Source organism: Zingiber officinale, chromosome 1A, assembly GCF_018446385.1.
Source record: "Zingiber officinale cultivar Zhangliang chromosome 1A, Zo_v1.1, whole genome shotgun sequence".
Classification (NCBI taxonomy): domain Eukaryota; kingdom Viridiplantae; phylum Streptophyta; class Magnoliopsida; order Zingiberales; family Zingiberaceae; genus Zingiber; species Zingiber officinale.
In genome coordinates, this window is record NC_055987.1 from 155,268,277 (window position 1) to 155,340,076 (window position 71,800).

A 71,800-nucleotide genomic window follows, 5' to 3' on the forward strand; every position below is an offset into this window, starting at 1 on the left:
AATACTATATTATGCGGCACACAAAATACCGTCTGAGCAACTGCTATGTCCCCCCTTAACTTCCACGGGGCGTAGAGACATCGCAATCCCACTTTTTTTTTTTTTTTTGCATTTTTATATTTAAATTAAATTTTTATTTTAAAAAATATTTTTAAATTTTTATAGTTAAAAAATATGTATGATGCAGAATCGGTATCATCCACCACATAAACTGAAACTCCATAGGTATTGAAATTTTAAATCACATGCATGCTCAAATTAAGGAAAATGAAGCTCCTACGACTGACGATTCCATTGCATAGTCAACCTCATAATCTCCTTCCGCTTCCATCCTCCTGCTGATTACTCATCTTCTACTCTGTTACCATTTCAGGTAGTTGTATTCTTTCAGTTGCACAGCAACCACCTCTCTTTCCACAGGTCTTTCTGTACCTCTTGCAGCATCCACCAATCTCTCTTCTTCCTATTACTATCCCCTTTGAAGGTGAACAACCTTCTCCCTGGCGACGCTTATCTGCATTGCTGACACATCACCCAACATTCTTTTGATTGGTTTGCTTTTCCTGGTTCTGTGAGCCGACATTGGCTTGCCATAAATCTATTGATACAAAGTGTTCTTGTGTTGAAGTACTGTTTGCCTTTATACCCATTGCCTGGCCACAAGGAGAATGGCAATGTGATTCTGCCACCTGATGATCTCTGTCCATGCAATGGTTGTGCACACTTTCCTCGTCAACACCTTGTGCATGGTCACAGTGGGAATGGGATGGTGATTCTGCACGGTGATGGTGGTCCACTACTATTTCATCCTTTCCCATGATCATGGCAACCAGATTGGCCACAGACGCTTGATGATCCACATGCATTTTTTGGCTTGCCGGAGCATGTTTTATGGGACGAGGCACAACACTTTTTGCTCGAAGAATTTTTTGTTTTCAATAGCATCATGCTGTTCGAGATCACCAGCAGGCAAGTACCAACATCGGCAAGGACAGCAACCCAGAGCAGCGGGTGTCCGGCAAATGCAAGTGCCAGAATAGCAATCTTAGTGACCAGGGAGAAGGTTATGTTTGTGATGATTTTGCAACGCATCTTCCTTGCCAATCTGATGGCCTTGACAATCTTGCCAATGTCGTTAGACATGAGGGTGATGTGGCTGGTCTCCATGGCAACTGCTGAACCTGATATTCCCATCGAGATCCCTATGTTTGCCAGGGCTAAAGCTGGTGCATCATTCATCCCATCGCCGACCATGGCCGTGTACCCTTCCCTCGACTTCAGGTCACCTACCAGTTTGACTTTGTCTTCAGGTAGAAGCTCCGCATGAACTTCTTCCATGCCATGTTTTAGCTATTGAACAATCAACGTGTCTGAAAATTAAGAAATGTCATTTGTATTTGTCAAGAACATAATAAGAAACAATCTGAAGAACCTGGCTTTTTGCGTGTATTGCTGCTTCTTCACTATCTCCTGTAAGCATTACTGTTTTTATGCCTAATGATTTCAACTCTTTGATAGCTTCAGCAGCGCCTGTTCTGCATGTATCAGAGAGGGCATATCTTCCGATTTGAACCGTGTCCGAGAACACATATCCAAAGGTAACTCCACATCTCTCCAAGCTTGAAACTGAGGTTTATAAAACAAGACGCAAATGCAAGATGACCAGATTTGGCACTGAACAATCACACGATTGATAACAACATGAATGTACCCGTTTCAGATGAAGCCCTGGCTGCTATTCTTTTGTTACCTATATAAATGCTTCTTCCATCTATTTCCCCATAAATTCCCTCTCCAGGGTAGACGATGAACTCTTTTACAGAATCTGGTTTAGGTTCGATGGAGCATGACCTAGCATGTTCAACAAATGCAGCAGCCATTGGATGGCTTGATTTACTCTCAATACTTCAAACCCTGAAACAGAGTAAACTTCGACTCATTTTTCCAAATTTTCTGCAAACTGAGAGTCACAACCTACTTACCAGTAAATCAGTGTATTGCGGGCGACCTCGCTGCTTGTAGATTGGAACTCAACAATGGTGAATTCTCCTCTTGTTATGGTTCCTATCTTGTCAAATGCCACGGTTTTTATCTTGGCCAGGGATTCAAGAACATCTCCACCTTTTATGAGAAGCCCTAGTCTTGCTGCTTTCAGAAGTGCACAGAAAGTTGCCATAGGCGTGGACTGCACTAGTGCACATGGGCACGCACTCACGAGAAGGACTAGCGCCAATTGAAACCAGCTTCTGGGATGTTTAACCTCTGTTATCAAAGGAATGGATGAGATCACTGCAGCTACGATTACCACGGCTGCAAAAAGATGGGTTAAGATGAGTTAGAAGTCCTCGATGTTTCACAACACTCAAAACTGAAAAGTAAGTTCTTATGTATGTTGAATTGTAATCCAAAGCCTACTGACCCGGTGTGTAATACTTCGTGCAAGAATCTATCAACCTCTGCGTGCTCGATCTGTTATTCTGTGCTTCTTCGACCAATCTTGTCATTTTAGCAACTGCGGAATTCTTCGCGAGAGCGGTTGTCTGAACACTGATATAACCTGCAATGTCAGTTAGAGATCAGATCATTAAAGAATTATGATACCGCTCAGTTTAGAACTTGTGGAAGCATGTTACCATCCATATTGAGCGTTCCGACAAAGACCGGTGAGTCCGCATGCTTGGCTACCGGAAAGAACTCTCTGGTGAGACTCCTCTCATCAACTTCAGAGTGTCCGTCAACTACAATCCCATCTATTGGGATTACTTCTCCAGCTTTGACAGTAATGACAGTATCGATCTTGACATCGTCGACATCGACAACTTGACCCGTTTCAGATAGGACAGCTTTCTGAGGAGTCAAGCTCATCAGTGATGACATCCCAGCAGTAGCTTGCAGGTTAGAGCATCTAGCTCAGTTCAGGTACAAGCTCGCACACTTAGCAAACTCAGGAAATGGAACTGTCAGCCTGTTAAATATTCTCACCTTGTGACTGGCCCTTGTTTCCAGCCATTCTGCAACTGTGAAGAGGAACACGATGAAGGCTGCTTCTGAGTAGTCCTTGAGCGCAATTGCGCCGGCAACTGGCCAAAGGCATCGAAGATCAGACGCTTGGTCTAAGTGCGACTATCAAAATTATTTCTTTGTATTTGGGAGGTCAGTCATACCTACAATTAGCATAAGGATGTTGATGTCCAGAGTAAGCCGTCGAAGAGACGCAATGCCTCTCAAAGCAATCGGCAAAATGTCGATCGAAACAGCTGCTACTGCAAACCATCTCAGAGGGTGGAAAAAGTGGATGAAGAGTGAGAGCAGCAGTAGCAATCCACAAGCTAAAATGTAAGGACTTGGCCATTTCTTGGCAACGTTAATTGCAGATGCATGTGCGTGTAGGGAAGCTTCAAGCCTTGCCTTGTTCAGAGCCGTAACTGATGAAGAAGAGAAAACCAAACACATAAATCACCTCATTTCAAAGCCATCAAATTGAAAATGAAAGAGATGCCCAAATTGTCTCTCTCTCTCTCTGCCCCTAATATGTTCAGATCATAACTCACGTATGTCCTACTGTGAGATGAGGCTGCTGTCATGAACTACTATCACAGTCTTGGTTGGAACAACTACTTGAACCTTATTGACTCTGTTGACGAGTGGCTCATATTTGGATGAAGGATGTCATGGAAGAAAAATCTGTTAAGATTTTTCGTAATAAAATTCTGTTAAGATTTTATATAACAGAATTTTGTTATATTTTTCATAACAAATTCTGTTACGTTTTTACCGGGTCTGGGGGTTTAGCAGTATTTATAGAGATCATTGTAAACCCATTGAAGATCAGACAACACAAGAATCATTAGATGTGATTCTCTTGTGTAGAAGAGAATTCTAATAAAGCTTCGGACGTTTTGTGGAGTAGGCAAGTCGCCGAACCACGGTAACTCTTTTTCTTTCTCTTCTTCTTCTCCTTCCTGGTGTTTGCTCTCTTTTGTGCGTCTTTGTCTTGTTGTTCCGCGCGATCTCTTTTCTCTCTTCCTCTTCTTCCGCGGTTCAGAAAGGTTGAGAGGTATTGCCCTCTCTTTACACAACAATTGGTATCAGAGCTCCAGGTTTTTGACAGATTTCTTCAACATGTCGGGGACGACTTCTGCGAAGTTTGATATGGTGAAGTTTGACGGAACCGGAAACTTTGGATTATGGTAGAGAAGGGTCAAGGACTTGTTGGTGCAACAAGGCATGGTGAAGGCGCTAGGAGAAAGAAAACCGGAAAGCATGGAGAAATCAGATTGGGAAGAACTTCAGGCGAAGGCAGTAGCAACAATCAGACTTTGTCTTACGGATGACGTGATGTACCATGTCATGGACGAGGAGTCACCGGTGACAGTTTGGCAAAAGCTGGAAAGCCGGTACATGTCAAAATCATTGACAAACAAGCTGTATCTCAAGCAGAAATTATTCGGGCTGAAGATGACAGAAGGAACCGATCTGAGCCAGCACATCAACGTATTCAACCAGATTGTAAGTGATCTGAAGCGGATTGATGTGAAGATCGAAGACGAAGACAAGGCGCTGATGTTGTTGAATTCTCTACCTTCATCTCCTACGTACGAGAATTTGGTTACTACTTTGATGTGGGGTAAGGAAACTCTCAAATTGGAGGAGATCACAAGTGCGTTGCTAGGTTTTCACCAAAGAAAGAAAACAAGCGATGAAATTTCTCAAGGAGAAGGACTTGTGGTAAATAGCAACCAAGAGCGTGGTAGGAGCAAATCTCGACATGGATATGACAACAACAACAAGACTCGTTCTAAGTCGAGAAGGAAGAAGGTGATCACGTGCTACAAATGTGGAGGTAAAGGTCATATCAAGAGAAATTGTCTAGAGATAAAGAAATATGTTGCAGAGAACAAAAGTAGTTCGGCAAAGTCTGCAAACATAGTTGAAGAAGAAAATTCAGAAAGCGGTGATAGAGATATGCTATCAGTTATGTCAAGTTCGGAGCAGCTGACGGATGCATGGATTTTAGACTCTGCATGTTCATATCACATGACTCCAAACAAGGATTGGTTTGACACCTATAGGGCAGTGGATTCTGGTTCAGTGTTGATGGGAAACGATGCATCATGCAAGGTTATCGGCATAGGGAATGTCAGAATCAAGATGTTTGATGGTGTGATCAGAACTTTATGTGATGTCAGATATATACCAGAGTTAAGGAAGAACTTGATCTCACTAGGCACACTGGATGGTATTAGTTGTAATTACAAATCAGTGAGCGGGGTGATGAAAGTCAGCAAGGGAGCTCTGACGGTAATGAAAGGACAAAAGGTAGCAGGAAACATCTACAAGTTGATAGGGACTACAGTTGTAGGTGGAGTCGCCTCGGTGGAGTCTGAATCAGATAGTACTGTCTTGTGGCATATGCGGCTAGGGCATATGGGTGAACGTGGGATGCTAGAACTTCACAAGAGAGATTTGTTGAAGGGTGTCAAAACGTGCAAGCTTGAATTCTGCAAATTCTGTGTTCTTGGGAAACAGAGCAAAGTGCAATTTAAGACGACAACAAACAAGACGGAGGGGATTCTGGACTACGTACATACGGATCTCTGGGGACCGGCTAATGTAGCATCACGTGGAGGGCACTTGTATTTTGTGAGTTTTACTGATGATTTCTCACGAAAGGTATGGGTATACTTTATGCGTCACAAGTCAGAAACTTTTGCAAAGTTTAAATTGTGGAAAACTGAAGTAGAGAACCAGACCGGAAGGAAGATCAAATGCCTTAGGTCAGATAATGGGACTGAGTACACAGATTCAAAGTTTCAGGAATTCTGTGAGCAGCATGGGATAATGAGGCACTTCTCGGTTCGCAGGACACCTCAGCAGAATGGGGTAGCGGAAAGGTTGAACAGGACAATCATTGAGAAGGCAAGATGTCTCAGGCTGAATGCAGGGCTTGCAAAGAATTTCTGGGCGGAAGCAGTTAACATGGCATGTTATCTCATTAATAGATCACCAAGGGCAGCACTAGAAGGCAAAGTATCAGAGGAAGTATGGATAGGGAATCAAGTAGAATACTCTCATCTTCGAGTTTTTGAATGTCCAGCCTATATGCACATATCTAGTGAGGAAAGATCAAAGCTGGATGCAAAGTCAAAGCAATGCATTTTTTTGGGCTATCAGAAAGGAGTTAAAGGCTTCAAGTTTTGGGATCCTAAGGCAAACAAGGTGGTGATTAGCAGAGATGTGGTGTTTGACGAGAAATTTATGTTACAACGTACTCAGGAAGAAGGAAAGGAAACACCACAAAGCAACAAAGAGAAAGATATTGTGCAGGTGGAGCTAGAGACTCATGACTTCGATGATTCTAGCTCAGAGCACATGGAGCATCGCACTATAGCTAGTGGTAGAACGAGACGAGTCGTAAAACCACCCACTAGATACGGATTCGAAGACTTGGTATCTTATGCACTTACCACTAGTAGCAGAGACCCTACATCTTTTCAGGAGGCAATACATAGCTCTGAAAAGGACAGGTGGACGGGTGCTATGGCAGAGGAGATGGAGTCGTTGCATAAGAACCAAACGTGGGATCTAGTGGAACTTCCTGAAGGAGAGAAAGCTATAGGGTGCAAGTGGATATTCAAGAAGAAAGAAGCAATGTCAGAGGGAGAAGAAGTGAAGTTTAAGGCTCGGTTGGTAGCAAAGGGGTATTCACAAAGAAAGGGGATTGACTATGAAGAAATTTTCTCTCCAGTGGTAAGACATACGTCAATTAGAGCGGTATTGGCTTTGGTGGCACATCACGATTTGTATTTGGAGCAAATGGATGTGAAGACGACATTTCTTCATGAAAATTTGGAGGAGCAAATTTTTATGTCACAACCTGAGGGATTTAGTCAGTCCGGACAAGAGCAGTTGGTTTGTAAGTTGAAGAAATCGCTCTATGGACTGAAACAATCTCCTAGGCAATGGTACAAACGTTTTGATTCATACATGATTCAAAACGGATATAGAAGATATGACTGCTGCATATATGTGAAGGGCCTTGAAGATGAATCACTGATTTTCTTACTACTATACGTAGATGACATGCTCATTGTTGCGAAGAAGATGAGAGAGGTTGACAAATTGAAGAGGCTACTGAGCAAGGAATTTGACATGAAAGATTTGGGAGAGGCCAAGAAGATTCTTGGGATGGAGATTCACAGGAATAGAGTTGCAGGGAGATTATGGTTGTCTCAACGTAGCTATGTGGAGAAGGTGTTGGATAGGTTCAACATGAAGAATGCAAAGTCGGTGAGCACACCCCTGGCGCATCACTTCAAGTTATCCAGTACACAGTGTCCAAAGACGGATGACGAGATCCAAGAGATGTCAAAGGTTCCTTATGCCAGTGCAGTTGGTTGTCTGATGTATGCCATGGTTTGCACGAGACCAGATTTGGCGCAAGCAGTTAGTATGGTAAGCAAGTTTCTCTCAAATCCTGGTCGACCACATTGGGATGCAGTGAAATGGATTTTCAGATACTTGAGAAATACAACTAATTATGGCATCATGTTCAGTAGACAACCGGAAGATCCTTTAGTTGCTGGGTACGTAGATGCAGACTATGCAGGAGATTTAGATAACAGGAGGTCTACTACAGGATACGTATTCACTGTGGCAGGAGGACCTATTTGTTGGAAATCTATGATACAATCTATTGTTGCATTGTCTACTACGGAATCCGAGTACATGGCAGCAGCTGAAGCAGCGAAGGAAGCTTTATGGCTTACAGGGTTGGTCAGAGAACTGGGTGTTCAGCAAGGTGGAGTCAAGTTGTTATGCGATAGTCAGAGTGCTATCTATTTGGCGAAGAATCAGGTGTATCATGCGAGAACCAAACACATTGATGTGAGGTTTCACAAGATCAGAGAGTTGATTGCTTCCGGGGAAATTCAACTTGAGAAGGTTCACACTGCAGACAATGCTGCAGATATGCTGACAAAGCCAGTGACCACAGAGAAGTTTAAGCATTGCTTGTGTTGGTTGCTACTCGGAAAACCTAGAGGTTCCACTGTACAAAAATTTTGTACAAAGGTCTGAACCTTTTTCCTAGCTACCATGTGTTCTTTTAAATTAAATTTTGGATCGCCTGCGGAACTTAACACGTTTGATCCAAAACTTAATCTATTTGTTCTTTTAGGTTTTAACTTGGATCTCCTGCGGAACTTAACACGTTCGACCCAAATCTCCTTAAGTTATTAATTCCATTAAATACTAATTTCCATAAAAGGTTCACAGTACTGACATGGCGAGGCACATGACCTTCTTGGATATGGGAGCAACCACCACCGACTAGACAAAACCTTTAATAGAAAGCTAATATTTAATTTCCTAAAATAACTTTAGGTTAACCAAAGAGAACAATCAAATCACAAGGAAAAGAAAGAAAACAAAAGAACACAACATCGAAAAACATATTCGAAATACTAGATCATAAGCCTCTTGTATTTGGTATTATTTCCATAAATAACTAGCATGATGCGGAAATAAAAATTACTAATTATACCTTGTAGAAAAACCTCTTGATCTTCTACCGTATTCCTCTTCTAACCTCGGACGTTGTGTGGGCAACGATCTACCAAGATGAGAAACCACCAACCACCTTCTTCTCCTCCAAGCAAGGTTCGGCCACAAAGGAAGAACTTTACCAAAGAAGAAAATCAAAATACTAACCAAGCTCCAAGAGATGCTAACTTTCTCTCCTTCTTCTTCTTCTTCTCCAAGTAGTATCCGGCCACCACAAGAACTCCAAGGAGATGAAGTGTTCGGCCACCACAAGAGGAAGAGAGGGAGAGGGTAATGGCCGGCCACAACACCAAGGAAAAAGGGAGAGAAAACAATAGAGGTTGTCCCTCATGAAGGCACCCCTACCCCTTCTTTTATATTCCTTGGCCTAGGCAAATTAGGAAATTTAATTACAATAAATTTTCCTTAATTTCCTTGACTTGATTTAATTGAGAGAAATAAAATAAAATTTTCCAAATCAATTTCAAGTGGCCGGCCACATCATTGGAAAACAAAAGAGGACAAGTTTTAATCAACAATTAAAACTTCCTAATTTGTTTCCGGAAATTTTAAAAAAATAAAATTTCTCTTTAAAATCTCTTCATGGTTAATAAAAGGAAATATCTATAATTTTAATTTTATTAACATGTGAATAATTTTAAAGAGAAAATAAAACATCTCTCTAATCTACAAATAAGGAAAGAGATCTAATCTCTTTCTTTAATCTTTTGTAAATCTTTTACAAGAGAGATATTTTAATTCTAATTCTCTTTAAATTATATCTTCCACATTATAATAAAAATTAAAATTAAATTTCTCTTTTTTTTTTTAATTTATTTTTGGCCGGCCCTACTAGCTTCAAGCTAGGGCCGGCCACCCAATAATATACCTAGGCCGGCCCTAGCTTGGTTCCCAAGCTAGCTTGGCCGGCCCCTTATTGGTGGGTATAGAAGGTGGATATAGGTGGGTATAGAACTCTATAAATAAGAGGCTACGATAGGGACCGAGAGGAGGAATTGGTTTTGGTCTCCCGATAAAATTAAGCATCCCGTGTTCGCCCCGAACACACAACTTAATTTTATCAATGATAATTCATTCCACTAGAGAACTATCATTGAACTACCGCACCAATCCCAAATTACATTTTTGGGCTCCTTCTTATTATGAGTGTGTTAGTCTCCCTGTGTTTAAGATATCGAATGTCCACTAATTAAGTGAGTTACTGACAACTCATTTAATTAATATCTAAGTCCAAGAGTAGTACCACTCAACCTTATTGTCATGTCGGACTAAGTCCACCTGCAGGGTTTAACATGACAATCTTTATGAGCTCCTCTTGAGGACATTATCAACCTAGTATCTCTAGGACACAGTTTCCTTCTATAATCAACAACACACACTATAAGTGATACCATTTCCCAACTTATCGGGTTTATTGATTCAACGAACTAAATCTCACCCATTGATAAATTAAAGAAATAAATATCAAATATATGTGCTTGTTATTATATTAGGATTAAGAGCACACACTTCCATAATAACTGAGGTCTTTGTTCTTTTATTAAAGTCAGTATAAAAGAAACGACCTCAAATGGTCCTACTCAATACACTCTGAGTGTACTAGTGTAATTATATAGTCAAGATAAACTAATACCTAATTACACTACGACCTTCTAATGGTTTGTTCCTTTTCCATTTTGGTCGTGAGCTACTGTTTATAATTTATAAGGTACTGATGACATCATCTTCTGTATGTGACACCACATACTATGTTATCTACAATATAAATTAAATGAACAACTACAAACAAATGTAGACAATTAGACCAAATGTGATTCTTTATTCATAATAAATGTTTACAAAGTTTAGGCTTTCAGTATACATTCCAACAGCTTGAACTTGATTCATATCTCTAGATGCTAGAGGAAGGAAGCCCAGACCCAGAGATCCAGATGGAGTTTTGTCCAGATATTCGTATTCTTCGAAGGGGTGAATATTCGCCAAGGTGGAGATTGTTGACGAGTGGCTCATATTTGGATGAAGGGATGTCATGGAAGAAAAATCTGTTAAGATTTTTCGTAATAAAATTCTGTTAAGATTTTATATAACAGAATTTTGTTATGTTTTTCATAACAAATTCTGTTACGTTTTTACCGGGTCTGGGGGTTTAGCAGTATTTATAGGGATCATTGTAAACCCATTGAAGATCAAACAACACAAGAATCATTAGATGTGATTCTCTTGTGTAGAAGAGAATTCTAATAAAGCTTCGGCCGTTTTGTGGAGTAGGCAAGTCGCCGAACCACGGTAACTCTTTTTCTTTCTCTTCTTCTTCTCCTTCCTGGTGCTTGCTCTCTTTTGTGCGTCTTTGTCTTGTTGTTCCGCGCGATCTCTTTTCTCTCTTCCTCTTCTTCCGCGGTTCAGAAAGGTTGAGAGGTATTGCCCTCTCTTTACACAACAATTGGTATCAGAGCTCCAGGTTTTTGGCAGATTTCTTCAATATGTCGGGGACGACTTCTGCGAAGTTTGATATGGTGAAGTTTGACGGAACCGGAAACTTTGGATTATGGCAGAGAAGGGTCAAGGACTTGTTGGTGCAACAAGGCATGGTGAAGGCGCTAGGAGAAAGAAAACCGGAAAGCATGGAGAAATCAGATTGGGAAGAACTTCAGGCGAAGACAACAATCGACTTTGTCTTACGGATGACGTGATGTACCATGTCATGGACGAGGAGTCACCGGTGATAGTTTGGCAAAAGCTGGAAAGCCGGTACATGTCAAAATCATTGACAAACAAGCTGTATCTCAAGCAGAAATTATTCGGGCTGAAGATGACAGAAGGAACCGATCTGAGCCAGCACATTAACGTATTCAACCAGATTGTAAGTGATCTGAAGCGGATTGATGTGAAGATCGAAGACGAAGACAAGGCGCTGATGTTGTTGAATTCTCTACCTTCATCTCCTACGTACGAGAATTTGGTTACTACTTTGATGTGGGGTAAGGAAACTCTCAAATTGGAGGAGATCACAAGTGCGTTGCTAGGTTTTCACCAAAGAAAGAAAACAAGCGATGAAATTTCTCAAGGAGAAGGACTTGTGGTAAATAGCAACCAAGAGCGTGGTAGGAGCAAATCTCGACATGGATATGACAACAACAACAAGACTCGTTCTAAGTCGAGAAGGAAGAAGGTGATCACGTGCTACAAATGTGGAGGTAAAGGTCATATCAAGAGAAATTGTCTAGAGATAAAGAAATATGTTGCAGAGAACAAAAGTAGTTCGGCAAAGTCTGCAAACATAGTTGAAGAAGAAAATTCAGAAAGCGGTGATAGAGATATGCTATCAGTTATGTCAAGTTCGGAGCAGCTGACGGATGCATGGATTTTAGACTCTGCATGTTCATATCACATGACTCCAAACAAGGATTGGTTTGACACCTATAGGGCAGTGGATTCTGGTTCAGTGTTGATGGGAAACGATGCATCATGCAAGGTTATCGGCATAGGGAATGTCAGAATCAAGATGTTTGATGGTGTGATCAGAACTTTATGTGATGTCATATATATACCAGAGCTAAGGAAGAACTTGATCTCACTAGGCACACTGGATGGTATTAGTTGTAATTACAAATCAGTGAGCGGGGTGATGAAAGTCAGCAAGGGAGCTCTGACGGTAATGAAAGGACAAAAGGTAGCAAGAAACATCTACAAGTTGATAGGGACTACAGTTGTAGGTGGAGTCACCTCGGTGGAGTCTGAATCAGATAGTACTGTCTTGTGGCATATGCGGCTAGGGCATATGGGTGAACGTGGGATGCTAGAACTTCACAAGAGAGATTTGTTGAAGGGTGTCAAAACGTGCAAGCTTGAATTCTGCAAATTCTGTGTTCTTGGGAAACAGAGCAAAGTGTAATTTAAGACGGCAACAAACAAGACGGAGGGGATTCTGGACTACGTACATACGGATCTCTGGGGACCGGCCAGTGTAGCATCACGTGGAGGGCACTTGTATTTTGTGAGTTTTACTGATGATTTCTCACGAAAGGTATGGGTATACTTTATGCGTCACAAGTCAGAAACTTTTGCAAAGTTTAAATTGTGGAAAACTGAAGTAGAGAACCAGACCGGAAGGAAGATCAAATGCCTTAGGTCAGATAATGGGACTGAGTACACAGATTCAAAGTTTCAGGAATTCTGTGAGCAGCATGGGATAATGAGGCACTTCTCGGTTCGCAGGACACCTCAGCAGAATGGGGTAGTGGAAAGGTTGAACAGGACAATCATTGAGAAGGCAAGATGTCTCAGGCTGAATGCAGGGCTTGCAAAGAATTTCTGGGCGGAAGCAGTTAACATGACATGTTATCTCATTAATAGATCACCAAGGGCAGCACTAGAAGGCAAAGTATCAGAGAAAGTATGGACAGGGAATCAAGTAGAATACTCTCATCTTCGAGTTTTTGGATGTCCAGCCTATATGCACATATCTAGTGAGGAAAGATCAAAGCTGGATGCAAAGTCAAAGCAATAAATTTTTTTGGGTTATCAGAAAGGAGTTAAAGGCTTCAAGCTTTGGGATCCTAAGGCAAACAAGGTGGTGATCAACAGAGATGTGGTGTTTGACGAGAAAGCTATGTTACAACGTACTCAGGAAGAAGGAAAGGAAACACCACAAAGCAACAAAGAGAAAGATATTGTGCAGGTGGAGCTAGAGACTCATGACTTCGATGATTCTAGCTCAGAGCACATGGAGCATCGCACTATAGCTAGTGGTAGAACGAGACGAGTCGTAAAACCACCCACTAGATACGGATTCGAAGACTTGGTATCTTATGCACTTACCACTAGTAGCGGAGACCCTACATCTTTTCAGGAGGCAATACATAGCTCTGAAAAGGACAGGTGGACGGGTGAGGAGATGGAGTCGTTGCATAAGAACCAAACGTGGGATCTAGTGGAACTTCCTCAAGGAGAGAAAGCTATAGGGTGCAAGTGGATATTCAAGAAGAAAGAAGCAATGTCAGAGGGAGAAGAAGTGAAGTTTAAGGCTCGGTTGGTAGCAAAGGGGTATTCACAAAGAAAGGGGATTGACTATGAAGAAATTTTCTCTCCAGTGGTAAGACATACGTCAATTAGAGCGGTATTGGCTTTGGTGGCACATCACGATTTGTATTTGGAGCAAATGGATGTGAAGACGACATTTCTTCATGAAAATTTGGAGGAGCAAATTTTTATGTCACAACCTGAGGGATTTAGTCAGTCCGGACAAGAGCAGTTGGTTTGTAAGTTGAAGAAATCGCTCTATGGACTGAAACAATCTCCTAGGCAATGGTACAAACGTTTTGATTCATACATGATTCAAAACGGATATAGGAGATGCGAGTATGACTGCTGCATATATGTGAAGGGCCTTGAAGATGAATCACTGATTTTCTTACTACTATACGTAGATGACATGCTCATTATTGTGAAGAAGATGAGAGAGGTTGACAAATTGAAGAGGCTACTGAGCAAGGAATTTGACATGAAAGATTTGGGAGAGGCCAAGAAGATTCTTGGGATGGAGATTCACAGGAATAGAGTTGTAGGGAGATTATGGTTGTCTCAACGTAGCTATGTGGAGAAGGTGTTGGATAGGTTCAACATGAAGAATGCAAAGTCGGTGAGCACACCCCTGGCGCATCACTTCAAGTTATCCAGTACACAGTGTCCAAAGACGGATGACGAGATCCAAGAGATGTCAAAGGTTCCTTATGCCAGTGCAGTTGGTTGTCTGATGTATGTCATGGTTTGCACGAGACCAGATTTGGCGCAAGCAGTTAGTATGGTAAGCAAGTTTCTCTCAAATCCTGGTCGACCACATTGGGATGCAGTGAAATGGATTTTCAGATACTTGAGAAATACAACTAATTATGGCATCATGTTCAGTAGACAACCGGAAGATCCTTTAGTTGCTGGGTACGTAGATGCAGACTATGCAGGAGATTTAGATAACAGGAGGTCTACTACAGGATACGTATTCACTGTGGCAGGAGGACCTATTTGTTGGAAATCTATGATACAATCTATTGTTGCATTGTCTACTACGGAATCCGAATACATGGCAGCAGCTGAAGCAGCGAAGGAAGCTTTATGGCTTACAGGGTTGGTCAGAGAACTGGGTGTTCAGCAAGGTGGAGTCAAGTTGTTATGCGATAGTCAGAGTGCTATCTATTTGGCGAAGAATCAGGTGTATCATGCGAGAACCAAACACATTGATGTGAGGTTTCACAAGATCAGAGAGTTGATTGCTTCCGGGGAAATTCAACTTGAGAAGGTTCACACTGCAGACAATGCTGCAGATATGCTGACAAAGCCAGTGACCACAGAGAAGTTTAAGCATTGCTTGAACTTGATCCATATCTCTAGATGCTAGAGGAAGGAAGGCCAGACCCAGAGATCCAGATGGAGTTTTGTCCAGATATTCGTATTCTTCGAAGGGGTGAATATTCATCAAGGTGGAGATTGTTGACGAGTGGCTCATATTTGGATGAAGGGATGTCATGGAAGAAAAATCTGTTAAGATTTTTCGTAATAAAATTCTGTTAAGATTTTATATAACAGAATTTTGTTATGTTTTTCATAACAAATTCTGTTACGTTTTTACCGGGTCTGGGGGTTTAGCAGTATTTATAGAGATCATTGTAAACCCATTGAAGATCAGACAACACAAGAATCATTAGATGTGATTCTCTTGTGTAGAAGAGAATTCTAATAAAGTTTCGGCCGTTTTGTGGAGTAGGCAAGTCGCCGAACCACGGTAACTCTTTTTCTTTCTCTTCTTCTTCTCCTTCCTGGTGCTTGCTCTCTTTTGTGCGTCTTTGTCTTGTTGTTCCGCGCGATCTCTTTTCTCTCTTCCTCTTCTTCCGCGGTTCAGAAAGGTTGAGAGGTATTGCCCTCTCTTTGCACAACAGACTCCATTAAGAGGCTTCAGAATCTTCTCGATCAAAGGGATTTCGGATGTGCAACAGATGCCTAGCACGTCGAAGTAGCTCTTGTGGTACTTCGCTTCATTGATTTTCTTATCTTTGCATTGTTCTTCGCCCATTTTTTTCCCTTCTCTAAGCGCACACCCTGCAAGAAATGAAAAAAAAAAAAAAAGTTGAATAGAAAAGGCAAATGGAAGAGGCGTGTAGATCACCTCACCAAAAACAGGGATAGGGAGGGAAGATGTAATGTAGCGTTGCAGAAGAGCATTATTTGCCTTTTGTTTTGTTTTTGTTAGAAGGAATCATAGGGTTAAAGAAACAGAAAAGTGCCGCGGTTTTGTTTTTTTGCCCCCACGGTTACCACTGTAACGTAAATAAATCAAGTGTCGCGATTGGATCATGTGTGGTGCTAAATTTAATTAATAACAACAATTTAGATCGGATGGACGTGGTCATAAACACTCATGTTAGTTCATGAGTTTATGTCACTGATTTGATGTTGGCCGGTCTTAGTTATTCTATTAAAAAATTTTATTGTAAATTTAGATAGATAATTAAAAAAATTTATATCTTATCTATTTTTTAAATTTTATATTTATGAATAAATTTTCATAAATTTAGAAAATAAATTTTATTCCTGAACGTTATAGAGGAGAGAGAAAAAAAATAAAAAAAACTCATATATGGTATAGTAAAAAATTGATACTTAAATTTAATAAAGTAATTTTTTACTTTAAATTATGTATTTTATATAAAAAAAATCTGTATGAATACTCTTATCTCATCCAAAGATTTTATCGTAGATTTTAGATAGGATAGCTAAAAAAAATTAAAAAATTTTACATCAGCTATCCTATCAATTATCTAAATTTTATATTTATGGATAGTAAATATTTAAATTTAACGAATGAATTTTATTCCCTAAATATTATTAAGGAGAGAGAAAATTAATAAATATATATGATATAATGAAAAATAAATATATAAATTTAATAAAATAAATTTTTTATTTTAAATTATATATTTTGGATAGCAAGACCATATGGATTGATTGTCCATGATTTACTACCATGTTTCCCTGCTTTACATTACATACCGATAAAAAATAATTGGATCTGGCAAATCAGACCCATTCTATTTTTTTTTCCCCACTTTTTTGAACCAATCAATATAAACATTTATTTTACAGGTGGGTTATTAAAAATTAATTTCACAAGAATTAAAAAATAATATTTCAAACTATTTGAAAGATGAAGGAAATCTTGAAGTTTGTTAGTCTGGTGAGGGTTTTATCGAAATTCTCATGAAATTAATAAAAAATACATAAATAATTTTTATAATCTAATTTAATTGAAAAATGGAATTATTAAATTCGAATGGAATTGAAACAGTAGCTTAATTAAAAAAATATAATATTTAACAGAGTAAATAAGTATTATTTTACTGAACCTAAATTGATTCATGAATAAAAAATTCTCAATTATTTTAAATCAAATGGATGTATTTCTAAAAGCCTTTTACCCGTATATTTGAATGTAATAGCAAAAATTAAAAGTGGTCAATTTTTAAAAACTTATTAAATTTATGATAAGTTAATAGAAATACTCAATACTCAATACTCAATATCATTAAAATAACGAATCATTTCAAATTAAAATTAATATATTTTTGAAAACTTTCTTAATTAATGTATTCATATTCTGTAATAATATAAATTATTTTAATTGTGTAAAGGAGGATATAGTGGAAATATATTATTTATTTTTAAAATTATGAAAGCTAAGATGGACCGTAAAGGTATTCCAAGCAAACGACGTACTGCTGACTAGATAATGATCTCAACGTTCGACCAGAAATAGCCAGATGAACAGCTACAATCTAAACGGTCGATGTCGTTTTTATATATCACACATACTTTTTAAACGTCCATTTTTCCTAGCGTTTTAATATACATCAATTTTAAACTTACGAGAAAAATACCTTTTTTTTACTGGCCAATCCATGCAGAACGATTCCTGTTAAGGTACCATTCCTGATTCCTACAAATCATAATTTTTCTCGGAAAATCTGAAAAACAAAAGTGAAAATATTTCAACCTTCGAGATAAAAAAAAATAGCCATTTAAATTTAAAATAAAACTAATTAAACATTAATCAATAAATTTAATATTCGAGTTGATATTTGCATGTAATACGCCTTGAGATCAACTTCCAACCTATGCAAAATATATCACGGGTTATTTGATCGATCTTATGTAAAGAATCACGATTTAAAATATAATTAAAATTTCACATAAAAATCCGGAATTTAAAAGAATAAAAAAATAAAATTATAAGGATTTAGACTCAAAATAAATAATATCATATTATTATAGAGATATATGAATATATTTTTTTTAATATAACTGATCCTGCCCGAGCGCTGAGTCGACGAACACTGGGGACGTGGCACGCTCCGCTGTCTCCGACTGTTGATGTAGATCTCCGGTGAACCTGTAAAGAAGACGAGCCGGGAGGGGTTTCCCGGCGACGATCCTCCGACGCTCAAGTCAGGCAACGAGAAATGAGAGAGGCAGCGTAACTGTGGTTACAGTGAGATCGCGCATACCTTCGTCGACGTCTGGGGGTCCTTATATATGACCCCGGGGGGGGGGGGGGGGGGGGCGGGCACACTTCTTGATGCGTGTCCGCTTCCCCAAACATACCTTAACGAGTCTGTGTCAGAAAAGTACCCCTGACGTCATTCCGCAATCGTCCGAGCATATCCCGGATGTGACGGTGGAAACTTCCGCCGTATGATCCTGTGTACTGCTCGGCCGCCAACTCTGCTGCTTGTCGGCGGCAGACGTCTCGAGGATGATGTTATCCCCTGTCTCCTTTATCCTCTTGCACCTCCTGTCTGTTCCAGGGCCGAGCGATTCGGCCGCTCGGCAGGCATATCCCTTCTGCCCGGTTGTAGGTATCGGTCCGACCGGGAGTCCTCCCGGTCGTATGCTCGAATGAGATTGCTCATGCCTGTCTTTGTTGCCTCGTGCCCGGCCGAACGGACAAACCGCTCGGCCATGAAACCTTTTTATCTTGAGCATCGGAAACCCGACCCCTAGTCGGGTTGTCTTTCATTCGGCGGGGGGATTCACGGTCGGCATGTTCGTCCGGTCGGTCGACCTGCTTCGTCCGGTCGGTCGGGTCTCAGGGTTGAATCTCTTGACCTTTGACCTCCACGTGCCGTTGACCTTCCGCCAACGAGGATCCCCCGTCCTTACCACCGGATCAATAACAAATAGTATAGAGTCATGGTTTAGACTAGATACCATATATGATGACCCTGAATGAAGTTGTGGGAGGTCGGAAGTAGGTCGGGAAGATCGGATGCTAACGGGGAGGTCCGAAGCAGGCTAAGAGTGATCAGATAAGGATGCTCGCAGGGATACCCAAATCATGAGATTAACGACAGTCCTTAATTAGTTTGAGTAAAAGATTATTGGGATATAATGAAAATTTTACATTGGAAAGATATAGAAAAGATCATGAATTTAAAAGGATGTAAGATATATTCATATTGATATGAGGTCTTTTGGATAAAGTTCGGACATAAAATTATAAGAATTTAGACTCAAATTTGTAGAGATATGCGAATATTCTTTTGGATATAATAATCATTGTGTTGTTAATAAATAATATTCACAAATAAAATTTATAAATTATATTCGTCAACAATTTTTTTATCAATATAGTAAATAAATAAATAAATAAAAATTTTAAAATAAATAAATAAATTTATATCATCAAATTTAACAATAAATCAAATAAATTTAAAATTTTAAAATTTTCAAACAAATAAATATTTTTAAACTAAGAGCCTAATAACATCTAAATGATCAAGCAAAGGTTGATACCAATGAAGTCGGGAAAAAAATAATTATATAATGAATTGTTCAATTTTCTAATTTTCTCTCTACAAATGATTATGGGACGAATAGTATAAATACTCAAAATCCACATATAATATTTGTCAAATTAATAATATCTAATTAAATCAAATTCAAATCAAATGTAATAATAATTAAGTTCATTAAAAAAATAACTCTAAATCAAAATTAATCAATCATTTTAAACTCGATTGGATTTGGGGAAAACGTCAAAGAGAATCGAGATATAGATCAAAAGTAAGGTGAACGCAACCGAGAAAAACATTCGTGTTAAGTCCTCCAGTAACTGGCTGATTCATGTGAAATGCATGATGACAGAGGAGTTACGAAGCGTCAATATGACGTAGTTTGTTTTCTTGGAACTCTCACAATAGCCACGTGACAGATCAACCTCACAGTTCTTTTTACACATCAAAAGCAGGCCGTTCTTGTTTTTTTTTTCTTAATTTTCTTTTTCCTTTTTATCTGGTTATATTCTCTATTCTCCGTTTGATGTTAAAAATCATGAAATTGTCTACCAAAAGATCATTCATCTCTCATTACATTTTTCTTACAGACTGTAATGAAGCCACAGCAATATGGGAGCATGCACTTGGTGCCAAGTGAACTTGAAATCCATATTTATCAAGAGTTTACATTAAGGATGTGTTTGGTTAAAAGTTATAATAGCTATAGAGTTTACATTAAGTTAGAGTTTACATTAAGGATACGTTTGGTTCGGAGCTCTCGACGTCGACTATATTTTAAAAGTCAACGTCGACTATATTTTAAAAGTCAAATAGCTATAGAACTAGACTCAATCTTCCTCCTCTTTTAGATTTTCCATCTGGTCTTTAAGGCCGACTTAACTAGAACACTAGCTAGAAAGGATCTAAAATGTCGACTGCTGGATAAGCAGCCGCGTGCTTCCAAATTTACCCGGGGATGAACGAGAGACGGTTACCCGCTTCCAGGATTAATTGAGCCAAGACCCATATACCTAAATTATAAATATATATAAAAAAATCACATAATCTTTTCAAGGGTTTATATTATACCACACTAAAGGAACCTTGGAGGCACATGAAAACCAAATTTCCTAATCTTGCAACATTAAATCGAACGGGTCAAAACTATAATGTACACCTGAGTCACTTCTTGCATAACAAGAAATCAAAGTTAAAAATCTATTTTAATCCATAAAGCATCCTTATATTTACCAAAGTAATATGATAACAAAAATACTTCCTTTATAAAAACACACGTTAGCTTGCTGCTCCAGTCCTCCACAGCTCTTACAAGATGAGTGTTCAGATGCTCCAAGACTTTGCAGGATGACATAGCAAGTTATTTCAAATTACTATGAAAGAAAAAGGTCAACTCTTACCCACTGAAAATGGAACAAGCTTAACAAAAACTTGATGGAAAACAGACCTACAAGGACATTAATGATACAGAACATCACAGGGTAACTCCATAGATCAGATCAGGTCAGCAACGTTGGAAGGCAGCTCCTCAATCACCACGTTGTAGAACTTCTGGATATCAAACAACATCCTCTCATCATCGCGGTTAACAAAGTTTATGGCGACACCCTTTCTTCCAAATCGCCCACTTCGCCCAATCCTGTGGAGATAGTTCTCTGGCTGAGTCGGTAGATCATAGTTTATGACCAGAGAGACTTGCTGGACATCAATACCACGAGCAAGAAGATCGGTTGTGATGAGCACTCTTGATGAGCCGGAACGGAATTCACGCATGATGATGTCCCTGGTGTTTTGGTCCATGTCACCATGTGTGGCCGAGACAGTATGATCTCTGCTTCTCATATTGTCAGTCAGCCAGTCGACCTTGCGTCGGGTATTAACAAAGATGACACTTTGAGTGATGGCCAATGTCTCGTAAAGGTCACAAAGGGTATCAAGTTTCCATTCTTCCTTCTCAACATTCACATAGAACTGCTTAATACCCTCCAGTGTAAGTTCATCTCGCTTCACAAGAATTCTAACAGGTTTGTTCATGAATTTCCTGGTAATCTCCAGGGCCTCAGGTGGCATTGTGGCAGAAAAGACCCCCACTTGGATTTTCGAAGGAAGTAGTTGGAAGATATCATATATCTGATGTAGAAAAAAATGAATACAGTCAATTTTTTTGTTAAAAAAAGGTGATTTTAATGTTTCCACATCTTATAGCAATATAATTGATCCTACTGAAGACAATGAATTCATGGCAGAAAATATACCAAAAGACATTAAGAAAAATGACTAACTTTTTTGCTAGGATTTATTATATATTATCCTAATTTTATACTTATATTTAAAGGCAAAGATGGGACCACTAACATAGGAAAAAAGATATTAGTATTCATACTTCATTCGACTGACAAAAGGGTTAAACCAGTAACCAGATAATCTTAGTAGAAGCTCACCTACCAGTAAAATACTTTAAAACAATCTTAACGTCTGATAAAATATCTATGTTGGCTAATAAACAACAGAGAATTGTCCACTTCGGAAATTATATGGCTGGCTATATGCAAGACACATTAAGGGAAGTAGCAAAATTAACACTTGTGAAATAATGGAAAGCACATTCTACATCATTTCAATCTACAAATTTGCAATATTTAGCAGTAAATGCAAAACACGAACCACAAATCATAAGCATTAAATTCTAGTCCTCACCAGAATCACCAAATGAAACTTTTGAGAACAAAATGATCAGATAAAACATTTAGACAATGTAAAGAATTTTGATCAGATAAAACTAGATACTGTATTCCTTTGACTGCTAAGGTTGCAAGGTAAGTGCGCCATAAAATTCACAGAAACTCAATTGTCAAGTAATCAGAGTGAAGGTGAAATGAATATAGCAAAAAGAAAAAAGGTATTGAGACCTGATCCTTGAATCCACGTGAAAGCATTTCATCAGCTTCATCCAAGACAAACATTTTGATACAATCAGGGCGAAGAGACTGCCGCCTCAACATATCAAAGACACGACCTGGAGTACCAACCACAACATGGACCCCACTTGAAAGAATACGCTGATCCTCACGGACACTTGTTCCACCAACACAAGCATGAACTTTGACACCTAGATAGTCACCAAGTGATCGCATGACCTTTTCAATTTGTTGAGCCAATTCCCTGGTTGGAGCAAGAACCAGGGCTTGGCATTGTATCAAACCATAGTCAAGTTGCTGCAAAATTCCAGAACAAAAAGTTGCAGTTTTCCCAGTCCCTGATTGTGCTTGCTGGATAACATCCAGTCCCTTGCAAAAGGGAACTATTCCTCTTTGCTGAATTGCAGAGGGCTTTTCAAAACCTATAAAATAGAGTAAATAAATGTCCAGCCTAAAGTTATTTGTATCCTTCAGCTTCTGTAAAATAAGTGAATAATTCAAGAGTGCTTTTAGCTTACCATAGGCATAAATGCCTCTAAGAAGATTCTCTTGAAGTCCCATATCATCAAAGCTTTCACAAACCTCATCATATGATGTGAAGAAATCCTGCCCATCAGCATTTAGCCTGAATAAACCACAGGAAAATAAGTGAAATGGAAAAACATGGCTTATGTTAGTATTGCCAAATGAAAAACAAAGGCAAAGGGAGTGTCATTCGTAAAAAGAAAAAATTAAACTCAAAATTTTCTCTTTATAAGTGATAACAGAAGCAAAATGAATATATAAGATGCATTACAGCTCGTTCATTTTTGCATCATATTGACGAGAATCAAACTGTGATCCTTCCGTTGCCAGTCCAGCCATGTCTACAGAGACATTTGATAAAAAAAAAAAATTAGACCAACATAAGCCACTTGTCTTACCAAATTTTGGAAGATAAAAAACAAAACAGATATGCTATATGTCAGAATTTTTGACAAATCGAGCAATAGGTGCCACAAAAGCCTAGGGGCTAATTTTTATATGAGAGAAACGTACATATGAGACATTAATATATTTTTTATATTAACTATAGACATATGTAAATATCATACAAAGACGAAAAGACTGAACCGTGCTGTATCTGTTTCAATCATGATACTATGGGAAATTTCTTATGTCACTAGACACACTTGTCACTGTCAACGGTCATTTGTCTAACTATTGTGTAACTCATTTTATAGGTTGAGATGAGCAAGCCACTATTGACTTGGGCTAAAGTATTTTGGCTTGATGGTTGGGAGAAACAAATTAATAAGTTAGTTTGGTCATTTTGGTTGGCCTACAACATTCTTGATCATGGTGTAACTATAATGTGTTTGGAAAGAATTCCTTATGTGATCATGAAGTTACCATTGAATTGCTGGTGAGTGAATGATTTTGAGTTATAAGTTGGACTGTGAAAATTGAGAAGGACTTCAAGCAGTGTGAAAGATTGTTGACTAATAAAAAGAGTTTATAGGCTTAGATAATTCAACTATAGTTAACTTGGACTAAATGGATTCCAAAAAGTTGGGCGGAATAAAATAATCAGCCAATTTCCTTAATTGTTGGGAAAATAGAAACTCAGACAAAACAAGTCAAGGCAGAGGAGAATAAAATAGCATTTAAGAAATTTGTTTCCTAATGAGTATCAAATATAAATACAATGAAAGACCAAGCAAGGGAAAACTAAAGCTCTTAGAAAAAAACATACATGTTAAATCTATCTAGTGCCATAAACAGCCACAAAGATGACAACGTGAAACTGGAACAAATATCATTTTTTATAAACAAAATGATCGAGGTAACCCCGTGAATTTAGTGCAGAAAGCTAAATAAGCAAGTCACATAAAAGGGTCCAATAAAATCATCAAACTGTACAACTGATATAGCCACGCACAATTGGATATGGCCTATTTACCTATGATATTCACAAATTTGACATCTTTTTCAAAAACAGGCCTAGAAACTATAAAACATAGCTTCAACTCTAAAAATTCAAGCTCAAATCCGAAGAACAACAAGATTCTCATAATATTAACAAAATGTCTATCTCAATAAATTGAGGTCAGCCCATGGCAATTCACCAAAAAACCAATCTTTCACCTGAAAATTGTACGATATCATCCATGACAACCTATCGGTTATCCTACTATAAAAAGGTTAATATTATACACATAGAAAGAGAAGAACTACCGACACAGAGACAAGTCGTACACTTGATACCATACCAACACAAAAACACTCACGCAGCAGTACCAAAACGATCAACTAAAAAGATCAAAAGGGAGCGAAAAAAAAATACATTTAAGAAAACTCCGACCTGTAGGTCTAAAATTTTGAATGAGTTACCAAAATCGAAAGGAAAAGAAAGATCTTCCCAGAGCATAGTTTCATATAGAGGAAGAAAAAACAATAGAAGAAGCAAGCAGAACCTGATCCGGTCTACCTGATTACTAGATGGATGAATACAGGAGAAGAACTCTGGACAAGAGCTAAGTGAGTAAGCTCCGACTAACAGACGAGCACGAGATCGACCTAGGATTTAACGAGGGCTTGGTTGCAAAAAGATGAAACCTCCACCTTAACGGCTCTTGGGTCCGGCCCCACATATCCAAAGAGATAAATCATAATTAAATTGGGCAGGAAAGATGACTGGGGTCGAGTAAAATTTAAAGCATAGTAGATCAAGATTTTATGCTCATGTGCAACTGGCGATCCTCGACCCCTGAACCAGCCCATGGGACGATTTAACGAGGGCTTGGTGAGATCTCGTAGAGGGGAGAGAGAAAGCATACGCAAGAGCAACTCTTAGGATTCTTCTAGATCTTATATAGGGACCGGACCAGACCAGACCAGAACGCGAGTAAACCGAAGAAAATAAATAAATTTGGAATATATTTTGGTGAGAAAAATAAATAAATCTTATAGATATTTTGGTCAGCGTGCATCATATTTAATTTTCTTTTATTATTATTATTATTATTATTATTATCTCGGATCATGAAAACCACAATTAAATTCGAAGAAATAAAATTAAATTCCCCTAATGATATATAAAATATAAAATTAAACTCTTAATTGTAGCAAATTAAGACTGGAATCTTGGATTAGTTCATTTATCACTAGATCAGCTGAGAGTACACAACGCTCCTCTTCTCTTTGTAACGCTGAACCCTGTCACTGCTCTGAAATCGATTTTTTTTTCATTTGTAACAAAATAAATATAAAAATTCTTATTAGTATTTATTTACAATTCTCACGACTGGCACCGGTCGGAGAAAACCGAACCGCGATCGGCCCAATCTCTCACGACTTCTTCATGGTTCAGCCTGAGCCCCAGTGCAGCCTTCAGCCTCCCCTGTTCCGGGTTCACGACCTCGATTTTCTCCGGCGCTGGAGGAGAAGGAGGCTCGTAGTTTGGATTTATGTCTGACATCGGCACTGAGTTTGAACTCCACTGTTTGTCCTCATCCCTCTTTCTCGGTGCCCGCCGCAATCCAAAGCCGAGCTCGAAATTGCTGGAGATTCTGCGCCCAACGAGGCTCCGGAGCAGGGAGTTAATGGGGTAATTCGTGGAGTCGGTGGTTGAAGTATCGACAGTGAGGTTGCCGATGATGCTGTCGATGCCCTGTGCCACCTCTGATTCGAGAATGGATTCTGCGTCGAAGTCGTCCTCGATGGGGCACTCCGGCGAATTCGACTCCCGGGACACGTCGCTTGCTGGACTCACGGCGGAATCTTTCTCGGAAGCGGTTAAGAAAGTCTTTCGCTTGAGGTGGAAGTGGACTGCGGCCGCGGCGGACGGTGGATTGGGGTTTGGGATTAGGAATGCGGCGTCGTTGAGGACCGGCAGAGGGGGGAGGAGATCGGGGGGTTCCGGAAAGGGGTGGAATGGGTTAGTTGTATTGGAAAGGAGAAGCCTTGGACTCTTGACGGCAGAGAAGACGGCGGGGTATGTGGCGGAGAGGAGGGCGGCGGCTTCGTTGTATATCTGGTTGGGCCGCTTCCGGGGAGTTCTCGCCCTCTTGATAGATATTGCTAGCGGCGGCGAGTTGCTCAAATCGGAGAGGGTGGAAGAAGGGTACGAAGAGGCCGAAGATTGCGAGGAACGACACCACGACGAAGACGACGTCTTCACAACGTCGAGATCGAAGACGTAAGTCCCGCCACCGCCGCCGCCGCCGCCTCGGAGGCACGACGTCATGGTATAGTAGATTTAACTCGAGAACAATTCTGCTGCAGCAAAATCCAATCTTTTTGATGCAAGACGAGATGTGCCGGCCAAAATTCCAAACAACGGAGAGAGAGAGAGAGAAATTCAATCCTTCTTTAAAATCAAATCATAGAAACAAAAAATAACAGAGGACAACCATTCCAGCGTCACACAAGATTAGAAAACGGAGGAGATTTGTTCAGAGGAAGTAATTTAATCCAGAAGTATCAAAGGCGAGAAAAAGAGAATCAGAATCATGAAACTTGAAGAAATACACAGGCGGCAGCGGCGGTAGAGAAAAGAGATGGGAAATGGCGGAAGCGGGAGGGACTCTATAATTAGGCCACTACTCCACCTAATATCAATAATTACAATTTATATGTTCCAAACAACTATTAATTATATTCACGATGAAACTGAATCAAACCTACTTTCTCTCGGTTCAATTATTAAAAAAAATGTTTTTTTTTCTGGTCCCACATGTGCCCAATTAATTAGAGAAGGATACCATTTATTATAATGCGATATAAATCAATTCTTGATATATGCATTAGAAAAAAACTTTTCATATTTTATAGTCACTTATGGTCAATTATAAATTGACTCTGTGTTTTATTTTTCTTTACATAATCTGAAGATGTGTTATAATGAGAGATATTTAGAATGAGTGTAATCATCTTTTAAAATAATTATTTATTTGCTCCTTATACTTACTTTCTTGCCTATGATCTATATTTTTATTTTTGCTCTCGGGGAATAACTGAATCGGTCACCACATGGTAGATCTGTGCAAATTGAGCAAGGGGTGATTCTCGATGAAAATATGTAAATACCCTTTCATGTGGCGATTGGTTTTAGTTTTATAATTTATTCCCTCCTAATAGTATATGACAGTAATAAGAGGACGGTCAGGATGACGAATTTCACCTCTACATAATTTGTAAAATTATATTTTTTTTTGCTCCCTTTGCTAACTAAAAAATATTTATATTTTTCATCATATATATATATATATACACACACACGAAATTGATATATTACCCGATACCTCCTGTGCAGTCATGAATGAAATTTGACATGAGTTATCTGACGCGGTGAAAACCTAATTTTTTTCATTCCTCTCTCATCTGTATATAACAATTTTTTTCTTTCCTCTTAAATTAAAATAAACTATTTTTCTCTCTTTGTTCTTAAATTAAAATAAATAATTTCATGTCTCTTTCCTATGATTGCATGCAACAATAACTATGTTACTGATTTTTAAATGTGATGTAGCTATTACAATATTATAACAACTATTATAAATGTTATAACAACTATTACATAATAACTGCTACATGTTGTAGCAGCTACTTGTTACTACAATAATTATTATGTAGCTACTGCATAGTTATAACATCTACTATACAATTTTAATAGTTATTACACTATTGTAGCAGTTACTGCATCGTTGTAATAGTTACTATACCGTTGTAACAGCTACTGCACCGTTGTAATAGCTACTGCACCGCTGTAGCAGCTACTACACCGTTATAATAGCTACTGTATCATTGTAGTAGCTATAGATGCTACAATGTTGTAGCAGTTATAGTTGCTACAATGTTGTAACAGCTATAATTGTTATAATGTTGTAACAGCTACTATATAGTAGCTGCTATACCGCTGTAGCATCAGTACTACAGTGATTGTTGCATGTAATGATAGAAGATAGAATTTTATTTTAATTTAAAAAGAAAGAGAGAAAAGTTGTTGCATGTAAATAAGAGAGGGATTAAAAAATTTGAGTTTTGGTCGTGTCAGATCACCCACATCAGATGTCGCTCACGGTCGTACAAGAAGCATATATACACACACACATACCAATTATGTTTTTTTAAGCCTTGGGATAATGGTGCAGCGACAGAACGTTTCCCCAGTTTCTTAGGTATCTAAGGATTGACTCCTAGCTTCAGTGAATTATCGGATAAATTTTTCTTAGCCAATGATTGATAAAAGAACACTAGACTGATGAGTCGCCTGTTGCGAACACTTTTTAATTTACCCTAGTAGTTGATGGAAAACTTTCGTAGGGTCAGATTAGTCATCTCTAGGATTAGTTGGCATAAGCAAGATACTTGGTGCCAACTAAAAATATAATTTTTTCGCAGGGCAATGGTGCAACGACAGGGGGTCTTCTCAATTTACCAAGCATCTAAGAATCAAATCCTAACTTCAGTGAATTAATGGATAAATTTTTCTTAATGAGTGGTTAACTTAAAAACCTTGGGTTGATGGATTGCTCACTGCAAGCGCTTCCTGATTTATCTTGATGACCGATGAAAAACTTCCATATAGACTAGATCACGATTTGGAACGTTGATATATATCACATATTTAAATAATATGTTATTTAACCATTATATTAACACCTCCATGTTATTAACACACTTATATTGATTTTAATATTAACATTGATTATTTATGATTCCACTATCCATTTATTCATTTTTTTACTTTTTATATCTATTTTTTTTAAAAAAAATAATATAAAATTCACTCATCTTCAAATAATTGAACATTATTATTATTTACTTTATTAAATTTATTTATATAGAAAAAGAAACTAATTAGTTATTAAATAATTAACAAACAATAATAAATTCAATATTTTATAGACCATATGGATATAACATTTATTTCTCACCCAACATATCTTGATTCAAATCTTGATAAGACAAGTCTATTTTCGTTGGACAGAGTCGACCATCTCTAGATTAGTCGACACAAATTAGATATTTGGTACCAATTAAAATATATATATATATATATATATATATATATTATGAGACTATGGTGCAATGGTTAGACTTTAAAGAAAAACTATGCTTTTTTCCCAAGGCTATAGTGTAGTGGTTAGATCTTTTAGTACGGATCTTAGACAAATTGCTGCAAATTTATAAGGGATTTTCTCTCTAATGGATAGTGAATTTGTAACAAGGAGTCATTTGGATAGACCACTATGAACACCTCCCAATTTACCTTGAAGATAAGAAACTTCTATAGAACCAAGCCAATTGTCCCCGGGATTAGTCAATGAACTGGATTTGTGTGTGTGTCTAGATTGACAAGGCCAAAGCGCTTATGTAGTCTTCCATGCATTCACGATTCGATTCTCAATTACAACGCGTTGTAAGACATTTTTCTCTCGTGCGATAAAAAACCTAGGATGTTGTGTTACTAAGCCATCCGCTACTTATATTTTTGAATTTATTTTGGTGCTCAATGGAAAAGTTCTGTGGGGTCGGATCAATCACTTTCAGGATTAGTTGGTTCGAAAAGTTAGATACCTAGATTATCAAAAAAAAAAAAAATTCAGGGTGCCTCCAAAGTTATGGTGCGATAGTAAGAAGTGTGATGAGCTAAACTTATGTGAGATGACTACCACGTGAGTTGTGTTAGGACTACAAGATTTCAGATATCTCCACAATAATATGATATTATCCACTTTGGACTTTAGCTCTCATACCAATAGGGATATCTTCATCTTATAAATGCTTGATCTTTTCCATGTATTTACATTATGGACTTTGATTGTATTTTCAACAATCTTCCCTTCAAACAAAGGACCACCATTATTCCCCTCAAGGATCAAGTTACTCTTGACTTGTTCAGGGCCTCCCTTACTACGTTCAAGGTTCCACCAACATGGATATATCTGAATAATGGATTTGGCTTGTGCTTCTTTCGGCAATTAGTCCGGTGAAGAGCGACTGAGTGACCTTACTCTGATACTAATTGTTAGGATAAAAAAAATTTAAATATCTCCATAATAGTATAATATTGTCCACTTTGAGCTAAACCCTCATGGATTTATTTTTGGGTTCTCCTAAAAGGTCTCATACCAATGAAGATATCTTCATTTTATAAATTCATAATCTTTTCTATATATTTTTAATGTGATACTTTAATTGTATTCCTAATAGGTTGTCCCCTTAGGCACGCACGCGGGGCATGCACTTGGAATGAGCGCCCTACATACACCCGAGTGTCTATATATATAATTTATTTATTTATTCACAATAATATCTCTCTCACATCGTATTTTTTGATTCATTAACTTTACATCTTTGTTTGTTAAGCAAGTTAAAAATGAATTATTGACATCGCCATTATGCCAATAATGCACGCTAATCCAAGTTTATGTGCTAAAATTTAGTTTTGAAGGATTATGGCATCTCAAAAGTCTACAACAGACCGAAGGCTCTTAATTTACTCTCTCGACTCCTTTAATCATATTAATCATTTATAGAGACAGTATTTAGGGTAAGAGAATGGATTGGTTTATGGTCGAGCGATGCAAGTTATAGAATAATAATAAGCTTCGAATTTCAGTTATTAGTTTAAGCGAATGAGCAGAAAGGACAATTAAAAGATAGAGACATCAGTATTGTTGTTTGTTGTATATGTAACTAATCTTTCGAATCAAATGTCATCTTTACCAGCTCTACTTTCTGCTGATACCGGATTCCAGATTAGTTATGGTAGTAAAAAGAACAGGTACAGAGCTTCTTGCAGATCTGCCCCAGTAAAGCTGGGGAAAAGAATGTGAAAGAGTAGCACAGAATACTCAAACCATAAGGGACTATAATATGCCAAGAGTGAGAGATACAAGTTACACCAGCAAGAAAGAAGAAGCACAGACGAGTAGATAACCACCACAAAGGGGCATGTGAATTTATCACTCTTTACATAACAAACCTGATATTATTGTGCACTAAAGAATATGAAACACACTATGAATGAATATCTCTCTATTTTAGGAGAGGTCGAAGATTGGTGACTAATAATTAGCAGTAAGGGAAAAGAATGAGACCCATCTTGACTTCTTCAAAGAAATAAAAGATGTGTAAACATAGGAAGACCTCTAGCTGCAGCGAAGGATAAGGTAACTTCATTCTTCCATAAGGTCTGTTGCAGCTAAAACATAGTCTTCAATTCACATGTGTGATAAGTAAACAAAAAGCTGGAAAAAATTAATCATTTATTGCTTCAATTGTTTCCTGGAATTGAAGCTAGATCCAATAACGATCTCAGCTGTTGCTAAACACAGTAGGTATGGGATTGTATATTGTCCAACTACTGTGTTCCAATGAATGATTGAGCATCCATGTTTAGTGAGATAAGAAAATTGCTGGACTTTGAAATAATAGATAGATCACTATATCAGATTTTGCACTGGTTTGAATACAACCTGTCTGAGGAGATAAGCTCTGTCACCAAACTTCTCAACCGCATCGCTGAGATACTGGGCCTAACAATGTTGACATTGACCTGGCTCAAACAGGGATCACCTTCCAAATTCTTCACTGCTCTATATCCACTTTTTCCAAAGCATCGCTGTCTTGATTTGTACCTTAACATCTTCTTATCCACCTTCTTTAGAACAGGATCTTCTTCCATGAACTTCCTAGCAAACGCTGCTCTGCTCCTCGTCATGTCCTTCAGGTGTGTTTTGTTGAGAAAAAGGGGCTCCAATCCCGGTGGATCATCCCAAACAAAGTACCTCAGATCATTGTTGACTGTTGTGTTTCGGAATTCTGGAGAGTTGCATATCACAGTTTGGAAGTAGGCTTCTGTCGAGTAGGCTACATTGGCAAAGTACATAAGCAATTTTCGAGGAAGGTTGTCTGAGCCATGCACACAGTGCTCCACAAAAGGTCTGCTAAGAATCACCCACGGAGAACCTGTTTACAATATCTAAAGGATAAGTACTAAAACAGCAAAAACAAATTTTTTCTTCCTGATACCATTGTAATATATTGGATAACAATTTGGCTTTTGAAGTTGATGAAAACGCCGCAAAACTATACCAAGAAATTCTAGATTCAATATCAAAGACATCAAACATCATCATCATCATTGACAAACTAAATAAAGAAACAAACACAATATGATTGTTTGCATTAAGCAAATTGGTGCACCTGTGAATAACTTGAAGGAATTTGGTGTCTTGCGATCTCCTGAAGTGATTAAAAGTTGTGTATTGTTTTCCATAAAAAGATTGGGGTCAACAATAATTTTGTCAAACCTCTCATACCTAGCATCAAAAAAGAATAAACACTTGACAATATTCCGACTGAAAAAATATGAATTGTAAGCTGTCGTTGACATAGGCTTACTCTTTCCAACCTAAATCACTTGTGTGATCGATGAAATTCAAATTCCTAGGCAAAGAGGTGAAAACATGAAGAAGATCTGCACAAACATAAAATTTTAAGCATCACAACAGGGAAACAACATATGAAACATCTAGGATCAGAAATCAAAAGACTGATCAAACAAACATCAAAAACATGGACTTCTGCAGCCATGATCAATACTTTATATCCTAGACGATAAAATATTCTGACTCTGAAACCAGTAAAAATTTCAAAGCACAAATATGTAGTTTGTACAAGGGGAAAACCACAAATCATAAAAATAACATCCCATGATTGGGAAAATATCTTGGAGAGCACAATATATAAAATACACATTCATCTCATTTGATTTGGTTCACTTCTACAAAATAGACGACTAAATATGTTCCTACCATAAATAAGCTAGACACAATATAAGAAATATTTTCTGATTAAAAATCAGGTATTTAGTCTATCTGCAAGAGACAGAAAAAGGAGAAAGCAATGAATTCATGAAGATTAATACAAGATAACCCATATAAAAAAGGTTTTGGAAATAAAGACACATGTCACAACATTGGATGCATGTTTCCTGAAAAACTATGCAAGAACACATAAATCTGGGAACATTTAATTCAGTGGATATCCAATATTGGATCAAATGCATCTAATGGGGGAATTACTGCAGGCCATTATAGTTACTCAGATAACCTGATCGTAACTCACTGCAGAAGTCTTCATCATCTTGGTTTTAGGGCTCAATTACAACCAATCATGCAGTACAGATGTTGTCAGCTTCAAATACTTGTAGATCAGCACATCACAGTGCTTACCATTTAAAACAAGAGATGATACTGCATTCATATACTGCCTATCATACACAAAATAAGATGATACTGCATTCATATTCAAAACAATCAAGACAGTTGACCATATATTCAGCACATGAAACCAATTGTTCTTTTCAATGATAGGCAAATAAGAAGCAAGAATCATGTGCAAGAAAGTACCATTTCGAAATTCAAGCAATACCAAGTATTGAGTCTTCAGCAATAAAAGTACAGTAATCAACGTTGCTGAAGACTGTAGTTTTGGCTGTAGCATGATCTCTCTGTAACTATAGTAATTCAATACTTCTTTTTTTGTTGGTTGAATTTCAAAATGGTAGGTTAATGAGATTTTCTTGCACATGATTCCTGCTTCTTATCTGTCTAACATTGAAAAGAACATTTGATTTCCTGTGCTGAATATATGGTCAACTGTCTTGATTGTTTTGAATATGAATGCAGTTTCCACCGTGAGTTTTGTGTGAAGGCACATCCTTAGTAATACCAAGATTTTTTTTTGTCAATATTCCAAATGCAGGAAATACCATGAAATTACACAAAATTCAGTGAACAACAGAAATACAAGGCTAACCATGACTAAGTAAATTAATTAAAAGAGAATCATAGCACTCACCATCCTGAGTCACAAGAGGATAGTCCACAGCACTCAATGTTATGAACCAGTCCCAATCCGCATCAAGCCTGAGCAGAACTGCTGCTCCATGAAGTGTTGCAGCAACTGCTGATGGTCCAGTTCGATCCACTGGATAACTCTTCCCAACAATATCAACATTTCTAAACGCTTCGAATAGCCTCTCGGATTCAATGGAGTGTGCCACGTATTTCCTCTCAAGATCATCACAGCCTGAGTCTAAGTGAAGGAGATAATGGTTCCTCGGATGGTATACTGCCTTCAAAAGCCTCAAAATTTTCTGAGCATCACCACCAGTACCGGATATCCAATATGCAAAAACTGGAGGATCTGAAGGCCCCTTCAACAGAGGCCTAACTGCAACTTCAAGTTTCTGGTTAGCAGCCCATCCTCCTCCTATGAACCAATGAGAAAGAACTACTAGGGTAATTGCAGCGACAACGAGGACTGGGATTCCGATAGACCGAGGAAGCCTAAATCGCCACATTGAACTGCCTGGATCCAACATCTACAACCAACTTTCTCAGATCAGAAACGACGCCGTGAACACAAGCAGGAAACCGACGAACAAATATGAAATAATCACTTTTATGAACCGTAAATAACCGTGCAATTCTCAATTAGCCTTATATCTCGAAATGGCACCTTAATTTGGATCGGCACACTGAGAGCAACAACTAGTGCGGTTGTAAATCAAACTTATTCTTTTCTTAAATAGTAATGAACGGAGCCTAGAAGGAATTCTTCAAGAACCAAAATTTAATTTTGCAAGAAGAGCAGAAATGAATATCTAATAGTGTTAAATACGCAAGCAGGACAACCAAAGGAAAATGATAGTTTACCCAATTCAAAAGGTATAATGTTCCTCGTCCCAAATCTGCAAAAGAAAAAGAGAAGAAAAAACGACCGAAAAGAAATTGCGGGACGCGACCTTCTCGAATAACGGAACACCTAGACGGGAAAAGGGCGAATTTTGCTCAAAGACGGAACTGGCAAAAGAATTGGCAGATCGCAAGAAGAAAAACCGAGTAAGATCAAACATTCACCAAATCAAGAATAGAAACGGCGCATCCCAAATCCGTGAAAATTTTAAGAAGGAAGAAAACACAAACACAAGAGGGAAAGTCGCAAGGCGCCAAGTAATTTTTGTCCGGATCGACGTCAGAACGAAGAAAGCGTAGAACAAGTGACGCAGGACAGGATCCAAGGATCGAACTTTCGAGGCGCTTACCACAGATCCCAAAAGAAAAATGCGAGATCTTTTGCGAGAAGCCCCCTAAACCCTGCAGGAAACGAACCACAGAGCGCCACCTTGGAGAAATCGAGAGAGAGAGCTTGCAAGCGCCAAATGCACGAGCGGTGGTAGGAGTCGTGAGCCGGAACTACTACTCGCAAAACCCTCGAAGGTTGTGAATGAGAGGAACCTAGGGAAAAAAACAGATCACACTTTTGCGATCGGGGCTGAGTGAGAGAGAGAGAGAGGAGAAAGCAAGGCGGTGAACTTAAACGGCCGATAGCATAGCTGTATCTTTCGCCGTCGTGCCTCCCGTACAGTGGGAAAGAACAGTGGAACCCACAAAAACAAAAAAATACATATATATATTTAGAGAAAAATATAGTAAATTATTAATATGGTAGATCAGATTATCAGAATCATTATATATAAGTATACAAGAGAGGCATCATTATTTTTATAAATCAACTAATGTCATTTAAAAGGAAGACATTTTTATAAATAAATTAAAAACTCGCAATTTAACAAAAAAAATTAAAAGAATATCTCACTGTAATTTTTATATTAAAAATATTATTATAACAGTTATATAAATGATATAATATATTAAAATAAATTATTTTTTTATTCAATTTATTTAAAAGGATCATATATAATAAATATTTATATTATTTTTTTTTAACTTAGTTAGCATTATTTAAATCTAATTAAAAATCACTTTAGTTTAGTTAAAATTATTTTAAAACTACTCCAGCAGTTAAATATTTAGGATTTTAAAGTATTTTAGAAATATAGTGGGGGTCTTTTAATTTTTTTTTACTAATAATTAAGGATGTCTTTTTCATTTTTACCCTATAAAATTTTAAGTTTTAATTAATTGAAATTCTCAACATCTATTTTATTTTTCTACTAATTAATTAATCATTAACGGGGATCCGAGGGTGAATATTAAATTTAGATTCTACCAAAACCTTCATAATAAATGGATTTTTTTTAAAAAAATTAATATACCCAATTTACACGGATTAATTCTAAGGTATAATAATATAGTCAGGGTTGGGCTTCACCAGACTCCCACCCAATGCAGCGCAACAGTCTAATAAAAATTTTTTAAGCTTATATATTGAGCTTAAATCTAACAGTCCAGTAATTTTTATATTTTCAATCCAATATAGTTCAACAGGACATTAATTTTTAGATTTATATATTGAGATCAAATATAGCAGTCCAATAATTTTTAGACTTATTTATTGAATTAAAAATTATAGTAGTCCAATGATTTTTAGACTTATAATATGTTCAAATTTAAAAAAGGACTTTTTTTTATTTCATTCAACACCTTGAAAAGCAACGAATCATAGAAAACACAGTCATAGAACAACAACAACTAAGGACAATTGAATATCCTAGCTATGTCATTGCTAGAATGATTGTCCAACCTCCCAAAAATTTCCTACTGACCACTATAGTCCATCAATCCAATATTCTTATATCAAATGTCCCCTGATGCAGTGATAAAGGGAGCTCACTAAGTGCGAGTCAAAGGACAGAGATAGCAGCCAACGTAAAGGTCAAAGTCAAATCCTTTTTTGCAGGAGAAGAAGTGCTAAAAAAGAAGGTCCGAGCGCTCAGACTAGCTTGTCCTGGAGGCTGCTGCGAGCGCTCGGAGTCGGTCCAAGCCCTTGGAGTCGGTCTAGGCGCTCGAACTGTAAAATTCATCCACAAGTTGATGTGGAGTGCGTCGATTGGTCAAGCTACATGATCCAGGCGCTTGGAGGGATTGGTCCTAGTGGACCGGCAAGATGGGGAGAGGTGAATTGTCTGTTAAAAAAAATGAACCTTTCCTGACATTCAACTTAGATGAGTAGCAACAGTATAATTATAACAAGTAAATTAAATAACTACAAAATGAAAAAAGAGATAAAGAAATTTACTTGATTACAACCTACGTGGTTGTTAATCCAAGACAAATGAAAAACACTAAAAGTCTCATTCGATGAAATGGAGAAGCCTCTTACACTCGTTGAATGCTCAGACAATTGCTAGGAAATGAATACAAGAGTTGATGTCTATTTCCTAGCTTCAGGGGTCTTTTTATAACCCCTGAAAAATTCTATCCGGGACTGGAAGACGCCTCCAACAAGCTAGAAGGCGCCTCTAGCGAGGCAGACAAGGACAAGACTTTATCCTCACCTATGACCACTTTTTGCCCAGTCTAAGGCACCTTTAAGTGATTAAAGGCGTCTTCCATGCCAGAAAGGCACGAGGGCCCCTCTAGCAGCATTGGAGGCGTCTCCAGCAACTCCAGTAGCTCCGTTTTTGCTCTTCCGTTATTCCGTTCGTTTGGACGATTTCGGCCAACCGAAATTGGGCTTACCCGAACTCATTTTCCGGCCTTCTCCTCGAGCAGCCTTCCTCCTTGACTTCTCGTCCCTCGGACCACCGCACGCGTCCTTCTCATCAGTTGGTGTACTATTCCGCAATACCTCGTCATCCCTCAGATGCACCGAGCCCGTCGGCTCCCTTCGCGCGCCATTCTTCTCGCTAGTTGTGATCTTCCGCTCAACTTCTTGTGTTCATAAGCTCCTGCACACTTAAACACAAGGATCAAATACACAAGACCTAACTTAACTTAATTGACTACATCAAACTACCACGTGGTACTAACACTAGACGCCCGGAATGGACCTATATAAAGACCTTCGACCAGAAGCTGAAAATCAACTAGTGCTACAACTTTCACTCTTGCTTTGTGCATCGAAAAAACTCCTGCGACGCTGTGACGCTCCTCTGATAACTATCGATCAAGATTTTCTCACTTTCTTTATTATCAGTAATTTTTATATATAGTTCCTGTACTCAATCTATAATCATTCGAACTATTAGTGGATTGTCCAATGAAAGCATTCGTCAAGTGCGAGCCTTATAGTAGGAGTCGTCGAAGGCTCCGAATAAGGTAAAACCAACTTGTGTTAACGCTTGACTTCTCTATTTTCTTTTCTTCTTTTATTCTTTTGTTGCGTACCTGTTTTAATTTGCTATCGATTTTCGACGATTGCTATTCACCCCCTCTAGCGTCTTTCCGATCCTACAAGGGACATTTTCCTGAGAGGTCATTTCATAAGACAAATTGAAGAACTATTAGTGGATTGTCCAATGAAAGCATTCGAACTATTAGTGGATTGTCCAATGAAAGCATTCGTCAGTGCGAACCTTGTAGTAGGAGTCGTCGAAGGCTCCGAATAAGGTAAAACCAACTTGTGTTAACGCTTGACTTCTCTATTTTCTTTTCTTCTTTTATTCTTCTGTTGCGTACCTGTTTTAATTTGCTATCGATTTTCGACGATTGCTATTCACCCCCTCTAGTGTCTTTCCGATCCTACAAGGGACATTTTCCTGAGAGGTCATTTCATAAGACAAATTGAAGAATATGTCTATGCCTTGAGGAGCGTATATGTCACCCGCTAGGTGCTATATGAAGGGGGTTTATGCACAGGTGAAGGTATGCATTATTTACTATTTATGTATGCGCTTGCTATTGTCCATTTTCTTCTTTCTTTCTGGTGACTGACTTGAGCGTTAAGGGTCAACGCCGAGGACCCCTTCCCTAACTCGACACTAACATTTCTTGTTATTACATATAGCGGAACGAGTTTCATATCTAATCAATACAGTAATCACATCTTAGTCAACCAACTTCTCAATTTTATGATAGGATCATCCCCATTAATTTATTAAAGTTGAAACCCTATATTTAAATATTTAAGAAATTGAAAAGATTATTTACCACGACATCATTATCGTGGGGGCTCATATTGATTTTTTTTTTTCCATATGACGTGTTGGTGTTTGATTTTTATAAAACATGCTACTATCAAAATGACTCACGACTAAGACATTATTCCTTCATATTTTATATTCTTTAAATCAAAAGAAGACATAAGAGTAAAATTGATTATCTGAATCATTAAAAAAGACAGCCTCATTAAACAAAAAGAAAATACTCATTATATTTTTGTACTAATTTTTTTAATTCATGTGACAAAAAGGTAATTCGCTCGTCCCAACGCCCCCGCCAATCCGTCCTTAGGCCAATACAGAGGAGGTAAAGTAAATCATGGGTGACTACTAGTCATTAGTACAAATGATCAAGATATGGAAGAGGTTATGCTCGGTCACGTCGAGTTTCGACCTCAAGACTTCATGTGACAACACCCTATGTCTTAACTATTGTACTACTTCGAGGAGACTAATTTTTTTAATTCATGCTGTTACAGCAACTTGAGAGTATCGACTTTAATGCCGTAGTTCAGTTTAACTATTATAATATATTAAAAATATTTATTTAAAAAAATTAATTTATAAAAAATATATATATAATACTTTCATATTTTAAAAAATTTACTAAGTTAATTAAAACATTTTAAATTTAATAAAATCACTTCTTATATGATTGTTATAATATTTTAATAATTATTTAATGATTATAATATTATCGTAGAAGTCAACAAATGACTATTATACTAATTTTATAGTAATTTCTATTTTTAAAAATAATTTTAATTAAATTTAAATAATTTTTAGAAATTATCCAAAGGTCACCAACAGTATCTATTGTTATATACTAAAAAGGTGACAGTTCGACTGACTGAATGAAAATCTTATTATTTGTAAAACTAAATTAAAATCAACGAAGATGTTTCTAACGTTGATCCTCCGAAGTTCAAATTAGAAACAAGAGAACAAGAGAGGAAAATAATAAGTATTAATTTTTTGTAAAACGAAATCAAAATCAACGAAGACATTCCTAACGTTGATCCTCCGAAATTCAAGTCAAGAGGAGAAAATAATAAATATTAATGATATTTTTTTTTTATCTTTCCTCGTATCTGGCATACCTCTAACTCTTTTCGATGTCGGGTGATCATCATACCCAACATGGTATCTGGTTCGTACCATGACTCTGATATCATTTGTTATGTCAAAGGATGTCCACATATCACTTTGGGCCTAGATCCTCATGACTTTCTTCTTGGGCTCTTACCAAAAGGTCTCATGCCAATGGAGATATCATGCATCCTTTTAACCCCATGATCTTTATCAAATCTTTCCAATGTGAAATTTTGATTGAACCCCAACACTATTGATCTAATAAGTAATCAAGCGACAATCAACGATCTAACCCATGTCACACCTATTTGTGATGCTCTGCCCCCAGATCACTCTCGAGGAGTTAGTCCATCACACCAACTTCTAAAAATGTCATACTTTTATATTGTAAGGTGTTTAACTAAGATATTTTAATAGTTTCATAATGATCAAAATAAAGTGTGATTCCCATAATAACGGTTAGAAAGAGCATCACGAGTTGTTTGCATAATTCAAGAAACTTCAGCAGCAAATCAGAATGCAGAAATTCCACATTGAAATGTTTGAATAATAAAAATAATTCGCATCTGCATTATATATAATACGGCTACGAACATAGTGCAATAGGAAACCTAGAAAAATTTGCAATTTTACCCTTGAAGAATGAGAAATTTCAATGAGAAGACACTTGCTCCTCGAACTCCTTGGCGTTCCCACTCGAGCACTCCGCGAACCGCCGGATCCCGAAGTGCCTAATCTCCAACCCCTCCACCGCCCCATCGATCGCCATCTCCGCCACGATCCTCCCCACCACCGGACCCATCTTGAACCCGTGCCCGGAGAACCCGCCGGCGACCACCACGTCCTTCCCGAACTCGCCCCCGAGGAAGTCGATCACGAAGTCGCCGTCGGGCGTCATCGAGTACAAGCATGCCTGCGTTATCACTGGATTCCCTGACTCGACCTTCCCCGGCAGGATCTTCCGGATCCACTCCCCCACGGAGTCCACCATCACCCCGGAGCTGCTCGCCGTCCAGTCTCGCCGGTCGGGGTCGCACGGCCGGCCGCCGTGCAGAGCGATCTTGATAAGCCCTGGGAACTCCAGCGACGGCGTTCCGTATATGTAGCTGTCGCCGTAGCTGGCAAAGGTTGGGAATCCTCCCTCCGCCGTGAACTCCGCCTCGTGCCCTGCTTTTATCTTCCAGTAGCAGATGGTGGTGTGCAGGGGCTGGATGGGAAGATCGATTTCGGTAACTGATTTGACGAGTTTCTTCATCCACGCGCCTGCTGTTATCACGCATTTGCTCCCTAAAAAGATTTCGCCACCGGCGGCGCGGACGCGGACACCTTCTCTGTTCTCGCCGTCCTTCTCGATCGCGATTATTCGGGTGCGGTCCTTCAGAATCGCCCCTTTTTTTAGGGCAAGAGCTTGGAACATCGCCACAGCCTTGGTCGGCCTGATGACGCCGCCGATGTCGGAGACGACGCCGATCCATCCATCCGGGAGAGCGAACACTCCGGAGAAGACAGAGGACGAAGATCCTCGGTCGATAAGGCGGATGTTAACCTCTCGATGATGGCCACCGGAGTCAATCACAGACTGGAGACTCTTGTTGTCCTCGGGGCCGAAGTCGAAGTGGGCGGTGGAGGTAACAACGCGGTAGCCGGCCTCGGCCTGGGCCTCCTCCCACAAACAGCGAGCCTCGAGGACCATAGAGGGGTAGTAGTTCTCCGGGTATGTGGCGCGGATGGTGCGCGACTCTCCGTGGGAGGAGCCTAGGCCGTGGAGGAAGTCGAACTGCTCCAGAAGCAGCACGCGGAGGCCGCGCTTGGCCGCGTAGTAAGCGGCGCAGCTCCCCATGATACCAGCGCCGACGACGACGAGGTCAAACCGGTCGCCGCATGCCGCCGCCATTGCCGCTGGAGCGCTCTCTCTCTACTGTCGAGCCCTGCTCACGATACAACTGTTCAAGTCTATGGACCGGACGGTAGAGGCGATAAAACTCCATGTTGAATTTTGACCTAAGCCCTAACTCCATAATAAAAATAATAATTCAAATATTTATAAAATATTTATCCTTATTTCCACATAGGAATGTAATTGAATCAAATAATTCGCGAGTTATTCGGAGCTCGATTCGGTAAAAAGTTCGTTCGAGTTTGTTCATTTATCTTATTGAGCCGAGTTCGAGCTCGACAGTTTTATCGAGCCGAGCTCGAGCTTAAGGATATTCTGTTTGTGAGCTTGTGAACATGTTCGTTTATAGGCTCACGAGTCAAAAAAACGAGTCTTAAATCGAGCTCTAAAACGAGCCAAAAAATGAGTTCTAAAATGAGTCTTAAAATGGACTTTAAAATGAAAAAAAAACGAGTTCTAAAACGAGCCAAAAACGAGCTCTAAATAAGTCCGAGTTCGCTTAACGAGTTAGACTCGTTAATTTTGATAATTGAGCCAATAACGAGCCGAGCTCGAACTGTTCGTGAACTTGATAATTCTAAAACGAGCTGAACTCGAACATTGTGATAAAAACTCGATTCAAGCTCGAATCGAGCTCGAATATAACTTAAACGAGCCGAGCTCGAGCCTAATACTGTTCGGCTCGATTTGGGTCGTTTACATCCCTAAATTTCCACATGATATTTATTTCACTTTACAAATATTTTAAATTTTATAATCAAATATTATATATGGTAAAAGACAATTTACTCACCTTAATATAGATGATCAAAACATAAGAAAAATTCATATGATAACACCCCAAATAATCAAATATTTCATAAACTATATATTTCAGACCTCACCTATCAAATATCTCTCATTCTATTAATAAAAAAATTAAATTAAAAAAATAAATAAATAGGTAATCGTTGCCTATGTGTTGGTGAGCCCTGTTGCATGCCACCATGCATCCCGATAGCATGTTTTTTGTTTTTTCTGTTTTTTTTTTTAAATAGAAATCACTGGAATAAGATTATATCCAATAATTTCTAATATCTATCAGATATCCGGGATATAAGATGATGCCGGATGATTTTTAATATCTCTTATATATTTCAATAGGAGATGTTTGAGAGTGGGGATACCCATTGCGCATGCCCTTAGTTGAATTTGTGTTTGATATTGTCATTGAAATTTATCTTTAAAATTCTAAAAATTTCAGATTCTTATTAAATTAAGATGGAGAATCTGCTCGATATGAACTCGGGTAGAAAGTGATTTTCACACGTGAATATTTATTGACAGTTATTGTCGCATTTTAATTTTTAATCAGTGTAATGATATTATTAAGAGATGCATGTGCCTGTTAGCGATCGAAAAACGTGCAAGAGAGGACAGTTATTGTGTTAAAATAAACTTTCACGTGAAAAGATTCCATGTGAGGTATTTGCTTAATGATGGTTTATTAGTGTTTTTTTTTACAATATTTCTGGTCCAATTTTGATGCTGCTTAAATGTTAATGTACCGTGAAATTTTTTATGCTCTTTGTCATTTTGTTCCCACAAAGGCACTGGTACGATCGAATACAGATTACAGGGGCTAAAGTTGCAATATTGTTCATTTGCTATTGTAATCTTCTAAATTAGATCTCCAATTAAAAAGCTATGGTCATTATAGTAAGGTTTGAGTTCAAGAGAATTGAGATTTTCTTGAGATTAGACATAGCCATTAAATTGTTTAACTTTTATTAATTGCTCTATCTTATAGTACATTACATGTAAAATGTATTGTTATAATAGCTAGGTTTTTTGGTACTAACAATTTAAGAACTATGTAGCCTGATGCATGAAGTTCTCGTTATGCGGGATTTCGAGAAAGGATTCATTGTACACAGTTTTACTAACAATTTAAGAACTATTTTTTTAAAAATAATTTTAGAATATTTTAATTTATATTTTACTTATTACCTAAATATACCAAGAGATGGGGCAAACTCTTCTATTTTCTCTCCGAGAGGTAGTTGTGTATCATATAAATTATAAATTACTGAAGTTAACCTTGCGCTTTCTATGTTTGCTATATGGTGGTAAAAGATGAATACACTCGTCCTCAGCGCCCCCACTAATTCGTCCTAGGGCAACACAAATCACGGATAACTACTAACCTTTGAATAATGACTAGCACAAAGGGAAATATTTATCTCGATTTTATCGAGATTCAAATCCCAGATCTTATGATGATAATATGTCGTGCGCTAATCATTAGATGATCCCAAGAGTACTTCTAATTTTTACCACCTGTATGTTGCATACGTGGTCCATATCTATTGAATGGTCAAGTGTTGCCAACTATCAGGAGCAACAATTAAGAATATTTAAAGTACAAAGAGATCTGTTTATAATAATTTCAAAGTAGGGTTTTTGTCTCCATGACTGTGTTATAGTTTAGTTTTAAATCACAGGGACAAGAAATGAGTTGTTTTAAATTTGTTTAGGAACCTGAAGGACTAATATAGTCACTGCTCCAACTGTTTAATTTCCTTTCCAATATAAAAATATTCATAATTATCGTAATCTTTCTGATTTAAAGTTTGATGTCCCATCAAAGTCCATGATAATTTTTAAGTGTAGCATGTGTGGCATGCGGTGGCTACGTCTTCTTATAGCTAATTTATTCCAATACTTATCAACTTGAATACATTTGCCTACCACTTGTACAGATAAGCGAAGAAATCTGCTAATCTGCCATATTAAAGTCCAAATTAATAATTGCTGATTCCATATTCAAATTGAGTTAGTCCATTTTTCTCCCTAGAGAACTGGAGAAGAAATGGCATGATTTAACGACTACGGTTGGAACACAGTTCACATGATGTTGTTCGCTTGTGGTCTCCACTTGGGACATAATTGATGGATATATGATGACACATCACCTGGTCACATTCTTATCCTTGCTCAGAAAATAGAGAGACATCGATTTATCATCCAAATATCCATAATTTAATCTTCAACACATATTTATAAAGATTTTTTTTTTCTAAATGAAACGCACACTCATAAGAAACTGAGTTTTTAGGCCATCCATCAGGAATACTTTTTGATGTATCCAAAAAATTTTATGGAATCGGATGAGTCGCACCAGAGGTGTCAAAGTCTTTTTCTTTTATTCTGTACAAGGTATCTTCAGAGATGCTCTTTTAAAAGAAACAAATAAACCATGACCTTATCATATCTGCAGTGACATAGCCCACTTGTTGTGATCTACAATATATGTCCATTGAGAGAGTGATTGATATGGAAAAAGATAATTGAATTGTCTAGCCACGAATTGAAGATGGATGGTGATCTTGTCTAGGAACGGAGGAGCCATTAGTTGCCACCAAGAGAGGAGCCATTAGGGACGTAGACAAAGACATGACAAATATATTTTGATCCATATTTATATTATTAGTAATTATTACTCCATGAAGTTGTCATTATTATTAGATGTTACTTGATCTTGTCTGAAAGTTGATGATATTGGATATTAAAGATGTGACGTTTTTGTTGATCTCTTGTAAATTTCACTCCAACATGCAACACAAGTGATATCAGTACCGAGTCAAGGAAAGGGTCCTCGGCGATGACCCTCCGACGCTCAAGTCAATTTCCGACGAAGAAGAACAAGCAAAGAGCGGAGCAACAAGAGAACTGTAGCACAACAGTAAAATATCGCATACCTCCGTCGATGCTTAGACCCCCTTTATATATAGTTCCTGTAGCGCGAGTGCACGTTTCCCAAAGCATGCACGCACCTCCAAATTTTCCCTGAAAAGTAAAGTGTCCCTAACACAGTACCTTAACAGACCGAGCATATCTCTAAAGTGACAGTGAAAGCTTCCGCCGTACGATCCTCTGTCTGACCATGCCGCCTGTCAGCGACACTAGCTCCCAAAAGGATGTCAAAAGATAGCTTGCTGTGTCTATTACTTGGCCGAGCAGAATAATCGCTCGATCGAAATTTCTCCGTCTGAGTGTTATCTGTTGCTGGGTCGAGCGAGATAGCCGCTCGGCCAGACTTCCACTGCCCGCATGTTCTGTTGTTGGGTCGAGCGGGATAGCCGCTCGGCCGGACTTCCACTATCCGCATATTCTGTTGCTGGGCCAAGCGGGATAACTGCTCGCCCGAAATTTCACTGTCTGCGTGCTTTATTGCTGGGCCGAACGGGAGGGCCGCTCGGCCAGAAGTCCACTATCCACGTGCTAGGCTGATGTCGAGTCTGTTGCTAAGTCAAGCGGAAGAGCCTCTCGACCCAGTTTCTACATACTGCTCCTTTTGTCGTCCTCTTATTTGAGCGTCGGGTGCTCGGCTCATGGCCGAGTCAAAAGTGATATCGGATTGGGCCTTTCTCTTCCCGATCGGAACATGTTCGTCCGACCGATAAATGATTTCTAAACGTTGACCGTCTTAACTTTGACTTTCACCGTGATAGCAGAATAAGACCCCTCACATCATTGCTGATTGCAACAAGTTGTCATTCTGGGGCATTTCCTTTTGAATAAAGAAAAAGAGATGACAGATAACTATAGGGGAAAATGGATGAGAAAAACTAGGGAGGAAAACTTAATTTGTGTTCACTTCCTAGATTAACTTCTGAATATTTTTATTGTAAGTGGAGCTTAAGGATTTGTCACCAAATTGCAAAATCCATTATTTGGAAAATCTTTACCAAAATACATACAAGAAGTTTGGGTCAAGAAAAAGTTGCTCTAAGTGTCTCATTATTTACGGAGTACAAAAAAAAAAAAAAAAAGAAAAAAGGATTTTGACAAGAGAAATAAAATATTTCTAATGTGAGGGAAAAGAAATTTTCAAGGATAATTAATTACTCCATGGAGAGAAAATTGGAAAGGAAAAAAAACAAAATTGAAGAGCAGATGGTGAAGCTGAATATATTTTGTGTTTACTTGGAAGGAAAGTGAATGGATCAGCATGTGAAAGATAATATTTGAACTGCTGTGCTTTTATTGCTACAATTTTAGGGAAATTGCCTCCCAGGCAAGTGGAAGAACTGTCATATCTAGAAAATTCACAATGTATTGTAATCTTTCAGTGAATGATTCAATCATGTATGCCAGTTTTATCCTAAATGGTGGATTAACACTTTCTATTATCTAATTTATTACTTTATGGTAGATAACTGCAATTTATTCATGTAGTTTTTCACATGCAGCAAAGAAGCTGAGTCGATTTGAAAAGCCATTTGGTAAAAGCTAACGACAAGTTAAGACTTGATTAGTAGCTGGTAAGAAATTTGTGAGGGGAAATACTAGTGTCCACTTGATCACCTTGATTTTTATGGCCAATGCATTGGAAAAAGGAGGAGACTAAGATGTTTTGTCGAACAATTCAGGTAAAATTAAGATGGGAACAAGTTAAACGCACATTATATCACATTTTTCTCTTGCAACAAGTTAACAAGTATGAAGTAACAAGAATGCAGATAGGAGCATGTTGCATTCACTTTAGGAGGAAGGTTATTTTTCTGGTTTGATAACTGTTCTTCAGCAATAATTAATCAGGAGATGCATTCACTTTAAGTATCAAGTATGCAGATTTGACCAATAATTAATCAGGAGATTTATAACAGATCTCGGATAGGATTCTGGTATATTTGGAGATGTAAGCATAATAGCAGATCACAAACACCATCAGCAAACATGAGACGCTATATCAGAATCATTAAGCTGTAACCAAAAAGATAACATTTAGCGGCATTTTGCAAGGAAACTGATGTTTAAGATATGTAATAGTGCAGGATCACTAACTAATCTATGGTATGCACGTCACATAGTAAAAAGATCTAGATCTATGAAGTAAGAACAAAAGGTAATCCATTCGAAAACAAAAGATTGCTTCTCCTAGAAATCATAAAAACCTTTAAAAAAAACTTTAAAAAGGGTGATGATCACTCCTACCTAATGCATCTTTCTGGAAGGTTGTGTTCTGTCAGAGGGCAATCTGTAGATCCAGTAAACCTAGACATAGAAAAAATTACAAGAGGATTAACACCGCAAAGACACTACCAATGGATCAGAAGAAAAGAAAGGTCAACTGATGTACCAGAGCAGGAGATGTAAGTGAGCAGGAGCATGACTGCAAAGAGCTGCTTTGCGTATCCTTGGCCCCTATGTGAGCCTTCCAACAGAGGAGCATGTACTCAGAACACCACCTGCTCAAAAATAAATATAACCGCACGGGCTGTGGATATTGAAACAACAACACTAGTGGGCATGTACCCACAAGAACACGACCTATAAATGGTGATAAAATGTGGGGTCTATGAGTTGCCAATTAAAAATGGAATGATCGATAATTAAATTTGATTGCATTAATAAGAAATATATATATATATATATATATATATATATATATATATATATACAACTCCAAACTATAAAATGGTTGCTCTCATCAGAAAAAGAGAAATGCAACAATTAGTAGCATATTTAGCAAACATGAGTTACAATATTCCATTCTCCTGCAAGGCAACAACTGAACAGAGGAAAACACTGATCTCACCATAAACATTAAAATTCAAATTTCAATGCATGGACTCCAGATTCCTAGCTCCAACAAACGCTTCTTTTCATTGCCAATGAGGCTACAAATAAAGGTGATAAGACTTTTATTTCCAGGAAGTAAGTCATTCAGCTAAATTTTAGTGACTGCCTCCATTTTGCTGAAAAGTTAAAACCATAAACAACATCTTGAGATTTTTTGGAACACCAGGATGAAGCATAAAGAACAAAAAAAGTTGTTAACTAACAGCTTTGCACTCTTTGGTCATCGACTAGCTCCTTAGCTTCCTTTTGATACATTGGTCATCTAGATACTAGCTCGACTGATGAGAAGTGAACCCCACACAAGATCAGTGCCAAAGGCAGGAGGCTAATTCAGAAATATCACACTCGGATGGGGCTTCATAAACAGTTACAGAGACGTTAAAGTTCACACAATAAGGTCCTGCTTCATCAACTAAGAAAGGCAGCATACCTCCCAGCGTCTGTAGCAGTCTTGCACCGTTTTACATAATCACACTTTTCTGGTGAATAACTTGGCAATGCAAAAGAGAAACCATTAGGCTGATACCATAAAAGAAGTGGACTCAAGTTAACTAAGCATTTCATGGTGATAAATATCCAATAACTCGGAGCTTGTTTAAAAAGTTTCCAATGGATTATATTGGTCAGAGTTGCTGGGCATGATAACTTACCTCGGTCTGAGTTGAAATACAATAATATAACAAAACTTATTCATTAGGATTGTTAATTTTTAAGGTACAAAGAGAATAATTTTATTGGTCCGTGATTTATACTACAAATTATTTATACCCAAATTATGGGATTAATTCCTCTTGCAGGGATGGAGGATTATTCCCTATGTGGAATGATTGGATACAAGGCTAGCTCACATAATATTAATCAACAATATCTTTTTGAAGGAAATGCATGCTGCTATGTCATATGCCTATGTAAATTAGCCTTGTACTATAGTAAACTTATGTGGTGAAGCCAAATGCATACTTGTTTCTAACAATACCATAGTTAACGTGACTGGTATATGAAAAAAGAGACAACTTTCATTTCTGATTAATAAAGGCATTTTTTGTGTGTGTGTGATAAACTAATAAAACTAAGTTGATGTACTTAAAACTAATTGAAAAGTTACCTTTGGAGTAATATGAGAAGGAAACTTCATAGTTTTTCCTTTCATGAAGCTTCTTGCAATGTTTGTATAAGCAACATAGCTCGGGGCAACTGTAAAGTATAATTAGGTCAATAAACAGAACTTCGTAAGAAAAACATAATGGTGTTTTGATGTACATAAAACAAGTTGAAAAATAACCTTTGGAGTTATAAGAGAAGGAAGGTTCATAGTTTTTCCATTCACAAAGCGTCTAGCAATGTTGGCCTGTGCAACATATAACCTTTGGAGGCTACTTTAAAAGCTTCACAAAGCTTGAGGCTACTTTAAAAGTATAATCATGGCAATAAACAACTACGTATAACTTAGTAAGAAACAATAATGGTATGTTCATGTACATAAAACTAGTTGAAGAGTAACCTTTGGAGTAACGAAAGGAGGAAACTTCATTGTTGTTCCTTCCATGAAACTTCTTCCAATGTTTGCTTACACACCACACCTTAGGTTATAAAAGTATATAACCGCGCTGGTTTTATGGATATATATGTAAACTTCATTAGCCAATGAATATAAAAAATAAAGAAATCAACATAAGCCTTTTAGGTGCAAAAAAGGAATTCTCCTCAGTAAATATGCAAGCGTTAGTTACATCTGAGATTGCATTTTAACTCCATACTATCATCATCTAACTATTGTTTTGGCATTCAGCTTGTTATCATTTGTCCTATAAGTGTTATATTCTTTTTCAGAAATAAAATCTTTTTTGTTCTCATAATGTTACTATGTTGAAACTTCAGAACTCTTACTCTATCTCTACTTATTAGTGGAGTTTTCTCAATTCACATGCAATTATATCTACTTCCAGTGATGATGATGATACAGCTGCCCTGGCTATATTGCCTGTTTGCTTTTTGCAATCTCTAGCAAAATGTCTAGGTTCTCCACAAATAAAACATTTACACTTCTTCTGCTGGTCCGCCTTCTTCTTTTTGAATACCCGTACATGAGAGTCATGTGGTTTACCTTTATATGTTCTGGCTTTTCGTAAACCAAATTTCTTCTGTTTGTTATAATACCCAGGTATAGGTATTTTGCTGCAGAAGGCTAGATCTTTAACACCCTTCTGTATGGCAGCCTTTTTACAAATTTCAGCCAAATATTGATAAGTGAAATGTATTCTTGGAATAACACCAACCTGATTAGCAGGGTATTTGGATTTGAAAGCCGCTTCAATTTCATTTCCAATAATAGGTGGCATCTTCCTGAATAATTTATCTGATAATTCTGGACTTATGAACATCCGTCCTGACTTTGCTGCCAATACCTTATAATCATTCAAGTAATTGAAAATATCTTTCATGCTATTACATGTTAGTCGTTCAATGTCTATATAAGCTTGATCTTGTTCCACTGTGGAACCTTGGTATGGATCCTCCAATAAAAAGGATCTTCTGATTGCAGATAAAATGTTTTGCGTTTCACCGGCCATTTGTATAAGGGCCTCGTATTCTGCAGCGTATGCCATACGCCACTGAATCCACATTTTCTTTTCATTCTCCCCTAGAAGATTTTCAATAAATTGTACCTTCTGTGAATTGTCCAGCCAGGTTCAATGGATCTGAACCTTGATTTTATGGTAAGCTTGAAGGTACAATTTATTGAAAATCTTCTAGGGGAGAATAAAAAGAAAATGTGGATTCAGTGGCGTATGGCATACGCTGCAGAATACGAGGCCCTTATACAAATGGCCGGTGAAACGCAAAACATTTTATCTGCAATCAGAAGATCCTTTTTATTGGAGGATCCATACCAAGGTTCCACAGTGGAACAAGATCAAGCTTATATAGACATTGAACGACTAACATGTAATAGCATGAAAGATATTTTCAATTACTTGAATGATTATAAGGTATTGGCAGCAAAGTCAGGACGGATGTTCATAAGTCCAGAATTATCAGATAAATTATTCAGGAAGATGCCACCTATTATTGGAAATGAAATTGAAGCGGCTTTCAAATCCAAATACCCTGCTAATCAGGTTGGTGTTATTCCAAGAATACATTTCACTTATCAATATTTGGCTGAAATTTGTAAAAAGGCTGCCATACAGAAGGGTGTTAAAGATCTAGCCTTCTGCAGCAAAATACCTATACCTGGGTATTATAACAAACAGAAGAAATTTGGTTTACGAAAAGCCAGAACATATAATGGTAAACCACATGACTCTCATGTACGGGTATTCAAAAAGAAGAAGGCGGACTAGCAGAAGAAGTGTAAATGTTTTATTTGTGGAGAATCTGGACATTTTGCTAGAGATTGCAAAAAGCAGACAAGCAATATAGTCAGGGCAGCTGTATTAGATCAGCTAGATTTACCTTCGGACTATGATATTCTTTCAGTTGATCTCAATGAAGCTGATTCAGACGTTATTTATTCTTTTTCAGAAGGAGATACAGATCCAAATTATGTTAATTTGATTCTAGATGACACACCTTGGATGCAGGAAACTATTTTTATGCTGGGAGCTGAAAACTGCGGTTGGAGAAGCCAAGTCTTTGTTGGAGAAAAAATGAAGAATTGTCAACATCAGTGGGAAGAAAATCAGATCATCACTGATAGCAAGTATGTATCCTGTACATTATGCAAATTAATTACCACGGACTCCATGCGGATACATTGTTTAATTTGCAAGATGATGGTATGCCCAGCATGTGGACCATTTTATTTGAATAAAACATTAACTCTCAAGAAGCATGAAATTATTCCCCCATATGATAAAGAGAATAAGGTGATACAAGATTTGCTGGATTATACTAATTATTTGCGCAGCATCATTGAAAAAAGACCAGCAATTCACCAAGGGGAAACTCCTTTTTTGAAGATCAAAAGGTTAACAGAAACAGCCAAGCTACCAGTAAGACGGACACATGGTGCAGCAGGCTATGATATTTTTCTTGATGAAGAAATCCATATTATGCCACATAAACAATGTCTTGTAAAAACAGGCATTAGTTTGGAATTCTCAGGAGGATATTATGCTCGAATTGCTGCTAGATCAGGTGCAGCTTATAGACTCAACTTTTTAATCAATGTTGGAGTCATTGATTCAGACTTCCGGGGAGAGGTATGTTTATTAATCTATAATATTTCTGACATCACTCTTTCTCTCTTGAACATGGCAGTTGTGTGGTGCAACTAGTCTTTGAAAAAATTATGACGCCACCAGTAATAGAAATTGAAGATTTGGGTGAAATGGTCAGAGGAACAGGATCCTTCGGATCAACCACAAGAAATGAATCAGGACCATCAGCAAGTCATGAATTAATCTTTTCTGCGGCAAAAAGGTCCTTAATTAATCGTCTTTATAACATGGAAGAAATTTTACAAATACCCGAAGTAAGTGACACTAAAGTCCAAGCAATTCTGGACACTGGTGCCACTACCTACTTTATATGCAAAGATGCCCTACCAAAGGATGCTTTTGAAGAAATAAATTATAAGGTATTATTTTCTGGTATCAACTCACAGCAGGAATCAACAAGGAAGTTAAAAAATGGGTATATGACAATTGGGATGCATAAATTCCGGATTCCTTTTACTTATCAACTAGAGATGAATTTGAAGGACGGAATTCAGATGCTGATTGGTTGCAATTTTATAAAGTCTATGGCAAGAGGACTTCGGATAGAAGGAACTGAGGTAACTTTTTACAAAGAAATTACTACAATTAATACCTCGCCCGATCTTATTCCTTTCCCATACTCTTTACCTATAAAAACCTTATAGATGATCTTAGAAGAGCATACGAGAAATACTCGGAGTTCTACTAAGAAAACTTGTAAGTGTGAGTGCTTGTAAATCTGTTTGTAAGACCGTGTGTGAATTTTAATCATAATATCTTAAGTTCAAGTACCCTAGTGGTCCTGACTTAAGTGCGGGCTCTGGGGAAGGATCCATTGTACGCAGCTTTACCATGCTTTTTGCAAGAGGCTGTTTCCAGGATTCGAACCCGTAACGTTTTGGTCACAAAGCAACAACTTTATCTGAATCTTGGAAGAAAAACAAATTTGGCTGAGTAGGTAGAGTTGTTACAATTGTTGTAAAAATAGTCACCTGTTGCCTAAGCAAATTTGGAAAGGGTACTACTTCAATAATTAAGCGGTTGCAATGATGTTCAAAAAATGGTTCAAGTAGACCTCCAAGGTGACCTAGGGGATTTGCTTGGGCAATCCAAGTGAGTTCATTAGGAAAACATTAGTTTTTTAGCAATTGCTACACCTGAATAAAATAATAAAACTCAAGTTTTCCAACCAACCATCCTCAGTTTCCCAACCAAGCATAATATTGTAGTATTACACTGATTATGAACATAATAATTACAACTTTGTTGTGTTTCCTTGCAATGTCTAATATGGATTATGAATTTTACATTTATATATAACTTGTTTGATTAATATACATTGTTATGTACTTATATTTTAATATGTCAATGTGTTTTCTTCATTGCCATGTGAAATATGGCAAATTTTGTTATTATTGTTTACTTATCAATTATCACTTATTTACTTGTAATTGTATACTTGTTTTGCTAGATAATACCATGGAATTGTCAAATTTTGAATAATGAAGGAGAAATTGATGAAATTTTGGATAAGAATGCAAGAAATTGGAGAGAATTCAACGAGTATTACCTATGAATTGGAGGAAGAGAGGTCAGAAATGATGGATTGCGGTGGAAAATTGACATCTTTCATGGGAAGGCGAACAAGACACCATTGTCTTTAGCATTCTCGAGGAGGAATACAAGTCGTGCATGGGATTCAAGAGTTGGGGAATGGGAATTTCAACGAACTCTACCAACTTTAGTGTGCCGAAGACATGGAATGTATGGAAATGGGAGGAGATTTGGAATGTGTAGAAATGGGAGGAGATTTAGGATGTGTGGAAATGGAAGGCATAGAACGCAAGGCAACTCCAGTCAGCTTCGCTCTCGCACGTTCTCAACCACAAGTTCATCCCACCACTGCTTCTTCCTCTCCATCTTGCGACGCGACACTTGTGTTCTATTGCTGCACCGGCTTAGATCCAGCCGGCTTTGCACACGCACGTTCTCAACCGCGAGTTCATCCCATCGCCTTCCTCCAGCAACGCTCGCGTCCTCGTAGTTCCTCACCAGCGGTCTCTGCTCTCAAATTCATCTCTGTCTCCTTTCTCTCAGCACCCTTTCGCTTCCTCAAGCCCTAATTTTGGTTTTGGATTGGGTGCTTCGACTCCCAACTTCAGCTTCAGTTCGTCTTCCACTATTGCTTCATCACTGTTTGGTACGTGCATTCCCCCTAGAGCGTTGGCGTTGTCCTTGTCCTCTGCTTCTAGAGTCGTCAATTTGGGTTAGACCCGTCGGGTTGGCCTGCCCCGCTAAACAATTTAAGTGGGTTGAGTTAAAATTTTATCAACCCATTTAAAAGCAGGTTGAGGCGGGCCGACTTGCCTGAGCCCACGATTCGGGACCCATGCAGGTCGGCCCAGGTGAGCTTGGGTTGGTCATTTTGAAAAAATAAATTTTTCTCCCAAACTCAAAACTAAAGTGGAAAATTTAATAGGCTCATGGGTTTGACCCGTTTAATCTATAACCCAAATTTAAAAAATTTAATTATATATATATATATATATATATATATATATATATATATATATATATATATATATATATATATATATATATATTTATTTATTTATTTAATTATTTATTTTTTAGTGGGCTCGTGGGTTGGCCAACCGAGCTCGCAACCTGACTTAAGTTGGGTTGGGGATTTCCCAACCCGCTAAGATGACAGGCCGGCTCGCCCCATCCCGCCTCGCTAAATGGACGACCCGCCCCATTATGGGTCAATATGTTTGACAGCTCTATCTGCTTCGACATTGTTTGCTTTGCCAACGCAACTTTCGTGCTTTCATTTTCTACGTCCTTCCTGCCCACCTTTTCTGTGTCGGCGACATCTGCTCCAGCTCCATCCTTCATATCCCGTGGTCCGAGTAGGTAGCCGCATCTTGGTCTTCCTTGTACACAAACCAGAGAAGTCTTCCTTCCTTTGTCTCTTATTTCACGTACTTTGGGAATGGTTGAAAATAAACTTTTATTGTGACGGATGTGGTGCTTACAATGTCTAAAATCATGAACTATAAGCTAAATAGTTTGAACTATTTGGATTGGAGTAAGACTATTCGTCTTTATCTACGAAGTATTGACAAAGATGGTCATTTGACTAATGACCCTTCTCAAGATGATTTGACGTAGACATAACTTAGAGAGGATGCTCGCTTGTTCCTTCAAATTTGGAATTATATTGATAGTGAGGTAATTGATTTAATAAATTAATGTGGATTTGTTAAAGAACTAATGTATTACTTGGAATTTCTGTACTCTGGAAAAGGAAATCTCTCTAGTATGTATGAGGTTTGCAAAACATTTTATCGTGTGGAAAAACAAGATCAACCTCTAATTAATTATTTTATGACTTTCAAGAAAACATATGAGGAGCTTAATATATTGTTGCAGTAAGATCGTAGACATTGGGGGGGTTGAATAACGTTCTTCACTTTTTCAAAAATCGAGAATAAAAGCAAACGCAGAGGAAAAGAGAGAAAGGAAAAAGGGCAAGCACTAACACAAGTAATTTTTTACTTGGTTCGGAGCCTTCGATGATTCCTACTCTAAGGCCCGTATTCGTTGAGTGCTTTCGTTGGGTAATCACTATAATATCGAAAAAATTATAAGAATTCAAGTACAATGTATATAAACAAAAATGTTACCGACAACAAGTAGAATAAAAGCTTGAGTATTGGTTGTCGACGTAGTCGTTCGGTGTCGTAGGAGCCTTCTTAGAGCAGCACACAAGAATGAAAGTCGTTTGAATTGATATTTTTCAGCTGCTGGTCGAAAGCCCCATCCAGGCGCCTGGATACACCCCCGGGTGCCTGAAGTGTGCTGATGTGGCTACACTTTGTCGAAAGTCTATCCCACAGACTTTATCCACCACCGAGCACCTAGACCTGCCCGGGTGCCTGGACCGTGATGTGTGCCCACCAAACAGTAGCGAACGCCACCTCAGCTAGTCGCCTCCTACCGCACCCTGGCGCTTGGAGCAACTCTAGACGCTCGGATAAGGTCCGGGCGTCTGGAGCCTCTTTTTCATCCATTTTACAACTTTAATTTCCTGCAAAACATGTTAGTCCAAGTAACAAAAATTATCCTGCAAAACAGGATTAACATATTAAAAATATGATCAATTTATGATTTAGATTTTGTTTTCCAAGATCAGGATCTAGTTATGATCTCAATTTAGACTTCTCAAATGGGCTCTAAGCTAGACTGCGCCAATAGTCCCACCGGGACTAGTTCTCACTGGATCTCTATCCTCCAGTGACTTACCTCTCTTACCATTTGCAGTCTCTTGACCCACCAGGTTTTCTTTCCAGAATCGTACATCCGGACTTTAATCAATCGTCTAGAATCGAACATCTCAATTGGACTTAAGCCAACTATTAGGTCCCGCAGACCCTGGACTTTTTTCCAGAATCACACATCTGGACTTTAACCTGGTATTAGGTCCTCTAGACTCGTCAATTTCTGCACACTCGGTAAAGAGATTAGATAACAATACATCTAACTTTAACCTATTTATCATATATTAAAACCTGACTATTAGTGCAACTTGCACCGTTGCTCTTTAGCCCTGATGTGCAGGTTCAACAATGTCAATGAAAGCAGATGGACATCATAAGCTTCCTTGCTGGCCTATCTCCTGACTTTGAGTCTGCTAAGTCACAAGTTCTTACTGGTTTTGAGGTCTCCTCTTTACAAGATGTATTTAGCCGTGTTCTCCGTACATAAAGTATTGCATCCGTTCCATTTAGTGGAACTTTGGTGAGTCATAATACTAATAATGTGCCTAGAAAATCAACTAGTTACCGTAGAAACAAAGAAGGTGGCTCGCAGGACTTTGAACTCGAAAATCGAATTTAGGTGGTATTATGTGCAACTACTGTCATAAGCCAGGCCATACAAAGTTTGAGTATAGAAAGCTTAGTAAAAAATCAGTAAAAATACTTGGTTCATATTGCATCCACTAATAATGCCTCTGATGAATCGATCCCTATTTCTATAGATGAATTTGCCAAGTTTTCAAAATATCAAGAATCACTCAAGTCTTCATCTCCCTCTATCACTTCTATTTTTGATTCAAGTAAACAAAACGCATGTCTTCTTTCTTCATCCTCCAAATGAGTCATTTTGGTGCCACATATCATATGACAGGTAATTTTACTCTCTTTTCTACTTTTCAATCCAAAGCTAATACTCCTACCATTACTTTAGCTGATAGGTCTCTATCTTGTGTTCGTGGGTCTAATCAACCCTACCCCTTTGTTTCTTCTGTGATTTGTCTTACATTTACCTAATTTATCCTTTAATTTGTTCTCTCTCAATCATCTAACTCGTAATCTTAACGACTTATTTTTTTTTTATCATTGCTTATTTCAGGATCTTTTGACGAAGAAGATTATTCGTAAAAGACATGAGTCTGGAGACCTCTACATCCTTGACACACAGCTCCCAAATTCTTTTGCTTGCTCGAGTGTCACTTCTCCTTTCGAGGCTCATTCTAGGTTGGGACATCAATCTCTTTCGTTACATAAAAAACTTTATTACAATATGGTAAGGTGTCTTCATAGATTGTGAGTCGTATCAGTTTGGAAAACATCACCATCCTAGTTCGAGTGCTAGAGTAAATAAATGTACTACTATTCCTTTTGAATTAGTTCATTCTGATATTTGGGGTCCTTGTCATATTTTGTCTAAATCTAATTTTAAGTATTTTGTTACTTTTGTGGATGATTATTCTCGTGTAACTTGATTATATTTAATGACAAATTGTTCTAAGTTATTTTCTCTGCTTTGTGCTTTTTATGTTCAATGTGTCCATCTATACTTTGCAAAGTGATAATACCAAGGAATATACATCCGGTTCATTCCAGTCAGAATGACATGATTCATGAAACTTCTTGTGTTGATACTCCATCCCAAAATAGTGGGGCTGAAAATAAAAACAAACATCTTTTTGAAACGGCACGAGCCCTTTTATTTTAAATGAATGTTTCCAAACCTTTTTGGACTGATGCAGTTTCTACAACATGTTTTCTCATTAACCACATGTCATCCTCTGTTCTTCATGGTTAGATCCCTTACAAAATCCTTTTCCCAATAAATCATTGTTCTTGTTAACCCTAGGATATTTGGTAGCACTTGTTTTATTCAGGATGTTCATTCGCATGTCACTAAATTAGAATCCAAGTCTTTGAAATGTATCTTCCTTGGTTATTCTCATCTTTAAAAAGGTTATAGGTGTTATTGTCCTAGTATTAACAAATATCTGGTCTCAATTAATGTTATCTTCATGGAAGACACACCGTATTTCCCGTCCTCACCTATTCTGACTCGTTAAAGGGAGGATGATGATTTGTTGGTGCATTCTATCACATCCTCCGCACCCGTCCCAAAATCGGCTCTTGTCAAGTCTCCTATTATTCAAGTCTACTCCAGGCGTCAATCTCTTGATTCATGTCCTGCATCTACTATTTCGTCGTAATCAGATCTAGTCCCGAGCAATAATCTTCTTATTGCGTTACAAAAAGGTAAACGTCAGTGTACTTATCCTACTTTTGTTTCTTATAATGGTTTGGCGTCTTCCTCTTGTTCTTTTATTGCTTCACTTGGCTCTATCTCTATTTCTAAAATTGTCTGTGAGGTCATATCTCATCCTAGATGGAAAGATGCAATGATAGTGGAGATGAATGCTTTAGATGACAATGATACTTGGAACTTGGTCGATCTACCTTCAGGGAAACTGGCTATTGGATGCAACTGGGTATTCACAATTAAAGTCAATCAGAATGGATCAGTTGCCAGATTAAAAGTACATCTTGTTGCTAAAGACTATGCTCAAACCGATGGTGTAGATTATTCCGACACTTTTTCTCATGTTACAGAGTTGACATCTGTTCGATTGTTTATTTCAATGGTCGCTACTCATCATTGACCTTTAAATCAACTTGATATCAAGACTGCTTTTCTTCATGGTGATCTTTAGGAGGAGGTGTATATGGAGCAACCTCCTGATTTTGTTGCTTAGGAGGAGTCAAGGCGAGTTTGTCGTCTTCGAAAAGCTTTATATGGTTTGAAATAGAGTCCTCATGCTTAGCTTGGAAATTTAGTCAGGTTGTCAAAAAATCTGGTATGATAAAAAATAAGTTTGACCATTCTTGCAAGTCAATAGCTAGTATCATTCTATTAGTGTATGTGGATGATATTGTTATCACTGGAATTGATACTACTTAAATCTTTCATTCATACTTGTTGGTGCAATATCCCTCAGGTCAAGGTTGACCTGGGTAACCAAGTTGAGTCTTGGTTTGGGTTTAGATGTTTGACAATAAGATATTGATTGAAGAAGAGTCAAGTAGGTCAAGGTTGACTGGATACTTGACTGGGAAGTCCTAACTGGGATGTTAGGCAAAATGAAAGTCCTGGTGAGTGAAGCTGAAAAGTCCTAGTGAGTAGTAAGGAAGTCCTAGTGGTGAAGCTAGGCAGATGGAAATCCGGTGAGTGAGCCGGTGAAAGTCCCAGTGAGTGAAGCTAGGCGGATGGAAATCCTGGTGAGTGAAGCCGGTGAAAGTCCTAGTGAGTGAAGCTAGGCGGATGGAAAACCCAGTGAGTGAAGCTAGGTGAAAGTCCCGTGAGTGAAGCCGGGAAAATCCGGATGGATCAAGGATGATCGGACATCCGGTGTGGGAAGTCCAAGTAGGTCGAAGGATTGGATTTGGCACGTGAAGAAAAGTCCAAGTAGGTCAAAGGATTGACCGGATACTGCAGGAGAAAAGTCCAGTGGGTCAAAGGGACCGGACACTTGGTAAGGAGTCCTAGCAGTCGAGGGAGTGACTAGATGCTAGGCGCATACCACCAGTCAAGATTGACCGGATGTTGGTTCGGGAGGTTTGGGACTTGGTTTCGGACAAAAACCGGATCGATCGATGGATCGATCCACTCTGGATCGATCGATGGATCGATCCGGCCAATCCTCAGAGCCTCGGATCGATCCGTGGATCGATTCAGAGGTCCCAATCGATCGATGGATCGATTGGGACGCTGTCGCATGGCCGGATCGATCCGTGGATCGATCCAGCGTTTCGCGCGAAGGCGCTGGATCGATCCGTGGATCGATCCAAAGCCTCCCGATCGATTGGAATTCAATCGATCGGGATCCGACCGCTGGCGTCGATAAAGCGCACGATCTTCGGCGTCTCTTCTCCGATTCACTCCATTCCGCTCACCTCCACAGCACTCACAAAGCTCGGATCGCCAGTTCTTGAAGGATCTTGGAAGTTTTCCAAGTCAAGAGGCGGATCAAGCCAAGAAGAGAAGCTAGGGTTAGGGTTTATACTCATTAGGTTGTAAGCTTGTATTTCTTGTATCCTTTCCTCTCTTCTTGTATTGAGTCTTGTAGGGCTTCTCCGTAGTTACCATAAAGGAGAGTTTTATTTAGTGGAGGGTGTGTGTTGGTGTGGATCCTCGGATTAGTCACCTCTTGCGAGGTGGATACCAAGTAAAACCAACCGTGTTAGCGTTGTGTGTTTGTTTCTGTATTTTCCACTGCACATCTTTGAAGGAACAAGCAACGAGCACGCGACGAGCTATTCACCCCCCTCTAGCTACTTTTGGTCCTAACAAGTGGTATCGAGCGAGGCCGCTCTTCACCGGAATCATCGCCGGAAGGGTCAAGCATAACAAGAAAAGCTAGAGGGTGAAGAAGTTGGAGCAAATTCTTCAAGTTCAAGATTTTATCAAGCTCAACTTCAAGATGCAATTCCAAGATGGACTTGGAGTTGACACAAGGGTGGCTCCACCATATTCATCTGAGCTTCGATTCTGGAAATCAAGAATCGAAAATTTTCTTATGATGGAGATAGAGCAATGGTTTGCTCTCATGGAAGGTTTTGAAGCTCCCACAAATTCCAAGGGCAAAGTACTCAAAAGGAGCAAGTGGAGCCAAGAGCAAGTCCAAAGGTGCGAGGCCAATGACAAAGTGACCAAGCTTTTGGTCAATTTATTGCCAAGCACCATCCTTTGCAAAATTGAAGAACTATGGAGCAAATTGGCCAAGCTTCATGAAGAGATCCCCTCCACTGTACAAGAGCAAGAAGTATCCAGAGAGGGTGACTCTTTGGAGCAAGACCAAGAGGAGGGCTCCGAGGTTGAGAGATGCTCAACCTCCGAAGAAGAGGAGATCCAAGAAGCTTCATCCTCAAGGGAATGCAACGAAGGAAACAAGGAGGGAACATACTCCTTGTTTCATATTCAAGATGATGAAGCCTCCACCTCTAGGATTGAGGGGGAGCAATCCTTGGTGACGCCGGATCAAGAAAAAGGAGAAGCTTCTACATCCGGGTCAAGAGACGAAGAGGAGGAAGTAGATTCTACCTCCACAAGTCAAGAAAAATCAAATGGAGGAGAATCAAGGTCCGATCAAGAGGAAACTTCTACCTCCGGATCCAAAGAAAAAGATGCCACCCCTACAAGCAAAGGTATAAATATTTCAATTAATAATAAAAATCATATTATATGCTTTGAATGTAGGGAACATGGGCACTACAAGAGCAAGTGCCCTAAATTGGCCAAGAAGAAAGGCCAAATGGCAAAAAAGGGCAAGGAGAAGCTCAAGGAGACCACCCCCGGGACAAAGAAGAGCAAGGTGTACTTCTTGTGTCAACAAAAAGGGCATTACCGAAGTCAATGCCCCAAGGGGAAGAAGATGGTCAAGGCTCAAGGAGGCACTAGTCAAGGGGGAGCCTCCAAGGTAAAAAGGAAGGTAACTTTCATTGAGCCTATTCCCTTGCAAAATGGTAAAAAGCATGCTAGGTCAAATTTTTATCATTTTAATGCGATTTACCATAAGAATAGGAAGCATGAGGGCTTTAAGGAAAAGCATGTGGCCCTACATGCCAAAACTACTATCCCTAAGGCTAGGAATGTAGGTAAAAACCTAGGCGATAACTCTAAGGATGTAAGATACAAGCCTAGAAACAAAAATGCTCATGAATCAAATACTAAGGACTTAGTGAGAGAAAATCAAGTCTTGAGGTCAAGACTTGATAAAATGGAGAAGACCCTAAAAATGATGGAAAATATCCTATTAGGGCAAAGTGAGCATAACTTAGGTTTAGGAAAATCAAAGCCATCCAATGGCCATAAAGGTTTGGGATACAAACCAAAAGCTAAGAAGGATGTGCCTAGTTATCATAGGGTTCCATATAGTTATGGAACAAATCCTAAGTCTAGAGGTCAAGTCAAGGATACAAGGGAAGATATCCCTAGAAGTATCTTTGCAACCAAAGTGACTAAGAAAGTCACTAACAAGGTCACAAGGGAGGCTATCCCTAGAGTTGACCTAGAAAATGTGACCAAGGCTTCTAAGAAGCCCAACAAGGTCACTAGGAAGGTATCTAGGGAAGTTATCCCTAGTGAGTACCTAGAGCATCCAAGGAGCACCAATAGGTGTTGGGTTCCTAGGAGCATCTTCTCTACCCCATAGATGGGTTAGAGAGTGTCAACTCCGATTAGAAGGGTAGTTAACCCAACTTTGAGGAAATTGACACTCAAGGAGCATTTTCAAGGTTTTAGTTAACCTTTGAAAATGAAATGGAATTATTGATTACTCCTTGAAAGAGTAAAATGTGCCTAATGGTGGAAGAATTGATTTTAATCTTAAATGGCACATATTGGGAAATTCATAAGAACTATCAAGTTGGGATTTTGGTATGTTCTTAGGCAATTTAAGGCAATCCGGGCCTTAATTTAAAAGTGCTACTCTTGAGGAAAAATGGAATATGCCAACATTTGAGGACATGTTTATTTTCAATTGGCATACATTAAATCAAGGAAATTAGAAATGCCAATTTAGGCTTTGGCATTCTCTTGTAGCACTTTAGGGCAATCTAGGTTTAAGGTGTAAGTTTAGCTAAGACTTTAAGGATACTTAGATAGTTAATCTAGGTATATTTTATTTATGCTAAATCTTGCCATGATTGTTTGCCCATAATATGCCATGACATCATGTTTTATTATGAAAAATCCAAAAATACCATGTCATGACATTCATACATCATGTAGTAATAGGATATTTTCTTTTGATGTATGCCATAACATAATCATGCATTAAGTTTAATTCCTTGTAATTAAGGACAAATGGCATTTAACGACACTTATTGACAAGTGACATCCTAGGTGGATGTCTAACATTTCTAAAATGCTTAGATAAATATGCATGATCCCTAGATTAGGGCAAAAACCAAAATCTACATCTCACAAAGACTATAAGGTGACTTGTATGTGTTTTGTCCACAATAGATACAAGTGAGATGTTAGGATGATGAACAAAACTCAACATGTTGATTTAGTGCATTCTTTTGAGTTTTAGGTTCATCAAAACACATAGTTATGTGTTTTCCCATCATTGGGAAAGCTAATGTACAAGTCATGTGCATTATGCCCAAGGAACATGATGGGATATTGGTTTTGAAAATGTTTTTAAAATGTTTTTGGAAAACCTTGGTGAAGGCTATCTTTTGATAGTAATCACCATTGAATAGTTAGACACAAACTTGAAGAGAAACACTAAAGTTTTTGCAAGTTTTCAAGTTTGTGTCAATCTTTGAAAATATGAAGTATTTTCATAGAAAACTATTTTTCCGTGATAGTAAACGCCTAAATAATGTCTACACGAAATTTCATAATTTTTGGATTTTGTAGAATTTTCTAGGGTTTCAAGTTGACTGAAATGGAATTTCAGCAACTATCGAGTCCGATCGATCCATGGATCGATTGGAGTTCCTGAATCGATCCATGGATCGATTCAAACGGCAATTCCCGCGAGCAGAAGCTCGCTGGATCGATCAGCCGATCGATCCAGGGAGTCTGAATCGATCAGTGGATCGATTCAGCAAGGTTCAATCGATTGGAACCCAACTTCAATCGATCCAAGTTGCTGGTTTTGGCTGGGAAGGCCTGATTTCAGCATCTTTGAACCTATTTTAGTCTAGGTAACCATTCCAAACCTCTAAAATACATTTGTATACATACAAAGGGTGTTTTCATGTTGAAAACAAGGATGGATTGGTTAACGAAGACTAAGTAGAAGTTTAGGTTGAGGTTGTTTCAAATTTTGAATATTTGAACCTCAAAACTTCTAAATTTGGGTTTCCTAATGTTTTAGGGATTCCAAGTCATTGTTGGTGTAATGACAGAAGTTACCACCATGTCTTTAGGGGGAGGGACTCTTTAAAGACATGAAAATTATTTTTCATGAACCTTGGAAGGTGGTTAACCTTCTGTTATGGACTTGCTCAAGGTTGAACATTTAAACTTGAAATGGGGAGAAATGGGGAGTGGATATCCTCATTATTTCAAGTGGACACTCAAGTGGTAGATAATGCTCAAGGTTGGGTAGTTGTCTACATTGAGGGAGAAGTTAAGGATAAATGAAGGGTATGGGACCTTCATTATCGTGTTGATCACAACGAGTGATGTTGTGAACAACGATGAGCAACTCTTCAGGGGGAGAGTCTTCAACAAATGGATTTGTTGAAGTGTGCCCAGAATTGGAGCATAGGTTGATGTGTGTCCAACGATGGGTTGATGTGTGCCAATAGGGGGAGAATGTATGGTTAAGTTTAGGCCTTCATTACCTATGGGAAGGTCATAGGGGGAGAATGAAAGGACTCATGAAAGGGAGTAAGTTAGGCTTTCATTACCTAGAGGGAGTTCCCTCTTAGGGGAGAATGAAGAGCTTAATTTACGCTTTCATTACCTAGTGGCATGAAGAAGGAGGCTATGGGATTAGCTTAACTTATATGGGATTGTAAGTGTTATTGTGGTATTGTCGAACATAAAAGGGGAGATTGTTGGTGTAATATCCCTCGGTCAAGGTTGACCTGGTAACCAAGCCGAGTCTTGGTTTGGGTTTAGATGTTTGCGATAAGATATTGATTGAAGAAGAGTCAAGTAGGTCGAGGTTGACTGATTAGAAGTCCTAGTGATGTTAAGCAAAATGAAAGTCCCGGTGAGTGAAGCCGGTAAGAAAAGTCCCGTGAGTGAAGCCGGAAGGAAGTCCTAGTGGTGAAGCTAGCGGATGGAAATCCGGTGAGTGAAGCCGGTGAAAGTCCAGTGAGTGAAGCTAGGCGGATGGAAATCCTGGTGAGTGAAGCAGGTGAAAGTCCTAGTGAGTGAAGCTAGGCGGATGGAAAACCCAGTGAGTGAAGCTAGGTGAAAGTCCCGTGAGTGAAGCCGAGCAGGAAAATCCAGATGGATCGAGGATGATCGGACATCCGGTTGTGGGAAGTCCAAGTAGGTCAAAGGATTGACCGGACACTTGGTAGGGAGTCCTAGCAGTCAAGGGAGTGACTAGATGCTAGGCGCATACCAACAGTCGAGGTTGACCGGATGTTGGTTTGGGAGGTTTGGGACTTGGTTTTGGACAAAATCAAGTCTTTGGATCGATCGATGGATCGATCCAGTTCTGGATCGATCGATGGATCGATCCGGCCTGTCACAGAGAGCCTCCGGATCGATCCGTGGATCGATTCAGAGGTCCCAATCGATCGATGGATCGATTGGGACGCCGCTGCTTCGCGATAAGCGCCGGATCGATCCGTGGATCGATCCAAGCGTTCCAGAAAGGGTCGGATCGATCCGTGGATCGATCCAAAGCCTCCCGATCGATCGGGAATATTCGAATCGATCGGGATCCGACCGTTAGCGTCGTTTATAGCTGCAGGCGATGGGCTGCGGCGTCTCTTCTCCGATTCACTCCATTCCCCTCACCACTAGCCAAAGCTCTGACCTGTTCTTGAAGGATCTTGAAGTTTTCCAAGTCAAGAGGCGGATCAAAGCCAAGAAGAGAAGCTAGGGTTAGGGTTTATACTCATTGTAAGCTTGTAAGCTTGTATTTCTTGTATCCTTTCCCTCTCTTCTTGTATTGAGTCTTGTAGGGCTTCTCCGCCCTTGGTAGTTACCATAAAGGAGAGTTTTATTTAGTGGAGGGTGTGTGTGTTGGTGTGGATCCTTGGATTAGTCACCTCTTGTGAGGTGGATACCAAGTAAAACCAACCGTGTTAGCGTTGTGTGTTTGTTTCTGTATTTTCCGCTGCACATCTTTGAAGGAACAAGCAACGCCGAGCAACGAGCGAACGCGACGAGCTATTCACCCCCCCCTCTAGCTACTTTTGGTCCTAACAATACTCAGTTCCATATGAAAGACCTGAGATGCTAAAGTATTTCTTGGGTGTTAAGGTTACGAGTAAAAAAGACATATTTCTATCTTAGAGAAAATATATCCTTGATCTATTAATTGAAACAAGGAAATTAGGGGCAAAGCCTTATAGTGCTCCAATGACTCGGAACATGTGAGGTCACAGGAGATGAGGAACTATTTAAACATCCTGAGAAATATTGAAAGTTGGTTAGGAAGTTGAATTACCTTACCATGACTCGTCCAGATATTGCATATTCGGCTAGTGTTGTTAATCAGTTTATGTCATCTCCAACCGTTCATCGTAACATTAGAGCAAATTTTGTGTTACTTGAAGGGCGCAACGAGGTATCGTATATGAAAATCATGGGCACACTCATATTGAATGTTTTTCAGATACAGATTGGGGAGGTTCCAAAATGAATAGAAGATCTATTTTAGGTTATTGTATCTTTCTTTGAGAAAATTTAGTCTCATAGAAGAGTAAGAAGCAAAACGTTATGCCACGGTCCAGTGCAGAGTTGAAATATAGGGCTATGACTGAGTTTGTGTGTGAGATAATGTAGATATATCAACTCTTGACTGAAGTAGGACTTAAAATTCAGTACCAGTAAAATTGTGGTGCAATAATCAAGCTGCTCTTCATATTTCATTGAATGACGTGTTTCATGAGCGAACTAAACACATTGAAATTAATTGTCATTTTGCTCGTAAGAAAATTTAACAAAGCTTAATTTCTACAGGATATGCGAAGCCTAAGGAACAACTCGGGGGCATCTTCACAAAAGCTTTAAATGTGATTCAGGTTGATTATCTTTGTAACAAATGGAGTATGATTAATATTTACGTTCCAACTTGAGGGGAGTATATATATATATATATATCAATTAGCCTAATTATAATTTCCTAAGTTAGATTCTTAGTTTGTATATAAATATACCTTACTCTTCAAAAAAGATTGTGAATTCTTCTTTATCTTTAATTACATAAGGGAATTCATTTTTATATTTAATTATTATTAATAAATTTAAGAACTTAAATAATAATAAATTTAATGCTTTAATAATTAATGTGAGTTTTGGAAATAAAAATTAATAAAGTTATTTAGATTAATTAAGTTTTACTAAATTTAATTAATTAATTTAGAGTAATTTAAATATGTATATTAATTGAACTAATTTTAAACAATTTTAGTAATCAAACTAAAATAAGTAATAAATTTAATTTAATAGTCTTGGATTTCATTAAATTGTTTCAATTGAATAAGTTTTTAAATTAATTAATCAGAATTAAATTAATCTAAAATTATTTAAATCACAGATTACTTAAATTCTTTTAAAATTTAATTTATTTATTTATTAATATTTTATTAATTAAAAACTAAATTGAATTAAATCATAGTTTAATTAAGAATAATTAATTTAATCATAAATTGAATTTAATTAATTTGAAATCAAAAGAGAGAAATGAAATAATATTGACTATTTAGTTTCATAAAAATTGGATTTTTTTAGATTAAACAAACTAATTTCTAGATCTTCCTGGATATAATAAAATAGTTTTCTGATTTTAGTTTTTCTAAAAGAAAGTTTTCCAGATTTATCAGTGAGTTTTATAATGCCAAATAGCAGCAAGAGGTACTACAATGACCTTAACGGCAACAAAAGAACACTGCAAACAATAAGTATAAAGTTTATGTATGCTTGAGACTGGGTGGAGTTATTACCAATTGAGGGAGTATGGACTTGCAACTTGTAAGCTTGCAGAAGATCGACTCCAGAAGATACTCAAGGGAATGCTTCTGCAATGTTCATTTAAAGTCTTCTATGAAGTGGCATGAGAATTTGACTTCTGGTTGAGTGTTAGAAAGGGGCCTCCTTGAGGTTGCCAATCTACAATCAAAATTCAAATAGGAATAGTTTCCACAATTGGAATGGGCTAACATAATTATCATAATATTGTTTGCAAAGATTCATACCAGGGTTCGGAAGATTTTTTCTTCAATACTGAAAGAAAAGATGTATGTTTTGACCAAGGAGCTTAGATGGCTATCGAAGACCCAACTAAGGGCCCTAAAAGTTAAAGCACATTTAAGTGCCAAAATTTCTTGCAAATCAGAGAATTGGACTTAACTTCTCCTACTCCTCAAATGAGCAAACACATATTTTCTCAAGAAGCAAAGGCCAGTTCTCCCCAAGTTGTTGTGGGTTTAATTCCATTGCTAACTTGAAATCGTTCATACTAATCACACATGCTTCCACAAATTCAACATTACCTGGTAAATGGATGTTATTTCTTGGCCAAATACCATTGACGTGCATTGTATAAGGTTGAAGATTAGGACTTCGCTGCTTTACTGATGCATGTTCTCTACCTACTTTCAAATCGATGCATGACCTAATAATCCGTTTCAAATAAGCATCCAGAGCATTATTCAAAACGTTAGCTGATTCCGATTTTACTGCTTCCAAATCCTGTGCTTCAGCTATCTTCAACATTGTTGTCTTCAAAACCTCAGTACGGCATAGTTCACCAGAATTATGGTTTCTCCAATGACTGTCACTGGTAGAAGTACCCGCTGAGAAAAATGTCCTTCGTGCCCTACTAACACTTGCAGCAGAAAAAGAAATCCCAAGTGGAGCCTGAAGAGGGCCTCTGAAGGGATCCAAATAACTTGAATGACCCATGTTCTTCTCAACTCCTATGGGTGTTGCTTCTGCATGTGGATTGCTATCTACAGTAGTCCAGTCATGCAGAGGTGTCCCCTCTCTCCTCTTCTTTGTTGCTGGCCGGTAAGAGTTAGCATCCTGTTGCTGCAATAATCTCTTGGAAAAATTCAAATGACCATTTTCAGTTGAAACAGTCTCACCACGTGGCTTTGAAGGCTGATGTGTAACAACATCAGCTCTTGGACTTGTTCCAAGAGGAGTTGGCCAGTCTTTTGTCCTGCAAATATCAATGCCAGTCCTGAATTTTCTGGGTGATGGTGGCAATATGTCCCCATTGGACAAAGTTTGGAGCACTAGTGAAGGAGCTTTTGAAACATCATCTACTTGAAGTAATTTCTTTGACACATCCCCAGTTTGTTTTTGGGCAAACTTGCCACGATCAAGTGGTGGAGGTGTCTTTGCTTGAGTGGCATTCTGAAGGATTGAACGAATGAGCTGATTGTGCAAGGGGATATTCTCACTACCAAGTACCGAAACACAGATTTTGTAGAACTCTGTCTTGCTCAGCTTCTGCAACAAGAAACCATTTAGAGCCCGGAAGTATCTGTGAGCACGGTCCTGGCCAATCCGTTTCACTATATGAGATTTAAGGTCATCAAGGTCAATCCGAGAGTTCTTTGTCCCTGACAGTGATGGCGTTGGCTGAGGCTGTAGCTGCAACGTTGGCGGCGGCGGCACTGGCATCTTTTAGTGAACACTAACCATAGAAGCAACCACTAAATAACTCATAACTAGACTTTCCAATTTATAGTAAGTATGCAAATTTAGCCTTTTTTCAGAGCCTGCACCTTTGCTCACAAATATTATACACGATCCGCAGCCCCTCAATGGCAATGTAGGCGGTAACAGTGCCTTTCAAGGGAAAATCCGGGAAGCAGATCGAGATCGAGAAGCCTGACACAAAAGATTGCAAACGTGAAGATGAATTCTCAACCAAGAGAGCGCGAAAACCCTAATGAATAAACAAACACCCGGAATCAAGACCAATACAACACCGGCCAATCACAAAACCTCTCATTGCGAGCCGAAACCGGACGGAAGAAACAAGAGCTGACCCGCTCTAGAGCTGCAACCCGCGAGCCCAGAATCGAGCGAAGCAGATCTCCGATACAAAGATAATAAGTCCAATAGAAAAAGGGCACCCAAACCTCGTGCGGAGAGGGGAAAGAGGGGGGAGGAGAGCTCACCTAGCCTCTGCACGACCTACAAGAAACGGCGGCGGCGGCAACCTCTGTCCACGAGTCGATGCCGGGGCGCCGCTTTCAGAAGGCGGCGCAGGTAACACCAATCCCACACCTCTCTTCTTCTACGTCGCGTTGAATTGGGGAATTGATCGAGCTGAATTGGTCGTCTTTTTCGTTCGCTTCTTCTCTCTCTTCTTTCGCATCCCTCAATTTTCGCTCGGCTCTTCCCCAACTACTACCCGCCTCGTGATTCGTCCAAACTGCAGGCCCAGAGAACCCTACCTGATTACTCACATGGATACTCAGCCTCCTACCCATCTCTCTACTATCCAAAACAGCGGGCCCCGCATTAACACTCTTCTCAGCGAACTCAAAACTAAAAATGAAAGGGAGGGGAGGTTTATGTATTTTGGAGTGGGTTTAGTTTTGGGGCGCAAGATGGAGTTGAATTATTTTTGCGTAGGAAGTTGACTTTAACTCAAAGTCAACCACTTTGACTATCGAGCTTGTGTGTGCTTGTGACATGTGGTGGGAAGGGCTTCAAATTAAATGCGCATATAACTTCTTCTTAGTGGTTACAAGGGAAAACTTTTAAGGGCTCAATAA

The 71,800-nt window shown here is 38.5% G+C and overlaps 5 protein-coding genes and 1 pseudogene across 15 annotated transcripts; all 6 read right to left on the reverse strand.

The window, feature by feature from the left end:
- Positions 1 to 253: 253 nt before the first annotated feature.
- On the reverse strand, positions 254 to 15,628 carry LOC122011531 (annotated as a pseudogene).
- A 5,039-nt stretch (positions 15,629 to 20,667) lies between these two features.
- LOC122038105 (eukaryotic initiation factor 4A-like) lies at positions 20,668 to 24,902 on the reverse strand. Its single transcript, XM_042597695.1, has 5 exons — positions 24,792 to 24,902; positions 23,118 to 23,187; positions 22,840 to 22,946; positions 22,313 to 22,743; positions 20,668 to 21,533 (listed from the first exon to the last, which is right to left on the reverse strand). The coding sequence occupies exons 2-5, from the start codon at positions 23,183 to 23,185 to the stop codon at positions 20,898 to 20,900; spliced, it is 1,242 nt and encodes a 413-aa protein (XP_042453629.1). The 5' UTR covers positions 23,186 to 23,187; positions 24,792 to 24,902; the 3' UTR covers positions 20,668 to 20,897.
- Positions 24,903 to 25,601: 699 nt separating this feature from the next.
- LOC122005382 (protein CHLOROPLAST IMPORT APPARATUS 2-like) lies at positions 25,602 to 26,549 on the reverse strand. The gene has a single exon (XM_042560411.1). The coding sequence runs from the start codon at positions 26,547 to 26,549 to the stop codon at positions 25,602 to 25,604; it is 948 nt and encodes a 315-aa protein (XP_042416345.1).
- Positions 26,550 to 31,161: 4,612 nt separating this feature from the next.
- Positions 31,162 to 35,751, reverse strand: LOC122038106 (beta-glucuronosyltransferase GlcAT14A-like). 4 transcript variants are annotated; one of them, XM_042597697.1, is made up of 5 exons: positions 35,427 to 35,751; positions 34,178 to 34,703; positions 32,717 to 32,792; positions 32,519 to 32,634; positions 31,162 to 32,281 (listed from the first exon to the last, which is right to left on the reverse strand). In XM_042597697.1, exons 2-5 carry the CDS (start codon positions 34,701 to 34,703, stop codon positions 31,761 to 31,763), a joined length of 1,239 nt encoding a protein of 412 aa, XP_042453631.1. In that variant the 5' UTR covers positions 35,427 to 35,751; the 3' UTR covers positions 31,162 to 31,760. The 4 variants fall into 4 exon arrangements, with proteins under 4 accessions (XP_042453631.1, XP_042453630.1, XP_042453633.1 ...); XM_042597696.1 differs by lacking the exon at positions 35,427 to 35,751 and adding an exon at positions 35,127 to 35,394; XM_042597699.1 differs by lacking the exon at positions 35,427 to 35,751 and adding an exon at positions 35,242 to 35,388.
- A 5,115-nt stretch (positions 35,752 to 40,866) lies between these two features.
- On the reverse strand, positions 40,867 to 42,419 carry LOC122038108 (probable sarcosine oxidase). Its single transcript, XM_042597700.1, has one exon. It carries the CDS (start codon positions 42,211 to 42,213, stop codon positions 40,972 to 40,974), a length of 1,242 nt encoding a protein of 413 aa, XP_042453634.1. The 5' UTR covers positions 42,214 to 42,419; the 3' UTR covers positions 40,867 to 40,971.
- Positions 42,420 to 48,672: 6,253 nt separating this feature from the next.
- Positions 48,673 to 71,418, reverse strand: LOC122038109. Of its 8 annotated transcripts, XM_042597705.1 has the most exons (11): positions 71,198 to 71,418; positions 69,260 to 70,904; positions 69,008 to 69,173; positions 56,735 to 57,138; positions 52,417 to 52,555; positions 50,345 to 50,450; positions 50,126 to 50,191; positions 49,949 to 50,037; positions 49,274 to 49,333; positions 49,047 to 49,198; positions 48,673 to 48,959 (listed from the first exon to the last, which is right to left on the reverse strand). In XM_042597705.1, the coding sequence occupies exon 2, from the start codon at positions 70,692 to 70,694 to the stop codon at positions 69,420 to 69,422; it is 1,275 nt and encodes a 424-aa protein (XP_042453639.1). In that variant the 5' UTR covers positions 70,695 to 70,904; positions 71,198 to 71,418; the 3' UTR covers positions 48,673 to 48,959; positions 49,047 to 49,198; positions 49,274 to 49,333; positions 49,949 to 50,037; positions 50,126 to 50,191; positions 50,345 to 50,450; positions 52,417 to 52,555; positions 56,735 to 57,138; positions 69,008 to 69,173; positions 69,260 to 69,419. The 8 variants fall into 8 exon arrangements, with proteins under 8 accessions (XP_042453639.1, XP_042453636.1, XP_042453642.1 ...); XM_042597702.1 differs by lacking the exon at positions 56,735 to 57,138; XM_042597708.1 differs by lacking the exon at positions 56,735 to 57,138 and having other exon boundaries at positions 50,126 to 50,207.
- Positions 71,419 to 71,800: the final 382 nt, after the last annotated feature.

Bases quoted from the DNA above. Each gene is read 5' to 3' on its own strand.
- LOC122038106 (XM_042597696.1), bottom strand. From the start codon at position 35,237: ATGTTTGATCTTACTCGGTTTTTCTTCTTGCGATCTGCCAATTCTTTT. The intron at 32,635-32,716 runs GTAAGCCTATGT...TTTTGATGCTAG, and splicing joins AGTGATTTAGGTTGGAAAGA to GTATGAGAGGTTTGACAAAA. The intron at 32,282-32,518 runs GTGCACCAATTT...TATTGTAAACAG, and splicing joins TTCCTTCAAGTTATTCACAG to GTTCTCCGTGGGTGATTCTT.
- LOC122038109 (XM_042597703.1), bottom strand. From the start codon at position 70,694: ATGCCAGTGCCGCCGCCGCCAACGTTGCAGCTACAGCCTCAGCCAACG.
- LOC122005382 (XM_042560411.1), bottom strand. From the start codon at position 26,549: ATGACGTCGTGCCTCCGAGGCGGCGGCGGCGGCGGTGGCGGGACTTAC.
- LOC122038105 (XM_042597695.1), bottom strand. From the start codon at position 23,185: ATGGCTGGACTGGCAACGGAAGGATCACAGTTTGATTCTCGTCAATAT. The intron at 22,744-22,839 runs GTAAGCTAAAAG...TCTATTTTATAG, and splicing joins TAGAGGCATTTATGCCTATG to GTTTTGAAAAGCCCTCTGCA. The intron at 21,534-22,312 runs GTCTCAATACCT...TTTCTACATCAG, and splicing joins CACGTGGATTCAAGGATCAG to ATATATGATATCTTCCAACT.
- LOC122038108 (XM_042597700.1), bottom strand. From the start codon at position 42,213: ATGGCGGCGGCATGCGGCGACCGGTTTGACCTCGTCGTCGTCGGCGCT.